Here is a 70,862-nt window from a genome sequence, read left to right on the forward strand (position 1 = left end):
TAGAGACAGAGAAAGAGAGAGGATGTTAGCATTGCTGCAGGAAACTGTTTAAAGAACAAACTCTCCGGAAGTGGCGCTGTAGCTCAAGTGGTAGAGCGCTCGCCTTGAGCTAAAGAGCTGAGGGACAGCGCCCAGGCCCAGAGTTCAAGCCCCACAACCAAAAAAAAAAAAATGCATATAAAGAACAAACTATCCATCTATGCAGCAGGAGGAGTCTGGCTATCGGCAGATGGAGCCGGGTGTGAGTGCCTTTCGGGCAGGGACAGCTACGAATCGCCTCACTCTGCGCCCGGTCAACCTGCGTTTCATTTTCATGCAATCTAAATATTGCATGGGACATATTTATGTTCAAGGATTATTTGTAGCTTATCTGAAAGTCAAATTTCACTGGGCATCTGGTATTTTTTCCTTGCCAAATCTGGTATTTTGCCTTGCCAGATCTGGCAACCATACATGAAACTGCATTAATATTGTCTCTCTGCTCCAACCGTGCTCGGCCCGCCTACGCCCGGGGATAGGACTCTGTCATTAATTTAGGATAGTACCTGATGCTGAGAGGCGCTCAAGGGAGGTTTGTAGATGGGAGGGAGATTTTATTCTTAAAAGGAAACTCATCCCAAAGTTACCACGTTCAACAGTAAAGGGACAAGCACAAATAAAGGCTCCACTGCGGAATGAGGGGTGCAGAAGCACGAAGCCCAGGAAATGGGGGTGCGGACGCGGCAAAGCCCCCGTGGAGGGGTCTCAGGGATGGAAACGGGCCCCACGTCCTGCCTGGAGCCAGGGGGAGAGACAGGGGCTGTGTGGATGGAAATGGAAAACAAACCACCTTACAACCCTCTGCCTCACTCTGATAGTTCAGTGAAATAGGCAAAATCTGCGGCAGTTTGGAGGCTATAAACTGGAGGCCCTCCTAAACTATTAGACACCCTCCTGTAGACAAAAGAAATAACATGAGTAGCAACAGATGTTCTCCTTATAACTCATTATTTTTTTTTTAACTAAATACCAAGATGGACGACAAATGTGTAAAACAAAAGAGCCAAACAAATGCAAATTCTTGTAATTCTCTAACTGCGGCGATGGGGCTGTAACCAATGTTATTTTTCCCCTCTCTAGTTTTTCTAGTTTAAACAGCGGGGATGGGGATAATTTTATCCAGATTAACAATTTCATCTTTCAGTTCGTGAAATATTATAGAGTCTATACTCATTAAGGAGCCAGATTTAAGTTGGAGGCACATTTTGGCTTTGTAAAACAGCATCATGATAGAGATCCGTACGTTTTCCTACTGAAACAGAATAATGCAGCTTTCCAAATTTATCATTTCAAAACGTAGCTTTCTTTAAGCCATCCTTATCAGTGTTTCTAATACATTTGGCACCTGCCACTCTTCACCATAGGGAAATCTAGCGCAAGATGGCACATTACATAATTTTAAGCGTTATATGCCAACATTTTACGATGTTCTTTAAATGCCATCATGGTTTCCAGATGCTTTACCACCTGATTCAGATTTAAGTTGTGGCAAAAAAAAAAAAATCTTTGATACAGATGCGTGAGAATTACAGAAGAGTCTATGTGTTCAAATCTACCGTCTCCGCCCAAGCTCACAGAGCACCTGCTGCCTACCAAGGTTGCCAGCTAGAGACACATGGAGCAGACCCCTCCCCTGGGGAGCACACCCCGCCCCTCCAGCCATAGTTACTCCTTCCTGCGGAGCAGCACGGGCACCCAGAAGTTAGGACTCCACTCAAATTACCAAACGATTATCCGACAACTGCTTTGCGCAAGGTGAGGCGTTCTGAAGGCTGGAAGGAAATGGTCAATAAAATGCCTGCCCTCAACAAGCTCAGAGTCCCACGGCCAAAATGCGGCGTGAGTGCCATTATGCTGGACTAGACACCGCAGGGTCTTTAATCAACCGTCAGCTTAAAGGGGGTGAGGAGAATGACGGGCATGCAACTTGAGAGTAAGTTACAACGGCAGCGACCAAGATGGTGGTCAAAGGAGACATACAAAAGGGGCAGGGAAGAGCAGCAGCGAGGCGTGGGGGACAGCGCTCGGCCCCCACCTGCCCTGCATCGGGGTGTTTGCCAACTGCAGTACAAAGCTTATTCGACACTTGCTTTATCAAGTGAAACTCATTTATTTTTCCGTTGGCGTTGGTTAGCACTACTGTACAGACTGAAAGGTTTAGAAAACTTTCAAGACGCTTCTGTTCTCTTCCTCAACATAGCGATGAGTCAGACACTCGGAAAGCGTTTGATGTCTCCTGCATTAGTTAGTTAGCCAAAGCGCCAAACACCAATTCTTGTCAGGCAATGACAGGTGTCAGGCTATGACCGAGTGTGCGGACCTCAGGGAGAATTTCCCAGACCATGTTTCCTAAGCTGTTTGGCTGGCTGGGCGTCCACTTCCAGGTTACACATGTCTGCTGCCCCCCACGCTTCCTGCGCCTCTCAGTAACCACTGCGCCCCAGGCGGACTGGAGGAATGCACTCCTCGTGTCACGTGACTTGTCGAAGGCCTAGACAGCTCACCCCTGCACCGGCCCCGCTCTGCGGCCGTGTCCACGGACGGCCTACTTCATTGGTAACGTCTGGCAACATTTTATTTTCTGTGTGTCGTGCATCATCTGCTAGTGACTATTCGTCGGAGCTCCCTGGCTACTTGTCTTCAGGAGTAGACAGAGTCTGAAAACACCGTCATGAAGGGATGTTTGCCCCGACGGCAGCGCCTAACAAAGCATCGTGGTTCTGGCTGCTGTGAACACGCAGAGTTACTTTCCCGGGAGGGTGTAGACCTCGGGCCTGCTCGCTCCCACGGCCAGAGCAAGCTGGCGGCTGGCTCGATTCAGCCACGCCCCAGGAATCTCACGCTCCAGCCCGTACCCACCCAAAGTGCTCACGAGTAAGTCCGTCTCCGCCAGGGTCACGTCTCGTCTGCCAACAACCCGCGGGCTGAAGCAAGCCACGCGGTCAGGCCCCGAGTACAGGTCACATGACACGCGGAGTCCGGTCCTCCAGCCCACAGCTCTGGGGAAAGCTGGGCACTGCCCTGAGGCAGGGAAGGGCTACACCAGGTGGCATCTCGGTCACATTAGGTAGAGCTGTGTAAAAAGGCGGGTTAGGAACTTGAGAGAGGAGTTAAGAAGCTGCAGCTTGCCCCGCGGAGAAGGAGCAACCTGGTGAGCTCTCAGAGAGAAGGCGGGGCTGGGCAGGCAGTGCAGGGGGCCACGGGGCTGGGCGGGGAGCCACGGGGAGCCACAGGGCTGGGCGGGGGGGGGGCGCCACGGGGCTGGGTGGAGAGCCACGGGGCTGGGCGGGCTGTGCGGGGAGCCACGGCCAGCACCTTGGCGTTGGGCAGGATGAAGTGGAGGGTCCTGGAACGCGTCCTGGAAGCGCAGGCTGCGAACGCGTCCTCCATTCCCAGGTGTAAGATCAGCTGCACGGATCGGAGTGTAAGGGAAGAAAGTTCACCGGCCACAGGACCGTGGTTCCGGTGCCCACAGGGGTGGAGACAGGCGGGCTGGACGTGTTGTGTACTGTAAAGGCGGGGCTCAAAGGGCTGACCAACACTCGATGCTTCAGATGAGTGTGTGGGTGCACACCTACCCCCCCCACTCACACACACACACACACACACACACTTCCAATTGCTCCTCAGAACATACCCACACTGACAGCGGTGGAAGATCACGCTCATCCCTGCAGCGTGGAGAGCCAGCTCACACACTGCGAGCTAGCAGGTAGTAACGGAAGCACTCTGCCCAACACAGTCCCACTTGCCCACCCGGGTTTAAACCCCTACAAATTCAAGGGATAAAAGAATCATCACCGTTACTGATGACTCGGAATAGCAACTGGTGATAAGTGACGGACTTATTTTACTATTTTATCTTACTCTCTTTTCGTCTATCAGTAAGAAGGCAAGCGTGTTCTGTGGCTTCTTGATTTACCAATTACCACAGGATTTTCTAGCACGGACGCCTCACATCAGGGCTTTATTTTTTTCCCTCCAAGTTTTTAATAACCTGTGGTTTATTTCCCTGGTTTCCTGGGCTCATAACTCACGACGCCACTGAAGAGTTCTCCCTTGGAAGAACAGAGGCTCACACACATTTCCAAGTTCTAAGTACCTCCTACTGTAGAGAGAGGTGCTAAGTACATGCAGGAAGAACAGAGCACCGCCCCCCCAACAACGTTATGAGACTCTAAATATATTTTATTCTTGCTGTCACTTCATTTCATGAAAATGAAAAGTAGTTTTCACAGGTATTAAATTTTCATTTTGCCCTAGAAAAAAAATGAAATTTTCTGTAAAAACTCTTAAGTTTCCACAGCAGCCACTTCATAAAAATGTATGATCCTGCCCCTCGGGTGGCCTCCCGCTTGTCTGAAATGAAAAGCTGTTTGTCCTCGTGGCTGGAAACACACACATCAGGAAAAATTAATCATGCAAATATTTGCAACGCGGGAACACTGATTGTTGGGGGCTTTGGCGGGAAGGTGCAGCACGCTGCCAGTTGGGGTACGAACCACTGCGAGCGGGGGACCCCGTCTCAGCGCTGGGCGGGCAGGGCCACCACACCCATTCTGGGCCTGAGCCCCAAGGAGTTCCGTTCTGACCATCACCTTGCCAGACACGATCGGAGCTGAAGCAATGTTCATTACGCCTTTGAAAACGGCGCTGCGGTAGACAAGACTTAGAAATCAGACCTGGCGTTTATTTTGTGAGGGGTAGGTATTAGTGTGGTGAGGCTCCTGGCTTCTTTTGTTTTCTGATGTTCAGGAGAGAGGAGGCAGGAAGCCTTGGTTTTTTGTCAGTTGTTTTCATGGAAACGGGATGCCTAAAGCTAAAAGGCCGCAGTTATTACAGAAAGAGCAGGCGTGCCGACAGGCCCCGCGCAAGACCGCTGACGTCGTAGCGGTGGGGAGGGACGCGAGGGCGGGTGGCGGAGCAGACCCCTGCTGGGGTTCCCTGTCCCCGGCAAGAGCGTGGCACTGGACGTTCCAAGCGGGAACAGCTTCCACCCATACCTCCTCCCAGACAGAAGGAAGGAGAGAGCGTGGCAGGGAGGCAGAGGCTTCCACAGGGTCGGTCCATCACGTGCCGTTCCCCTTGTTTAAAAACGTATCTGAATTGTCAGGCAACATCGGCAGCAGAGAGTAAGCAAGCCCACATCTCAGAGTCTGCCTGGGGGAGGTAGGTACGCCAGTGAAGCTGGCCCTGATTTCAAACACAAGAAGCGTACGTCAGACTGCTCGTGTGTTTTTTGTTTTTGTTTTAATTTTATTTTGGGTCCAGTCCCGGGGCTTGAACTCCGGGCCTTGGTGCTATCCCCAAGCATTTTGCTCGAGGCTAGCACTCTACCACTTCTGGCTTTTTCTGACTATTTTCTTGGAGATAAAGAGTCTCACAGACTTTCCTGCCGGGCTGGCTTTGAACTGCAATCCGTAGATCTCAGCCTCCAGAGTAGCTAGGATGACAGGCGTGAGCCAGTACATCTTTTACTTGGGAGGAGAGGGCCAAGGGGCTAATTCATTTGAGTACATCCTGGAAATGTGTGTGTGTAGCAGAGACTTATGCACAAGGTGTTTTAAAACTATATGGTTTTGTGTTTCCTTTCTGCTTCCTACTTAAAATAGCCCTCTTGGAGCATTATTAAATTTTCTAATCATTAGAAGTCTCTTGTTACTTGCTTCTTAGAACTCTGAAGTTCACAACTACCAGCTAAGTTACCTACCAGCTTCAATCCTCCTGTGCGTACAACAAAGATAAATAGCATGCCTGAGAAAACATCCTCCAGTCTCCATACCCACCCCCCGTGTCTGCTCTGTGATAACCAGTCCTTGATCGCCAATTCTCTGTGTAAATATCTATGATCTGTACATGTCCTAGAGAAGGCAGGAGAAAGGACCAGGAACGAGTACCAAACAACTCCTCCAGTAAACACCACGACAAACTCAACAGAAAGGGGATGACGCTTCCAGCTGTAGACATTTGTTGTTGTTATTCCTGGGTTACATTTTTGTTTGTTTTCTGACTCTCAGTGATTATGAATGGCGATTTCTTGAGTACCCAAACCATGCCACACCACGACACTCCGCATTCAAACAGCGGTGATCAGCGACTGAGCTGCTTGATATGAGCTAGCCTGCCCATTCATACGGAAAAAAAAAAAAGGTATTTTGTTGTTCGGTGATGATAAAAACATGAAACGCAGCCTTGTTACACACCGTTCACTCATCTCTCATTCGGATACCAATGTTCTCGCCTGGAAAGCAAGTGAAGCAGAATCTTGAGTTCTTACCTTATCTTCTCTCCTGTGGCTTGCTGCAGCCGCGGTGGCCGGTGGCTGCCCGGTGCGGTCCTGCCCACATCAGGGGTGTCTACAGGAGAGAAGACAGACAGTGGCCTTGAGTGAACAGTGCGCCCACAGGCAACCTATGAATCCTGCATTCGAGTTCTGACACAGGAATCATAAGAAATAAACCGTCTCTCGTGTGTTCTTGCCTTTCGGAGAGAGGCCTCTCAGTCCCAAGTATCTGGTCACCTTCTACAGCCCAGGAAATTTGCAGAAATGGGATCAAATCGGTAGAGCAAAGTCAAGCTTTAGCGAGGGCGGTCTGTCATAAAGGCCTGCAGTTTCTCCTGTCCTTGTTGGCGTGAGAAGCCGGCACCACCGCTGCACACGGAGGGGCGGCCCGGCACACACCGGCTCCAGCCATCAGGGACACACCACCCACACGACGGAGCATGCTGCATGGCCGTGACCCCGCCCAGGACACGCTGCCAACTTCATAAGCAACAGGTGGAAGACCAGCCTGCAAATTCCACGCGTGTCATCGTGAGAAGCCTTTGTCACACCGTGTACCAAAGCCTCACCCCCTGCAGCCCATTCCCTTCCCATCCATTTGCTTTCACACCTCCCGGTCTGCTCTGAGCAGAGGCAGCCTAAGAGCAACTGGGGTCAGCATGGACGGTGCCGGGGCACAGGCCGCCTCCGTGATGACCGCTGGCATAGCTCGCTATCACTGAGTCCCGTGTGACCCAGTCTTAGGTCGACGGAGGCCTCTTTGTGGTTGAGGACACACGTCCCGAAGCTGTAGGGCGCCTCCAGCCACGGGACCCAGCCGGTGCACCGAGGAGATACAAGGCCCGAAGGAAAACTACCTGCCGCGCTGTTTCTAAAGACCTGACTTCATCCTAACCAATCCACCTGGAATCCGCCTGCTCTCTGACACGCTGCTGACAGACTGACCTCGGAAGGCTGTGGGAGAAGGAAGGACGGTGAAGTCACGAAGAGCCACGCCGCGAGTCACGTGCTGTGCCGCCGATTCCTGCACCCCGGCTGGCCACGGTGTAGGAGCCGACACAGTTCCCAAACTCGCTAACAATGCAGAGACGAGGAGAGCCGTCCAGCTGGGGCCAGGGCGTCCCCCAGGAGCTCTGAGGAGCTCGGGGATTCATCTACTTATCTGTCTAAAGGGAAGAGGCGAGATGCGGTGCTACGCTTGATAGTTTGTCGACAAGACAGTTGGTGAAATGGTCCCGGGCCGTGGCTGGAACACAAGCCGAGTGCCCCTCCCTCTCTTGTGAGGACCGGCTCCGTCTCGACAGTGGCAGGGAACGGGGTGGGTGGGTGGAAGGGCAGCAATCACCGCTCAGTACTCAAATCCACCAGCCAATCAGAGAACAGTGGTTTGCCAGCCCCGTCAAGGGGTGTGGCCGGATCCATCTGTGGCGATCCCACCGACAGAGGAATAATGAGTTGACAAAGACCAAAGTTCAGTTGGGTCCAAGCCTAGTAAGGTCACCATTCAGTGTCGTCAATAGTGTCTGTTTGGATCTGACCCGAGGCTGGAATCCACCGTGTTTCCCACAGCACCGTCACACACGACTTTACCTTTGGCTCACAACCCCCAGGAGGTGCTGGCAGATGCTGGCACATTCTCCCTGACTGAAGGGATGTCGTGATTAAGCAGGGCTTCACCCTGTTTGAAGTCTACTGAAGAAGAAGATAAGAAGGAAGGGGACACGGAGGAGGAGACCAGGACGAGAGAGGGAGGATCTGTGGTTTAATTCCCCCGGTCGATATCTTTGGGCGTTTTTACTTTTTCACTCTAATGACCGAATTCCATGTGTAAATGTCTCGGCTATTTCTTAGCTTCAGCTCATTTAAGTTGGAGATCAAAGACTTTTTTCACTGAGACACTGAATCATGAACGTCTTGCTGCTGTGAAATGGCAGAACAATAAAATGGTTATGTTTCAGCATCAAAAGGCAGAAGTTGTCCAAGGAGCTGGGCAGTCTAATAAGCAATCCTGTTTCCAAACCGTCCCTGCCATCTGCCAGCGTGTTTGATAGAGACCCTGTGGCCACTCCCATTCCCGTGTCTGTGTCCACTTGACAAAACTCAAGGGCTGAACTTCCCCTTTGCTGAAAGCCCGCAGCGCCACGGCTGTGCTGGATCTCTCCCACTGACAATCAGCTAAATGTCAACTCCGTGAGCTTGAGAAGACAGGCAAGGTGGCGGTGCCAGACTCCCCAGCTTAGCAGGCTTGCATCTTACTTAATCGACCAGATCTCTGATTCTTCTCCTTTCAGATTGATCACCCTGACTACGGGCCTGCCTCCCTCGCCGTGGGCGGTGGCGGTTGTGTGCAGGACAGACATCGAAGGCCGTCTCTCTGGCCTCTGGACAGACCCTGCGCCCTGAGAGGCAGGCTCACATCCACCTTCTTAGAAAAGTTCCTTTTGCGGAGCTTGGAGCCTATGATGGACGGACAGACGGACTAATGCTTCATGCTGAAGTCCACATTCACACAGAAATTACCATCTGAATTAGGAGCCAGATCCTCAGTGCAAACCCTCGTACGGTGGAAGTTGTGATAGCGGTTACTCTCAATTGTTTAATGGCTCTGCTGAACAGACAGCAATTTGTAACCAGAAAAAGATGGAGGAAAGAAGAGCCCAGTCTCCCAAAGACTTGATTCCTGAGATGGCTTGGATCTGGTCTAAACAGGCTACTATTTTGAGTTCCTTGCTACCCAGAGTCTCTGGAGACTTTCCAGAGTTGTTAACATCAGCATTTCTCTGGTGAACTAGAAAATGCCAGTGGCTCCATTAGGCAACTCCTGTAGAAGCAGCTGGGCTCCCAAGGGCTCCCACACCAGCCTGGTCGCGAGTGTGAGAATCTAAGGGGGAGCGGGGGAAATGTCAGCGTGTGTGCTTGGTTTCGGGTGTGTGTCTGCAGCCTTGAAGACAGCAACATCTCTGGAGGGGATTTAAATAAATGCCGACGCTCACGGCTGGCCTGACACCATCAGATTCAGCCTCTGCCCATTTGGTTTAAAGACACTGAGGTATTCTTGATTGGAAATAGAACTCCTACCCCGTACTGTCCCCACTCTGGGAGTACTTCCTAGAGGAAATGTTGCATTTAACTTGGTTAAGACACTGCTGGATACTTTATTAGCCAGAGGGCGGTAGAGTTTGGCTTATAATGGCTCCATGGCGACCCAGTGCCATGTGAAGGAGAAAGCGCAAAGGGGAGCGGCGGAGGCAGGCAGGGCAAAGGGGAGCGGCGGAGGCAGGCAGGCAGCTCAAAGGCCTTGTGTATCTTAAAGTCAGGAGAGCAAAAGCGAGGAAGGACCCACCAAAGGCAAGGGTCTGTCTCCACCACACACGTTTCCCGGGCTCTTCACACTCATTCTCAGTCAAATCAACCAAACCTAACTGTAAGTACCATATCCATACATTTTCTATGAATAAAAGCCATAAGGATTTTCAATCTGCCAGATATCGATTTTTGTGTGAGCTTTGGAGAAAGTATTTTAGACTTCAGGGTTAAGCACTGTCGCCGAGCATGGTGGTACAATTCCGTAATCCCAGCACTCAGAGCTGGGGGAGCAGAATCAAGGGTTTGATGCAAGCCTGGGCTTTATAGCCAGACTCTGAAAGAAAACAAAATACCCCAGATTCCTCACCAATCCCTCGTGCCAATTCCATCTCCTCATTTTCTACCCAATATTCCAGATCCCTGACCTGGGCAGAGATCATCGGAGCCGCTTTCCCAAGAGTAAATGGCAAAATGTCATCATGGCAACGTTTGCAAGGTGACCCCAGCTCTAGCCACACTGCAGACTGAGCAAACAGTATGCACACTGCGCCACAGGGAGGCGCCACTGGCTCCACTGAGCGCCACTGGCTGAGCACTGAGGTTTGCGGTTCCAAGCCAGCCTGGGGAGGAAAAACCCATGGAACTCTATCTCCAACTAACCAGCACGAAGCCGGACGTGCAGCTGTGGCTCGAGCGGCCAAATGCCAACCTTGAGCAAAGAAGCTGAGAGACAGTGTTCAGGCCCTGAGTTCAAGCCCTAAGAACCAGCACGAATAAGTAAATATAGAGTTATGTACTTAAATACTTTGTGCTCAAGAAATTTATATTTATATTCATTTTTCTTTTTATCACGTAACTAAAAGAAGTTAAATTTTGTTGAATCTATCTATCTATCTATCTATCCATCCATCCATCCATCCATCCATCCATCCATTCCACTTTCTCCAATGTTCTCCCTCTGCTACTGGCAATCTTGTTGAATACTGTTAAACCTAAGGGGGCCAAAATCCCGAAATGCAGGACTGTGCATGAGCCAGCATATCCACTCCATAGCGGGTGATTATATGTAGGTCAACGGTCTCTCCGTTATTTCCCCCAACTTGGCTTGAATGTGAGAATGAGTTTAAATAGGCCTACAGTATTTTTTATGTGAAAAACCATCTAAAGGTAAAAGACAAATGAAGCTACCTACACATGTCCATTGCGCCCTCGAATGACTCCCATTAAACTGAGGCCGCAGGCTTCGCCAGGCGCTCCACGGCGCCCCACATGCCACCGGCCCGGGACACACAGACAAGCGGGGACCCGCGCTGGCATCTGTCACTTCGGTTCCCGTTGAGAAAAAAATGAGCAGTTGCCTCTTTTCCCCCCTCGGAAGAAGGCTGTGCAGATCAGTCCCTCTGTCCTTCTGTGAGACCCACGGGCACGGCGCAGGGTGACAGTTCCACTGTCTCATTCGTCACCCGTACCCAAGCCAGCTGGCCCCACAGAGGAAGCCCCACGCGCGCTCACAAAGTAGCACAGATGCTCCTGGGAAGGAGCAGCCCAGATAAATAGTTTACACCGAGCTCCCATGGGTTCGTGCGGCTCTTAAATGCTCTCTTCTCCTTAGGCTAGGCTTTTATCATTTGGGACTAATGCTGTCTAAAAGGAATAAGAGATTATTACAATCTTTGAAAGATTTTAAGAGCAAATAAATGCCAGCATATCCATTTCAGAGTCAAAGAATATTAAAATTAGATTAAAAAAATACACAATTAACCTAATACATTTTGAATTTGGGCTAATTGTTAGAAATTCAAAAAGACCCGGGGATATTTTTCAGTTGGAACACAGAAATAAAAAATTCATACTAAACAGGCAGAGTTTGCCCTCAAGGTTGAAAACATTAATCATCATGCATCTAACTGTTAACTGTAAAAAAAAAAAAAAAAAAAGGATCATTTTTCTTCTGATTTAAAGGGAATTATTTAGTGGGTGTTTTTAACTTCTCTCCCTTCTCAGGCAGGGCCCAGACACGGGGTCAGGTTCCTGAGCCCTCTGCCACTCACTGTCTCCCTTCTCTACGAGGTGCACACTTCGATAGATGCGGAAACTCCTGGCCAGAGAACGCAGGGCCGAGAGGGATGAAGAGCGCACCAGAAAGCAGGAAGGACTCCGGCATTCAGCTGCCCAGCTCAGGAAGTGGCCGGGGCTGAGCAGTCGTTCTATACAGAAGGTGGCCAACGAAAGCCGAGCTGGAGAGGCCCCCGGAGGGGCAGGCCTTCGGGACGGTGTCTCTCCGTCGTATTAGAAGAGCGTCAAGCTAGAAACGGCACTGGTCAGTTAAAATTACTCCTCGCCACTCAGGCAGGGGTGCGTGGGATGCAACAAGGTGCAGAGCAGACGCAATGTCGATCCGTGGGGCTTTTCCTGGGGGATCTCACCGACCCGCTCTGCCTCCGGTGTGCCGGTTGGGCTCTTCCACGGGAACTTTTCCTTTGGCGAGATCCCGGGTCGCTTTGCTGGAGCAAAACTAGACCCCACAAATAAGACTGCAGTACGACTCAGAACAATTCGTCACCTCTGCATTCTGAGCCGAGACTGGCTTCGTCTGAGACTTCCAGATACTGCTTGAAACTTCTGGGTACAGGGAGAGGACCCCGTGCGACAGTGGTAAGGCAGAGGGCCGGCCGGGCATCGTTCCTCATTTTGGAAGCCAGCGACAACCCTGGACAGATGCGGTCTCCCGGCATGAACCCCTCAACCACTCACTGCTCTATAAGGTTACTACTGTTCGTTGTAGTCTGCGATGATCGGGGGTGGTTGAAACGCGTTCACTTTCTCCTGTGATTTAGGGTGTTTAGCTTGGAAATGCACCTAATTTCAGTATTGACTCACACATTTTTCACAAACTAAATACATGGAATAATTTATTTGCTACCCAGGAGGCCTGTGCTACCTCATTTGGTGTGGTATTACTGCTCTTATCATTGTTTGGAAACACTAAACTCCACCAGAGGTTATGAAGACGTGTGTGCGTTTTCTTCCCTTGGAAGCTGCTGGACCTCCTGACTTGTGTCCAGGCCCCAGGGCCTCAGAAGCGGTGACAGGCACGTCAGTTCTTGTGCCAGGCGGGCCTGTTCCTGCCGGTCAGCCAGCCTCTGCCCCGCAGACTGAGGGCACCAAGTGTGTGAGTGTACGTGATGACCCAGAGGGCCAAGCATCAAACTTCCAACCGAACTTCTTTTGGCCCCTACTGGAATTCCTCTAAAGGGTTTCTGCGATGATTGTTAGAGCTCCTCCCGATGGCCCAGCCACATGGACCTTAAATCATTCTATCTGTCTACCAGTTTGTCCCAAGAACAATTCCTAGTAAACCACATTCACGAGGGTCCTCACCGTATTTACTTCTAAAGAACCCAACCTAGAACACAGATTGGGAGAGGCTTAGTTCAAAAAGATATGAGCATCACTGTAATCTGTTTCCCTTAAAATTTAATCTAAGCTCTAACTACTCAAGCTCGTGTGAGGCTAGGAAAGAGTATGTCCTTCTGAGGACATATCAGTTGGAAAATAGAAACTAAGGGAAGACCAAACGCCAATAAAATAGCTAACTAGTGAGGATGATCACGACTGATCACAGGAGAAAAACAACTACGCTTCTGTGTGTGTGTGTGTGTGCATGTGCACGCGTGTGCACACATCCACCAGTCCTGAGGCTTGAACTTAGGGCCTGGGTGCTGTCTCTGAGCTTTCACTCAGGGTTAACACAGTACCACTTGAGCCGCAGTGCCACTTCCAGATTTTTTTTTTTTTTTTGCTGGTTAATTGGAACTAAGAGTCTGACAGACTTTCCTGCCATGGCTGGCTTTGAACCACAATGCTCAGATGTCAGCTTCCCGAGTAGCTAGGATTATTATAGGTGCGAGCAAGAGGCACCCAGCATAACTAAGTTCTGTAGACATTTGTGTATGTGTTTTTAAAAATGGTGGCATAGAACTAATTATTCTAAGGTCTTTGCATTATTCAAAAAGTAAGTGAATGGCAATTAATATTAAACATGTTTAAGCTTAAGGATAAAGATTTCAATCTCTAGTATGTTGTTAAACAGTAGATGAATATATAATTTTGAAGCTAAAAGAAGAAAAGTGAAATAATGACAATTACTGTGATAGAAATGAGAGGAAAAGCAACAGAGAGCCAATGTCCAAATAGATCTGCTTGAAGGATAGATGTAAGCCAAATATATTGATGTAGACATTAACTATAGACTAAGTGCTTCAATTAAAGACTAAACACCATCAGATAATTAAAAATTAATAGCAAATACTATTTACTTCAGACTATAGTAAATATTGTTATAAGGGACAATGAAGGCTTCTGAAATAAAAGAAGAACAGAAGCTAGTGTGGCCATATTAATGTCATACACAGCAAACTTTAAGGATTACCAGAGATAAGAGATATAATTGATCAGGAAAACACAATTTCAAATGTGTATTTATTCAACATACCTTCAAATATTTATAAAGTCAAATTTGATAGAAGAAATATAGTGAAATAAAAAGTCCTAATAAATACCTTAAACACTTTTCAGTAGTGGATAAGACACAGAATTACAAAATGTGCAGAAAAAGCCTAACTATGATCAAAAGGAAATATATCTGGAATACATAAACCATGGTGGCTATTCGAGAATGAATTTTCAGTCTTTTCAAACATATTCCCTAAATTGGCACTATGTTAGTTAATATAGCAACTCCGTAAGTTTTAAAAAGTCATAGAGCCGGGGCTGGGAAGGTGGCTCAGGCGCTTGCCTTGCAAGCCTGAGGCCCTGGGTTCGATTCCTCAGCACCACATAAGAAAAAAGAAAAAAAGCCGGAAGTGGCGCTGTGGCTCAAGTGGTAGAGCACTAGCCTTGAGCTGAAGAGCTGAGGGACAGCACCCAGGCTGAGTTCAAGCCTCACAACCGGACCCAAAAAAAAAAAAAAGTCATAGAGCCAAGCACAGGTGGCTCACGCCTGTAACTCTAGCTACTCAGGGAATGTAAGGATCACAGTTTGAAGCCAGCCTAGGCAGATAAGTCCATGACTCTTATCTCCAATTAACCAGCACAAAGCCAGAAGTAGAGCTGTGGTTCAAGTGGCAAAGCACTGGCCTTGAGTGAAAAAGCTCAGAGATTGTACGCAGGCCCCAAGTTCAAGCCCCATAACCAGCGTGTGCATGCATGCGTGCATGCTCACATACATGTGCACACACACACACACACACACACACACACACACACACAGACTTGCCAACCAAATTCAATAACAAATTAAAAAACAATCACACACAGTGCTCAAGTTGGGTTCACTGCAAGGGTGCAAGGCTGGTTACAGCATACATAAAGCAATGAGTATAACATGTGAAGAGATCCAAGGATGAGAACTGCACAATCACCTCTGTAGATGCAGAAAAGGCCTCTGACAAAATCCACACTTTAGGATATGCTCTGGAGCAGCCCGGAACAAGCAGAACATCCCCAGTGGAAAAGCGGCTGGGACAAACCCACAGCCATCAGACGAAGTGGCGCAAAACTCCCTCCAAAATCAGGAATGAGGCAGGATGTCCACGCTCTCTACTCCTTTCCATATGGCCCTGGGATTCTAAGAGCAATCAGGAAGAGAAGGACGCACTCCAAACGAGTAGAGAGGTCTAACGATCCCTCGTGGTACATGGATGATACAACCTCACATCTGCAGGACCTAAGAACTGATAAATAACCCTCAACTCCTAAAGCCTAGAGACCAGCTTGGCAGAGGAGCTGCTACACAATCAGCCCACAGACATGACAGCAGCTTTTCTGGGCCCAAATGGACAGGGGAATCGGGAAACCACGCTGTAACTGGTGCCTAAGGTGTGATGTGGATTCCGAACGTGCAGCGTTCTCCTCTTTCTGCATAAGTTAAAATAGAAGCCTTTTCAAGTCTGTTTTTATCCCCTTAAATGTAGTTTCAAAAGCAAGGGTCATCAGGTCAAGTTTAATCTTCATTAGCTTCACCATCCGCATCAAACCTTTCCTCTCATGAGCATGTGCTCGCTCTCTCTCTCTCTCTCCTCTCTCTCTCTCTGCATGTCTTCAAAGAGAGAAAGAAAGCCAAAACACCCAACACAGCACATCTACTCCCAACCTGCTTTACCACATTTCATCATGCACAAGTTTGCCTCAGACTTTCAGCAAGTTTGCCTCAGACTTTCAGCCACCCTGTAAAATTTCGGCAGCAGTCAAAGGAGAACAGAATAGTTTACGGGCAGAGGGCACTGCTTCCGAGAAAAATAACAAACGATGTCCTTCTGAACCCAGACCTAAGGAAAAGTATGAGCCAAAGCCAGATGATCTACACTTTTTGTTTTTAAACATGGACAGAAAGTGAGTTTCCTCTATCTGTACTGTTACATTCCTAGAACTAAGTTTGACACGGTCCTCATCTGAGTACAATGGGAACAAAGACAGGAAGTTATGTTTGATATCTTTTACATTTATGTCTTCAAGGTTGTTTGGAAATCTTTTGGGCCGTTTTCCTCTCTCCAAACATTCTCTTCCGCTGTTTCTTTAACTGGAAGAGGTCTTTGTTTTTTTTGCGTTTTTTTTTAAAATTTTATATACTGTGCATTCCCAAAGTGTATATAGTTCTGGGCATGGCCTTGGCTTTCTGTGGAGATAGGAATCGCTTTTGTTCGTTTACCTTCTTTGAAATTCATTCCTGGTAGCTGCAGAGCCGCTGCTACAGGGTGTTAATAGGCTTCTAACATAGCTGTCATTTCAAGTAATAGGTGCCAAGTTCTCAGCAGCTTATTAACACATTAGAGCAGCAGCCCCTATACTAAACAAACAAATTGCATCGCGGAGGACACAAGGAAATGTATGTGTGTGTGTGTGTGTGTGTAATATATATTTATACTTGTATGGACACATCTCCGCAGTATCCTACATAGGCCTCATCAACATAGTTCGTTTGATACATGATTAGCCCAGAATTGGCACTTTGTGTTTTATGAATATTCACGGGGAGAAGGAGTGGATCTGATTTGTAGTTGGTCCCAAATGTGAGACGAATACAAACTGGTGTAATTACTGGAAGATTTCCCTCCTCGGCCTGGGACGACGCACTCAGGACCAAACCGCTGCACACGCGCGGCCTCTCACAGCACAGCGCGGGGCTGGCTCCCGCGGTGTCTCAGCACCGCTTCCTGGGGACAGCGCGCAGGGAGGAGGCGGGAAAGCAAGAAAATACACTGACTGGCAGGACGACGGAGGAGAGCAACAGATACGAAAGTGTGCTTCTAAGAGTCAAAATTTGCATTTGGATATGAGTGCTGGACCAGCTCTCTGCAAACACAAGTATCTTCTCTTCCAGATGCAGGGGCAGGCATATGCACAGATAAATACGAGGATGTATACTCTCACATGCTTTGTATAAATATGTATAAACACACGCATAAGTATGTACACATAGACACAGTGCCCTTTACAAGTGTTTACATATTTAATGGCTGCATAAAACCTCCTCACAGCTTTCTTGGAGATATATTTAAAGCCTTTAAATGTTACATTGTAGTAAAAAAAAAAACTGGCCTGTTTTGAGTATACCAAAAAAAAAAAAAACCCTAAGCAATTTGTAATTGTGTTATGTTTGAAGGTTGTAACTATGTTCTTTGATCTTTAAATCAGCTAGATAATTTTATAAAGTGTACTGAAGTCTGTCCTCTGAAGGAAGGCGGCTGGGTGGTCTGCAGTACACTGTCAGGCCCACATGCCCACTTCCATTGTTAACAGACCTGCTCAGAAAACACCAGCAGGGAGCTAGGCAGTCGACAAACTGTGCGTGTTATGCTGAATATTTCTAGAATCTGCAGACAACTTTCCAACTAAGGAGAGTAACAGGGAAGACGAGTTTAGTGACCAAATTAAATAAGGATAGGGTATTTCAATACAATCAATTCCTTCTCCATCCTAGTCTTGGATCTGATGTAATAGGACATCATCATTGGAGGCAAATGTGTTTTAATAAACCACAAGGCACTGGTGGCTTATCTCTGTGATCCACCCTACTCAGGAGGGTGAGATCTGAGGATTGCAGTTGGAGGCCAGCTTAGGCAGGAAAAGTCCATGAGATTCGTATCTCCAATTAAAAAGCTAGAAGTAGACCTGTGGCTCAAGTGGAAGAGGGCTAGCCTTGAACAAAAAGTTCAGAGACAGTGCCCAGGCCCAGCACACACACACGTACACACACACACACACACACACACTTGTGTGCAAAATAAATAAAGACCTAAATTTTGTAGGCTACCAGATCCTTGACCTTGGGCAGAGGAGCTGTTGAATAAATGCTGAGCTCATGAATAAATGAATGATAAAGAGCAGGCCTTCTCTGCGGGTTCAGAAGAGGTGCCGGAGCAATCACCGCTCCGTCAAGTCCAAATGCATTTTCTCTTCCAGTCCTAACAGCTATACTTTAAATGAGAGCCAGTAAAGTAAGTGTGCCGGAGAGTCGAGACCTTGCCTCTCTCCTGTTTCTTTGCCTGGGTAAATTGATGCCTACAAAAAAATAAATATGTAGTAGGTCAGGACCAAGGGTACTTTTGGACGGTTTTTAGTAAAAGCATATTTTTTTAATAGTGCAGTGTCAGCAACGGTCTCCCAAGAGTTTGGTCAAATCACCCCAGAATCTGGTTTCCAATGACTGCGAGATGATATATTGTGAAAATAATGGGCAGTGATTTCAGATTATGATCGTTATTTTGGCTGACATTCCTAGAAACTATCATGGTTTTAAAATAGGAAAACAAAAGTAATGGGCGGGGGGGGGGAGGGGGAGAAGAGAATGAGGAAGAAAACAAAAATCTTCTCGCTATATTCTGACAAAAATTACCAGGGCCAGTCGGAGAGAGCTGACTGCCGCAGGGCTCATGGGATATAAAATTACAGCTTCCAAACCGTGAGGGGAGAGCTCCCACCAGAGTGCTTTTCACTGTAGGAGAGTGTGTGTGTGTGTGTGTGTGAGTGTGTGTGTGTGCGCGCGCACGCGCGCATGTGTGTGTGGACTTTATGATTATAATAAAGTTTGGTGGTAAAACTTGTGTTCTGCCTCAGCATTGCTTATGCTATTTTAATAAGTAGGATAAACCAGGGAGACTAAGAAGTGTCACTTTTCCAACTCTGCTAGCAATGAAGCTGACAACTGCAACACAATCATTGAAATGCTGCATTTTTGTTCAAATGCTCCTCGTAATTTTTTTCCTTTCCCCTAAAGCTGGTGAATGACATGGAGAGGATTAGGCTGATCATGACTCACATCTTCAAATGGGAGCGGTTACCACGATGTCCAGTTCCAAACAGCAAGTGCCAGGGAGCTGGCAACGTCACAGGATCTCTGGTGGAGGAAGGGAGCCAAATCACCCAAACCCACAGCCTTTGAAATAATGAACCTCTTCCCCAAGCCTTAGCATACCAGAGGAGAAAAGAAAACAAAACACAACACCCAACGGACAATTCCCAGGGGCCCGTAAATTAATTTAGTGGCCAAAGATTGTACCCAAGTGAAAAGGGTCTGGTACCCTGATTATCTTTATGGGTGATTGGGGCCGTAAAATGGCTCCGAAGCACCTTTTATTTGCCATTTGTTGACAATCCCACGATCCTCCCGTCTGCCATCCTCCATGTTTAATGGGCCTCTATCCAAGCATGGGGGTGGGGGGGATCTCCAGGCTGCTGCACGTCTGCCTCTGCCGCTCCGGTGCTCCACATCCCCGGCTGCCCTGCCCGTCAGTCTCCCGCCCACGCTCCTCTCTGACACCTCTGAGCTGGTACCCATAGCAACACTCCGGGCAGAGGGTGGCGGCGAGGCTGCGGGGCTGTGGGCGCGGCTGGGCTGTGCGTGGGGCTGACAGGGCCAGTCATTAAGGCAGCAGCCTCCTCCCAGCCCCCAGACGCAGGATTTGTCACTTGCCAGGGCCCTCTCGGGTGGCGGCTCTGCCTCTTCCCCCTTCAGTGGCGCTGCCAGGGTGTGTCAGGCGACCGCTCCCTGGTGTGTGACTAGGAAAGCAGTCACCGGAATCTTCTAATTCAAGTCCTAAAGGAGGCTGGGGGGTTCCCTGCACCCAGGGAGGGTCGCTAGCCCAGGAGCGGCCTTCCCTGCAGGGAGCCGGCCTTCCCTGCACCCATGCAGGAGCTGGACAGGGACATGGCTATGGAGATGTCCATTTAAAAAAAAAAATCAAAACGTAGAGGTTTTACTACAAAAAGTATCTGTTACTGACGGCTGAAGCTTGTTGAAATGGACTAATTACCAATGTTATTACACCGACAGAACCTGACCCAAACGCACACCACAGATTTGAAATCACTAGCAAAACACACTGTGTTGTTTTTTCCATAGCTAAGGAAAGTCATATGCTATTGAACTTCATCTCCAAGAAATTACAGCACGGAATTTCCATGAAAGAGACCCAAAAATACCATGTCATGATAATTATTATGACTAATCTTCTTCCTAAAAATTCCAGAAAAAGGTGCCTGCATATCTAGCCAAAGGTCCACATGTACAGGCTCTCCATGACCCCTGACCCTACGCTGCCCTGTCCTAAAAGAGAAGACAAGCACCCATTTGTCAGTAGCTGCGCGAGAGGGGGAGATTTATCATTTTAAATTTTTCACTGCAGATGGTTTTCATTTTAAAAGGCAGGGAAGCGATTTTTTTTTAAATCATTTTTTCCCTTAATGCAATTGAGCCAGACGTTCCTCGTAAATCTTATTTCTTTAGTAGACAATACTCAGTTCTCTAAACTTTATGTGCACTCTCTAGCCTTTTCTTTCTTTTAAAGATGCCCGTCTCCGGGGTACGAAAATGAGAGCCATCTGATGTGGTACGCAGCCGCGTGCGTCTCCCCACGCCACAGCCCCGGCCACGCCCCTCTGCCCACAGGACACCACCATGTTCCTCCTGATGCAGACAAAACAATGAGTGCCGGTGCATCGTTCCAAGATTCTTCTCCCTCTTCCCCCTTCCCTTTTTTTTTTGATGAGTAGGAGGAAACTAAATGAGTCTGCCAGTCAATATATCTCTCTAGTCGGATAGCAAACTGTACCCAGTGATTCTGTGAGTCCCGTGACTCGGGGAGCCAAAGCAAAAAGCAAGATGTGGGGAAAAGAGGCGGGAAGGGGCCGTTGCTTCCTTCGTAATGAAAAATGAAGTCGCTGAAGACTTGACTTGGATCTCCTGTCTGATGTTGCCTCCTTTGCAGAAGAATGGCCTAGCGTGCGTGCACGGCACCGGGCATTCCCGCAAGGCAGACGGTACGGTGGTATGGTGGCCTAGCGTGCGTGGCTGGGTGATTGTTATTCATAAAGTATATTTTGCTGTCAGTGTCTGAGGACTCAAAATGCTTCTAATCAAAATGCACATTAAGATCTCATCCATCAAAAAGTGCCATCAGTCATCTTTATACGACAAGCTCCATGTAAGGAGCAAAATAATATATACATCCAATTCCTTATTATTCAGACTTAAACAATTTCAAAGCCATGTCAAGCTAGCCATGGAGCAATGGCTATTCTGCTGGAAATATTTGCTACCAAAGTTCATTACTTTTCAATATACTTGCATAATCTTACATTTATCGTGCTATATCTGCCCGAGGGGCCCCTTCTTATTTTGGGGGACAGTGCCCCTCCTCCAGTTTGGAGCTGAGTCCTCGGTACCTCTGCAGGCAGAAGGCACCACGCTTGGTGACATCGCTGTGTGGCTGGCCACGCGAGCCTGCGTCCTGAGCGCTCCCTGTGGGGAACTCCAGAGATGACTTCTTCTCGGGGTTCTACACCCACTCATACATCATGCCTCCAATAGTGTGAGGCCTGCAGTCCACGTCAAGAGCTACCTGCAGTCTTTGTGGGCTGTGGGGAGGGCTGGGGTTCTGCTGCACCCCGCATCCAGCGGAGTGCTGGAAGAGGCCCAGGTGCCACCAGCTCCTGGTACCCAGTCAGGTGCGGCTGGCCGCAGTTCACGCGGCACGGCTGAACCCCCACACCCTGCACACCCGTGAGCACGCCGCGGAGCCACCGGCCGAAGCCCAGCCTACGTACCTGGCGCCCCCTCCATTCCTGCCCGTCTCTCGCCCTGGCCAGGCCGGGTCACTACCACGTGACAAGCACAGGGCGGGGTGATGCGCTCTTCCAGACGCCGTCTCCCTGTGGCTGGTGTGACAGCGCTTATGTGAAGTGAGTTTCTCCTGAGCATCGGGAGACGTGCCAAAGTGATCAGCATAGTTAAGGAGAAGAATCTTTTGCTCTAACAGTGTGTCCCTGAACCCCGCCGTAGACCCCTCTCCCGATGGGGAGTTTCTCTACTTCTTTTCTTAGCTTTCTTTTCACTTTCAAACAAACTCACTCGGTTTGCCTGTTTTGAGACAAGAAGATGTTCTTAAATACAATGGTGAGACTTATAACTAAGAAACTTCAAATCAACATTACTACTACGGTGAGGTACATCCTACAGGATACTTATTTTCCTAAGCCAAACCTTGTTTGGCGTGGACCCTTCCCATTAGAAGTCCATTTTTTAAATCATTCTTTAATTTCCACTCCTCAGTGATCTTACCAAGAACCCTAGTACTACATAAATAATTGAGCTGGGTACAAGTGACACACACCTGTAACCACAGCACCTGGGGGGTGGAGCAGAAGAACCTCAGGTCTGACGATTGCTGAGTCCCAAAGACCTGACCTCATTACTGTAAACGCTAAGTTAATTCTACTGAAAACATACACACATATTCTTAAGATGGAATCAGACCTGGAGCTAAAAAAACACAGGTTAAAAGTAGCTGTTTCTTTGTGTAGTGAATCCCACCCCAATCTCATGGATGGAAGGGATGCTCGGTGCATCGTAACCTAATCCCACCTACAGACAAACGTTAACGAAGAACAGCTTGCAGCTCCCAAGTGGGTTTCGCGTGTTAAAGATAAGGAGCCTCTGGTTTCAGGGTCAGGAGGGTGGATGTCACATGAAAGCGATGGCTGCCAGTTGCGGTTTTTGAATGTGCCTATTTGCGAGTTCTCCTTTTCAAAACTGATTTGAGATTCAAAATAAAATAAAACTGAAAAGCCCGTGCCAGAGTCTAGCACCTGTGATCCTAGCTACTCAGGAGGCTGAGGTCTGAGGATCGCAGTTTGAAGCCAGCCAGGGCAGAAAAGTCCCTGGTGAGACTCTTATCTCCAATCAACCACTCAAAAACCAGAGGTGGCGCTGTGGCTCACAGTGGTAGAGCGCTCACCTTGAGCACACAGAAGCTCAGAGACAGCGCCCAGGGCCTGTCCCCTGTGGGTTCAAGCCCCACACTGACAAAAAACAAACAAAAACACAAATAGCCAAGAAATGAAGAAAGAGGCTTTTTTTTCCCCCTTTCCAACATAAATATTTCTTCAGATCAGGCCTCACTGTGTTTGGAAACTCTAAGAAGCGGTCTGAGCATTCTCAGCATGCAGACAAGCAGGCGGAGTGTGGCTTCAAAGCGGGCCTCTGTCTTCACACACTACGAGATACACACCAAGCCATTCAGCCTCCCAGAAATTAGGTTAAAAACTGCATCCTTCTGGCTCTCAGATTCTAAGCAGAAGATCTACACTTCCTGTGCACTGTTCAGTCTGCTGATGTTCCGACAACCCGTCGGACTTAGCCAAGTGGCTACTCAGAAGGTGTCCTTCTTAATACCTCCCCGAGATTTGACATGCATGCGTGACACCTGCTCGTTCACAGCGCACACTTCAGTGCTGCTCTAGCCAATGTTCTTGTGGACCTCTGCAGGGCCTGGGAGGCTCCAATTCTCCCTTATGACATGGGTGACCGCTTGCATTCAGTAAACCTCTTGCTTTGATAAGGCCACGCAAGTCAGAATTTTTTTCCCCCTTAAATCAGTGCTCTTTCTCATTTGAAGCATTTTGGATTTCCGTGATCTCAAGCATAACACTCAGCTATAGACAAGGACCGGCTCAGACGCCAGCGAGGTCCACGCGTAGGACACGCAGGCTCCTGCGGCCAGCCACAGACAAGGGCCTTGCGCTGGATACAGCCAAATACTGAAGGTTCACATCCTTAACTGCGAGCGACTCATGAACCAGCACTGGTTGTCATTTGTGTGTTAATTCTGTTTTGGATTGATTTTCACGAAAAGTCCAATGTAGGTCTGTGGCTGACCCACTCTCTGCTCCAAGGTTTACTACCTCTCAGGCAGACACTGCTCGAGTGTGGTTTTAATTAGTATGACTCGTTTTCTGCTCTACAACTGTCTGTCTGGTTGACGTGGCTGGTGATGTCAGAGGAAATGGCTGCGGTGACCAGGTGGGTCCTGGCCGGCTACACTGAAGGAGTCCGCTCACTTTCATGCACCACGCAGGGACGTGTTTCACGCCCACGTGGCTCACGTGACACCTCGCTCCTCACATAACCATCAGAAAGCACCTATTACGTGCAGAACCCTCGGCTAAGTGCTGTGAAAAGGCAAATGCTAGAGAGACTCTGACTGACTTCCAAGAGGTCTGGAAGCAGGCAGGGCTCACCTTCACTTACGGCTGTGTGAGGGGCAGGGGAGAGGACCTGGTCGGTCTCTGGGAGACGCAGCGAAAGCATGGCGATTGAAGCCAGGCTGTGAAGGTGAAGCTTAACTTTTACCTTGATCCAAATGAAGTCATCCTGACAAAATTAATTTTAGCTAAAGGCATTAATTATCAGCAAAAGATCTGCCAAATCCTCCAAGATGTGCACACACAGTAAATATTAAGTTGCACGCTACATACAGGGTAGTTGTGAAAATCTGTTATATGAAAGTGAGAAAAAGTAAGACACAACAGTGGCATTGGTTAGCGTGAAAAGCCCCTTGTACATAAGATATACACAAAATATAACGTCCAGGCCAAAACTCTTACCACCTCCCCTCGCCGACATGGCCTCTAGCAGATATACTCTGAGATAGAAGAGGCTGATTCTTTTCAATCAAACAATAGCTGCTCAAGGAATGAGCTCCAATAACACGGAAAAAATCACAGATAGAAAATTAGGAGAGGGAAGCTTAAACCTAGAGCACAGTGCGCTGGAGACCTTGGGTTTTGCTTTTCCTGTCTGGCTCCTCCTGGGTGCTGTGCGGCTGCCCGGCCTCCGTTCCTGGGCACTGGGCACTGGGCTCACCGCCTCCCGGGCCCGCATGCCACCTGCAGCTGCCCGGAGCACCGCTGGTGTGGGAAGCTGGGTCGGTACACAATGCAGAGACGGACGGACACCCGGGCTTCCTAATTTTCACGGAAAATGAACTTTAATTCAAAACGATGCCTGGATAATTAAACTTTCCTGTGATTTAATTTGCTCTAATTATTTCCATAAATTGAGATGTAACCGGGGTTATATAAAATTATCCTAACAGAAAATTGGGTTTTCGTCCGAGTTGTAAGCAAAGAAGCGGGTGCTGGAGCTGTGGCCGGCGGGGCTGGAATGTAGCCACCCTTACGCAAAATCAGCTCGGCTTTTCCTTTGAAAACCTAAGGTGAAGGATCGCCCGGAAAACACTGCAGACGGGAGCCAAATCGCCGAACGAGAAGGAGCAGGGGGAGAGAGCGGCATCACAAAAACACGCACACTGCACTGAAGCAGGGAACCTGGTTAAGGGCTGCAGCAGGCCCCACAGCTCCGAATGGAAGAGGCTCACAGCTCAGCTCTGAGATCCCCTTTGTTCCCCTGTCTGCGGCGAGGGGGGGGGGGTTTCGTAGTCACGCGGAGCTTGTGGTCCACCAGTGGGGATAAACACCGTCTCCGCAAGTCTTGCGAAAGTTTTTCTTCATCAATTGGATGAATAAAGTTAAACCCAGCTATATTTTCACTGCAGCCCGTGGCAGTTCACCATGTGGGACTCACGTGCTCCGCGCCGCAGCGAGTCCCAGAACGCACACACGGGGTAGGGTAAGGCATTTCCTCTCCGCTGCACATTTTACTACAGGGTGGAGATGTGGCCGCTGTTCACTTCAAAGATTCCATGTCGGTGTGGGAAAGGGAAAGCAGACCTGCAGCCGAAGCTGCGTCTCATTTCTCTAATTTCATAACTCATTTGTTGAGGGCGGCTTTCTCCGGGGTCCCGTGCCGACCCGCGCTCCCGGGGAGAGACGGTGGCTAGATGCCCAGGCTTTGTGGCTGTTGTTTTTAACTGTATTTTTCTTAAGTAGTTGTACGAAGGGGATACCACTCAGCACGTCAACTTGTAAGGACCTTACCCCGTTCTGAGTGTGGCCTGGAACTGGTAGCTGGGTTTGCTTTTTGAGGAGCAGGGGTCCCTTTCTCCTCAGCAGGCATGCTTAACGGAGGAAATCCGAGCTGATTCTCAGTTCCTCGGATGAAAACTGGGTTTCTAGAAGATGAGAAATCTAGGAGCCTACTTTCCAAGCTTAGCTCTCCAGGCTTTTTTCTCTCTGAGGTGGCGCGTTGGAGCTCACTTTTCTGTCGGCCTCTGAGACTTCCCAGAAGGACTGCCGTGTGATCGGGCGATGGAGAAGATGCTTCTGTATAGGAGCAAAGCCAGAGTCCAGGAGGCCTTAAAGGAAAGGGTCACAGGCCCCCACACCAGGGGACATAAGTTTTTCCGGGGGTCTGAGGGTCTTCGGTGTTTCTAGCAACTCCTCCATTTTGCTAGAGTTTCTGTGAGCAGTTCTCCAGTCTACGGCAGCTGGATGGTAGGGGGCCTGTTGGGTCTGAGCTCCGAATGGCCCGAGAAACTTCCTTTCCCAGTCTCAGCCTGCCTGAACCTGACCTGGGGAGCGTTCTCGGCCACAGGCCGGGCCCAGCTCTGTCCTCCCGTCCTTCTGTCCCTGGCATGTGCGGATTCCTCCCCCGAGAGGGACGTCGCTGTGTGTTATGGAACTGCTGCTGACGGAGGCTGGCTGGACGTGCGTGGGGCCCTCCGTGTTGTGCGTGGATTCCCGTGAGTCTCGCTCTCCTTGGGGTCTAGCTGCCCACCCTCTGCAAACAGCTGATCTAGAACAGACCTCCTGCCGCTTGGCCTTGCAGGAACTGTAACCATCACTCTAGCCTTGTCCTCTCGCGTGCACACAGTTAGGGTCGGAGGCCCGCTTCAGGAAAAGGGTAAAGGAAGGAGCGGGGGATAGAAGAAAAGGTGAAGCAGCAGCCGACAAGCCGGCGACGCCAGTTGTCTGGTACGCGTCCCCGTTCTAACAAGGCAGGAGACCAGGGCGCCCGCACCGGCTGCCCGGCCCGGCCTGGCCTCTCTGGGCCTGCAGCCTGCCCCGGCCACACGGGGAGTGCTGCCAGAGAAGCCCACACACAAGCCTGGGAACGGCTGCAGGGTGAGGACCCCGCGCCCTGGGCAGCGAGTGAGTGAGCCGACCCCCACAACGCCCCACAGAACCCCTGAGGGGAAACAGAGGCAGGAGAGAGCTCGGGGGGGACCAGCTCCTGCCCCTCCTCTGCCTGCGTCCGGCATGGGACACTGTGTTTGCAGGAAAACAATGCCCCAGGCCCAGATGCGCACACTGTCTGGCAGGCAGATGTGACACCGTTCACACGCAGCAAGGAAGAGAACAGATTCTTTCTTACCAGTTCACTCCTGGTCCCGGCCCTTCTGCTGGGTTCTGGAACACTCTGTGGTTTTGAGTGCTTCCTGCATGCTCTCCCCTTGCAGTGAGGAGCTGATCGTGTGAAAGGTTCGGCCTCTGCATCCGGGATTTAAACTCAAAAGCTCCTGCGTCCCTTGTCTTCCCCGCTGAGGTTGGATGGCGGGGAGTCCCGAGCCCTGCTCCGGGGCTGAGCGTGTGCGGCCTCCGCAGCGCAGCGTCCCCCACACCCGGCCACTGGACCAGCTGCTGAGCACCTCCTGCCCTGTGAGCGGCCGGGGAACGCTTGGGGGCCTTCAGGGCTCTCCTCATTCCCAAGCGTAGGCCGCCACCGGGATGGCCAGGAAGATGGCTCCTCATCCAAGGGAGCCGGTGAACCCCCAGCTGAGGACTTCGAGACCAAGGTGGGAAATGAGAGACAGATGCAAGTACCTGGGGCGTGAAAAACAAATGGCAATGGATCTCAGCTGTGGGCCTGTTGTTGTGCGGCTGGGAAAGGGGAGGCGGGAGCGCGGCGGGAGCGGGGAGCCAGGGGGGCTGCTTCTCCACTGCGAAAGGTTCTCAGGTGTGGGAGCTCCCGTGGGGAAGGCCTCTCCTCCGAGCCCTGGCCAGGCCGCGCTGGACCCCGCATCCCCTCTGCTCGTGTCTGCTGAAACCCTGTGTGCCAAGTTACCACGCTCGCCTCTCTGTGCAGGTTTGCAGCACTAACCTGCCCCTCTCTTCCCACCGTCGCTTTTTAAAGTCGAGCCATGATCATCTACGCTTGCGCGTCCATTTTCTGGAAGCCTAAGTTATACTCCATTCCTTTGCTTAGTGATCTGCCCCGCGTGGCGATTCGTAAGCCATTCCTTGTTCCACACCATCTACTGTCTCTTGTCTGCCGTGGAGTTTTTTCAGAGAACTCCTTCCTCGAGTCTGCAAGGCCTGGGCCCCCCTCCTCTGTTTTCTGACTCTGGGAGCGGTGAACAGCTGATGGTAAGCTGTGCTGGACCCGGGACTGTACCGGGCCGGGCCCGCCACGCAGGCAGGTGGAGCTGGCATTCGCACGCAGAACCTTCCCCCTTTTTAAACTACACAATAACCTGCAGGTGGTCTGGTTTCCGGGAGGCTGTGGAGGGGGCCCCTCCCGGTCGCACCCTGCTCCTCCTCCTCCGAGCCTGAGCTCAGGTGGACCAGCCCAGGGTGCTGGAGTCCCCTGCGCCCGCGGCACCACCGCGGGCCTGTGTGCTGTGGGGATGGGACGCAGGCCTGCCCAGGGCCCACCCCTCAGAGCGGAGGTCTGCATGGAGGCGCGGCCCGGGGTCCTTTCCTCCGCTTCACGCCACTGTGGACCATTCCTTTCAAGCAGACGGCCTGCGACGCGCCTGGACCGCCACTCCCAGGACTCCCGGCCCGATGTGGCTCTGGAAGGCCGACCCTGCCTCCTGCCCTTTGCCTGACGCGGCCAGGCCTCAGCCCCCCGGGTCCGCACTGGTCAACGCCTGGAGCGCAACACCTGAGGACAGAAGGCCACCGCCATTAGCATCACATGCAGATAACCTCCACTCGGATTACCAGGGATCAGAGGTAGTCAGGATGACCTGGATATCCCGTCAACAGCAGTAACTGTAGCAGTTACAGAATAACTAGAGATAATTACAATCATTTAATTCAAAGTACCAAGTCACTTCATGCAGAACAGGACTCATTTATCATTATTGACCTTAGAAGAAGCAAATTTACCCAAATCAATAAAGGTTCCAAATATCCATTAGAGCAGACAGAGATTGGTTTCAAGTGCTAGAAGCTTCTATATACCTGGATTAATAGAGGAAGTAGATCTGGATGCTTTTGATTAATGAAGAGATTTTTTTTTCCTTCTGAGACAGTTACTTGAAAGAGAATTGACCTTAATTTCTCCTTTAATTCGGGTTATGGAAAGTCAGTTGTTTTTGTTAAGAAGTTTCATTCCCATTAGTTGCTGCAACATGGTGTAATTATGCAGAGAGGTAATCTATAAACTGGCCGGGTTCAACTTTATTTTTAATGGACTCTTTGGGCTCCCCGGAACAGTCGGTGTCAGAGGTCAGCCCAGTGGGCAGGGCCAGACACCAGTGGTTTGTCTTTGGAATCACTGCCCGGAGCTGCTTATACACACTAGATTCACCCACTTTACAAAAGAGGAGGGAGAGAAATAATCCCATCGCAATTAAGTGGATGGTCTGTCAACAAGAGTAACAGCAGCCGTTTCAGACTAAGCGAAGATAATTACAACCTTGTAGAAACGAGAAGGTTTAGGCTGCTTTTGAGAGTTTGGTATTGAAAAATATAATTGAATGTGCATGAAAATTGAAATAATAAGAAGTCAGCTCAATCACTTAACCATCGAATCGTTCACATTGATTCTTGGTGTTTTACAAACGTCACCTCATTTCACCCAGAGGCTGAGCAGGGTAGGCAGGGCGAATTCCTCCACTTCCTCCATGCACACCGAGCCCAGCGCCCGGGGCCCAGCCCCCACCAAGTGCTCAGGACCGAAGTCAGACTTCCCAGCATCAGAAATGGGGTGCCTGGGGGGACGCTGCTGGGTGGCATTGCCAAGATGTAAAGACTTCCTTCCATCTTGGCAAAGGTGACCGAGTGTCACTTGCTGCAGGAGAGGCCTACCCCCGGAAGAATGTCAGGCCGACCTCCACCGGCCTCCCGGGTCAGCGAGGGCAGGGTTGGCCCCTGGGTGTCCCCCAGGGCCCATAGGCCCCCCTCGCTCCCCCACTGGGCGCTGTAGGTGTACCGCTACTGATCAGGCTCTCAGAGAGAGAGAGAGCTGAGAGCCTCGACTAGAAGAATGGAGTCAGTGTTCCTAGACGGATGGAGAAGGCTCCTACTCCACAGAGGAGCAGGCTCTTTTGCGTGGGGTTCGCGGACTCGGGCGTGGCGCACACTAAGCAGGGCTCCTCAGGAAACCAGGAAACCCTCGCGCTGAGTCTGGGGCTCTCGATCCCGACTTGAAGAACGGAGGCTGAGGACCCAGCGCGGTGGGAAGTGAGGCTGGCTGCGTGGGGGCTGAGCGGGGCAGGGCGCTCCCTGAGGAGGGGGAAACGCTGGAGGTGCACAGGTCTCCCACGTCCTGGGGACTAAAAATGTGTTCCATTTGTGTTTCTCCGCAGGAAGAGATGAAGAAATGCTGACAAGGCGTGGCAGGCTGAACCCCCCCCCCCCAGCAGTTGGCCTCCGTGACTCCGCAGGATGGTGAGCCAACCTGCCCGCCTGCCGGCTCCCGCCGCCGCCCTTCAAACACATCCTAGAGATCCCGCTAATAAATTCCGTTTGGCTGCAACCCTGTCCCAGCTCCAGGCAGGCCTTCTGAAGTGTAAGTGCGGCCTGTCTCCAAGCCAGCCTACTGCCACTTCCTGGTGATCCGTACCTCTTTGGGAGACGAGTCTGCCCTGCCTTTGCAGGCGGGGAGCGGGGTTTGAATGGAAATGCGGTGCCGTGGCTAGATCGGAGCTCTCACACCTTCTGCGGCTCCAGAATAAGTGCTATGTTTTAAAAATATATATGTATGTGTTGGCAACATTGAAAAGGGGGCTAAAAAAACATCCCCCAAGACGCGAGAGCAGCAGTAAAAGAACCGTTAGCGCCCTGCCGACGGAACAATGGAGCATATGGACGCCACGCCGGGCCCGCCAGGCAGGCCCGGGCAGGGCCCGTGGCGTGGAGTCAATCTGCTTCTCTAATAGCAGAGGAATGGCCTGTGTGCACACCGTCTCCTAGTGCGCTCATTCAGCTCCTGGGGAGGGGGGGTGCTACCTCGGGGCAGGGCCCCCGGTGGGGCTGGGGTGGCCACCATCTGTGCCTGTGAGCCCCAGAGCTGTGGGACCTGCCCAGCAGCCATTCCCGACGGCCCAGGGGCGGGGCTGCCTCTAGCTGTGCGGAACCGCAGCCACTGCAGCGTCCCTTCCCACACCCAATCCTGCGCCCCTCCTCGGCTCAGCTCCCCTTAGAAGAAGGCCACAGAGGAAATCCCAAGCCAGCTTGTGCCACCCAGGAGCCTCAGTCACATCAACACAAAGCCTTAGTCTTTATGTCCACATGTACCTGAAAATCACGTTTGACGACGGCGTTGTTGGCCCGACACGGGGCCGTGGTGGGGTCCACACTGGGTCTGGTGGCCCAGTGGGCCTCAGGCCTTCTCGAGGGGAATCAGAGTGAGATGGTAGGAGAGAGGCTGGAGGAGGGGCGGTCAGCCGTGCGGTCCAACGCGGAGGGAAGCCCACAGCACAGACGCGGAAGTGAACCCAAACGTGCTAACATCACAGCCACTCAAGGAAAAGAGGAAGAGGCGGGCGGAGGTGCTTCTAGCACCCCGAATTCATAGTCTCTGTCCGACGGGACAGGATGGGAGTGGCTGCCGTCTGCGGAATAGACAGGGGCCCCGCAGACCTCGCTTCTGCCGGCCGCTGGCCAGCTGCAGGCCTGCTCTGCCCCGGGTGGTGAATCTGGGAGGCCGGGAGGCTGGGCCTAAACCCCTCGTCAGGCCCAGGCCTCAGGGGGCAGCAAGCCAGGCGGTCTCAAACTGGTGAAAGCTAAAAGCAAGAATCAAGACCTGGATCATGACCGGCATGGGAGACCCTCAGGCAGCGGCAGCGTGGCCCAGGGAGCCACACGAGGCCTGGGTGCTTGGTGTATTCACTCGGCAAACGTTCCTTGAGCACCGCGCTTGTGAGCCCATATATGTACTTTGATATATGGCTTTTTGCACTCTCAGTAAAGACTTCAAGCTCTGAAATCATCAGTCACTGAGAAGCTGAGGCGGTAAGACCAACCAGAGCGATTACCACAGGAAGATCCTTAGTGTAGGGAATTTAGCTCTCAGAATTTCTTCAGTGATCGTAAGATTAAATTACTCAGGCCCTTGAATATAAAGGAGAAAACTAAGAACTTTCATGGAATATTTATAAACCCAAAGGCCAAGTTTTTTTTTTAAGTATCCATTTTAATTAGAGTAAGGATTGAAAGGGAGGAGTAGAGACCGGGTGTAGTCCCTTTCCTGGAAGATATACCTTCCATCACATGGGGAGTTTAGCAACCATATCTGATTAGCACTGGAGGGTTCTATTTTTTTTCTCCATAAGCATGTATTGATCCAAAGAGCACATTATGAGCCTAAATAGAGACCTTGAGCCTTTTATTCTGGTCCATGGCAAACATATAATAGACAATAATATACAGCAACACTACTCTCCGATCTATACTTAGCGAGCAGACCCCTCCTCAGCCTCAGGCTCCAGTAGCCACTGGCTTGTTCAACTCTTGATTTCTGCATCACAGACACATGAAGTCGCCCTGCATACGCTCACCATCAAATCATCTTCTCTGCAGCCTAGACGCCATCTCGACTCATCTTGGCAACAGGGAAGGTTTACTTTCTGCTCCTTCTCCCAACCTTCCTAGTATCTACATTCTAGATAAAAGCCAAGGCGTTTTAACACACTGATGGAACAACTTTTCTACTTAAAATAGGGTGATGATTTCTCAATGCACTTCCATTAAGAGCCAAACACCTTCCGGGATGCACGGACGCACGGACGCACAGACACATGGACTCTGGGCCGCTGCTCTCCCTTTGTCCTCTGTCCACGGAGCTGCAGCTGCACAGCTCTAAAACCACCCCAGAGTCTCTGACCTCAGTTCCACGGCACAGGGGTTCCTCCCTGGGTTTCCATTTCCTCCGCTTTGGCTCCCAGAGGAAATGTCACCTCCACAGCCTCCTGTCACCATCTTTCCGAAGCAGGCTCTTCTGTACCCCTCTGTCACACTGTCCGTGCTCAAAGCCTACGCCTTTCCTCCACAGGATCAGCATTTGCTTACTATAAATCTGCATGTTTGCTGTGCTCACGATCAGTCTCACACACACAGCCAAAACCTCCACGAGAGGAGAGCAGAGCAAGCTAAGCCTGGCCACTCACCGGTCCAACCCTACCTGGCACCTGTCTGCCCCGTGCGCCCGCCCCCCACCCCCCACAGGCCCACAGAGAACACTAGCTGAGTGGATGAATGAAGTGAGCCAAAGGAAAGGGAAGAGAAGAAACAGGAGGAGGAGGAGTCAAAGGCGCGGGCAAGCGGGTATGGGTACAAACTATGCCGAGGTTCGGTGGCATTGCGCATCAGGTGTGAAGTAAAACAAAGTAAACAGGGTAATTTCCTGACAGATACCATGTTACCCGACCAGAGAGCACGTTGCCCAAAACTAAAAATCATCCTGTGAAAATAACTGCTTCAAGAAAGCGGATGCCGTCGTCACTGTATTGGCCGAAACAGCGCGCGCCGCCCCGACAGGCCACCCGGGTTCTGAGGCCAAAGGTTATTTCTTCCTGGCCTGCCAGGGCCCTCGGGGGAGAGTCCCTCGAGGGGCAGAGGCGGAATGAATGAGGCCCCACCATCTCCCACACGGGGGCTGATTTCAGCGCAGGGGAGGGGAAAGGAGGGGGAGAGCAGGAAGAAGGGGTGTCTGATCAAATTCCCGAGACAGCCTCACGGCCGAGGTGAGGAGCCAACCGCTCGTCAGCTGGTGGTCTGTTCTAAAACGTGCTTGTCTTTGAAAAGTCCCTTTCCAATACGTTGTTCACGCTGTGTTATGGAAGGGAGCTATTCATGGCAGGAATGGCCACTTTAAAAACTAGAGTGAGGCTCCCGTGGTGATCAGATTTCCTCTGGGTGCCCTGGGCCCTGCCGCGGGGTCCTCTTCCGTCTCCCTCGCTTGCAAGGAGATGGAGACGGAGACGGAGAGCCGCTCCCCGCCGCTGCCGTCCTTGCGTGTGCGTGTGCGGGCAAGGTCGGTGCGCAGAAGGCCCGCGGACGCAGATCCCACTGGGCCTTGGCAGCAACTCCAGGCTTCTACTTTTTCAGGGATGAAATACTCTTGGATAATTGTCCCAACATGTGAGACCCAAAGATGATTTTTGTGGAGGAAGGGTAGGAAAGATCTCAGGAAATAAAGACAGGCAAAAATACCCACTAAGTTATGTAGTCCAGCTCTTGGGACTCCAAGTGCATAGATAGATGCATACATCTACATTATGACATATATCATATATATATATATATATATATATTATATACACAGTCTCTTCTGGGTATGTCACCCAGCTGGATGGGGGAGAGCTAGCCAGGACACACAACTCCTGACACACAACTCCACTCGAGTCAACACAGGCAGAGTACACAGACTGAACAGGTTCTTCTGATATGCATGGGAGACATCGGGAAAAGACTCTGCATCCGAAACTCCCTCCCCTGCCCATGTGCGAGCCCCACCCCACCCCAGACACATCCCGAACATGCTGCTGTGAATGAAAACCCACTCCTAACATGAACACCTTGCCTTCTGTCTGCTGGAACTGGAGTCTGACCTTGGAGCCTTGCACTCCACGAGCAGTTGCTCCATCGAGACGCGCTCTCAGCCCTTTGTGCCTTGCGTATTTGTTGGTGATACTGGGGCTGGTGTGAAGGTCTTGTGCTTGCACGCCATCCCTGCCCCCAGCTGCGTTATTATTTGGAGATGGGATTCCACTCCCTGCCCACGCTTGCCTGGACCAGGGTGCCCCTGTTTATACCCCCTTCCACGGGTGCACACCGTGTGGCCTGACGTTCCTGCTTGGCCTGGGCTGGCCCAGAACTGGAGTCGCCCCAGCCTTCAGTCTCCTGCACCACTGGGATGGCCACCCAGATAGTGGCTGGGGCACACCCTCACAGACTTTTTGACTGAGATGGCCCCAAACCACCATTTTCCCAATCTCAATCACTTAAGTAGCAAGAATCACAGGTGTGTGCCACTTGAGCCCAGAAAGCAACTCATCTCCAAGTGAACAACATGCACTTGTAGTGAACTACATCTACTTGTCTCCAGCATTGCTTTCTGAAACCAGGACATTAATATTTCGGAGACAACAACAATGGATAGGAAAAGATAATTATGCAACCTATGACCATGTCTAGGAAGAAGAAGCTGGGGACGCAGCTCTGGGCACCTGAATGGGACCTAGCTCTGAGAAAACGTTTATGTCATCGTCAGACATTAAGCAGATATTCAATCTCACTCATACTAAGTTCAGTTATGTAAATTCAGTTCTGCCAGATTAGTCATCAATGAAGTGGAATAGATTCCTACCATCTATTCACATAATCAATTTCAACCACACTTTGAGTCTTAGGCCCGTTCTTTTCGCTGGAGAGTTGCTTCAACACCTGCCCGTCCCTGCCCGGCTATTTCCCAGATGTGACACAGAGGGCTGGGGAGTGAAAGATCTCATCAAGGCAGAACTAGAACTACAACTGAATCGTTGGACTTCGCAGGTGTTCTTCTTTGTCCAGTGTACATGATGTTCGTGAAGCTCTTTCTCAGTGTTGGACGCTGGGTTATACAGAGAATAAATGCAATAAATACCTGCTTAAACCAACACACATACAAAATCATTAGACAGAATCCTCCACTGTTAGTGGGAAATGCCTTTGTCCTTTGTGGTGTTTGTGTCCTGTGGAAGAAAGTCAAAAGAGAGTACTCATTCGATTTGGGGAGGATCACTGGGCTGCTCTGTTGTTCTTGTGAGCATTCTGGACTGAAGAATGCCTGTGCTCTCCGTACCCGCACACCACCCACCTACAATGAGATTACTGTCAGCTACGTAGTCTATTCTGCACTGAGTAGTGCAGCTCCAAATACTTCCATGTTCAATTTCAACTGGTTCAAGGACTGGTCCCTTGCTCTAACCAGCAAAACCGAACAGACACCGGCACCTTTGAGTGCCTCCCTTTCCTTTAGATGCTGAGAAATGAGAGATAAACTAACCCTGGTGTCATATACCCTGCAGGCCGAGAAGTGATCAAAGACACCACAAGATGGTCAGCACTACAGCGGAAGCAAGATGCAGACAGGTTTTATCCTACAAACAGCACTGGGAAAAATGACAGCAAGACCCTGACACCCAGCTAGGACTGAAGGATGGCAGGAGTTTTGTCAGTAGTAGGAACTCTGCTGCATTGTAAGAAGATAATCGTGTGGGAGGCTGTTCCCGGACGGAGCTCCTTGAAGGCCGCTCTGTCATCAAAGGTCGTACACAGGAATGAACTGTGGGGCACACAAAGCAGGCGGTACAGAGAGCGTCGCTTGGTGTGTGGGCCGGGAAACGTGCCCCAGGCAGGAGGCGTCAGCAAGGACACGAGGAGTCTGCCTTACAGGACTCTGGTTGGGTCCCCTAAATTATTCTGCCCTCTGACTAGATGGCAAGATTCCCGAAGGTCAGAATCAAGGGGAACGTCAAAGGCTTTGGCTTGAGTGGAAGGGACAGTCCTGAGCACAGCGTGGCTTCCGAAGGAGGCAGGAAGGCGGTGGGGCTGCGCCTCGGGGAGCTGGTGGCCATCGGGAGTCGGCCAGGCCTTCAGACGAAGGAGCTCGAGTCCTACTGTACACGCAAGGAGGACGTTGGCCGAGATCTGCAGGTCCTCCCTTGGCGTGCGTCTGAAATCCCGAAGGTGGACACGGTTTAAGGAGAGATGAAAGGGGAAACGTGGAAAATAATCACCTCGGCATGGTTTGTTTTTCTCACATCTATTGTATTACTGGAAGATATGACTTTGATGGCTTTCTCTTATCCGTCTTAGAGACCCAGGAACATGAGGAAAGAAGGTTGGATGGACCGAGGAGAATTTCCAGCATTCAAGGATTGCCACCCGTGGCCTGGCCCTCCTCTTGTGGGAGGGGCAGCCAGACTTCACTGCGTGGTCAGGGTTTAAAATGATGTCCGTCTGAAAAAAACAAACCACTGGCTCCTTCCCCAGACCAAAAAGAATGGTACTGATAAGACACAACCCAGAAAACAATGGATGTCATTTGTGGCTGATAAAGTTGGCTTCGGTTACTGACCACTGTGCGACCAAGGCTCTTGTGTTACTTTGTCATGGGTGTCTGTGGTCCTCCTTGAGCCTAGTTTCTGAACCAGAAGGAAGGGGGTGGGCCTTGGACAACACACCGAGTTCTTGGCCTGTGCTTTGTTCTGTAAACACTTTCTGTTTACTGAAAAACTGTGTGGTTCCATAAGTCTGTCCGCAGTATGAAGTAACTGCCCTGAAACCCAATTTCTTCACTTCTTATGCATCCCTGTTGGAGAACTTACCTCTAAATCACTGTAAGGTACTAGGAAAAGTGGATATGGTGCCATGTTGGAGGGGGGGCTCCATTAATTTTGCTCCCCTGGGCCTGGGGGTGGCGGTCCTCTGACTCACCTTCATAATGGCCTCGACCAAGGACGGAACCTAGGACACTGGAAAACCTTGTCATTCAATATTGAATGTATTCACCCATTTAAAACGAGTTTCTTTGTTTCCCTTCCATCCATAGTAATTGGAAAGTCAGTTTGAGATATTCTCTAACGTGCTTTTCAAAAATTGACCAAGACTGCAGAAGCCGCTTTGTAAACCAAATATCATTAATTTCTCTCTGCCCAACACAGCAATCACAGTAGGCTGAGAGCCCCCAGTATTCTGTGCTCTTCATGTATGTTTTTCAGCCTATCGTGTTTTCGTCTCTCACGTTTCCCCTGCAAATTGGAATCTTCTGTCTTCTAGGAGTCTCGTTACTACTCAGTGATTTTTTTCCCCCTTTAATGACGAAGGCACGGGACTGGGGCACAAGCCAGAAGACATGCCCACCTACGTATCTAACGCATTTCCTTCCCTTCACCAACCCTCCTCCACGCTTCCAACGTGGTGTCGACGGAGGGCTGAAACTTTTCAACGGTTGTCTGTCCTCCGAGCGGCACCTAGCCAAAGGGGATGCCAGAGCCCCTGACTGGCTCGGGGACGAGCATTCATTCTCCAGGAAGGCCCTGTAGATACCAATTGAAACTACCCCATCCATAAAAGTAATCCATAGACCCATTTGCTTTTCATTTTTGGCTTATGATGGCAATAATGACTGAAACATGGGACCCAGGAATTGATGGCCAGCTGGGGTTAATGGCCCTTGGCTTCACTGTGGGCCATCAGCCCCCCCCCGGCCAGTCATCAATCCCCAGGAAATGCCCCAATCTTGATGGTTATTACTTAATTAATGCCTCCTTCACGTTCAGCCTAAGTGGCCGGAGCCCCGGAACCCTAAAAGCCGCCTGCAGTGGCAACTGTGTATTTCTACTCAAATACTGGAATCCCCCATGGCTGCATACATATTTTAAATTTTTTTTCTCAGAATAGTTGATTATGTTTGCCTGGGGCTTTTTCCCCACTCTTGCCAAAGTGGAGAGGGTTGAGTCGTGAAGATTTATTTTTCAAGTGAAAATCTGTTACTTGCATATCAGAGCTGCAAGGTCAAAAGGAAACTGGAGCGCGCTCTTCTGGCTTTTGTTTTTAGATTGTCTGGATTGGTTTGTTCTTCCACAGATCTAAATGCAGAAGGAGAAAAAAAAAATAAGAAAGGAGGCGAGCACTTCTTCTGCAGTTACTGGACTTCACAGTCCTTGAAATGGCATCATAATGGAATTTACTTGGCCGTTGTAAAATTCCAAGTGCTTTCCTAACTAGTTAAAGAACACCTGAAATAAATATTCTCATGATATTAACATTGTCATATAACATGTCTTCAGAGATTGCTATAAACTATCATCAAAGCGTAAGTCTCTAGGCTGACAGAGGAGATAGATTTTGCTCCATTTAATGGTGACTGGCAAATGTGAGCAAAGGAAAAATATAAAGGGGGGTTTTGTCTGAACACAGAATTACCACAAGGAACAAGCCAGATGCTGTTTGGGGCTGGTGCAGTTTACACACAAAGAACGGCCTATTTATGAACCAGAAACTGACCCTGAGTGATCTTAACTTCTTCTGTCTCAAATAAATGTCCACATTTATTCTCAGTAGAAGCATAAAAGAAATGCAGTCTTCTCCCCTTTGTTTTCTGAGAGAAACTGATGTTATCTGGAGAAATGCATTTCCAAGAGATTGCAGTGATTCATGACCATCAGACCAAGCATGTAGAACAATTCAGAGAGATCATTTAGGAAGATCCCAACTACAATGTCATCGCAAAGTTTACTTTGAGAATCACACGTCTTCAGATGAATGTGGTACGTAGAAATGTATTCCCATCCATGGAGTTACTGAATCTTCAGGCTGGACAAAACATTCTGCCACAGACATTTAGTCCCCTGATTGAACTTCATACAGATTAACTATGATCTAACTCCATAGGTAAACATCTATTCTGACCACTGTTGTGCGCATCCACAACGTCTCTTCAAGATGCAGAGATGGAGCGGATGGATAAGCCACGTTTGGGCTTGTTTTCTCTCCTCTTCTCAGGGCAGATGGACTTTTCTTGTCTAGCCTTGAAGCTTTTTTTTTATTATTATTAACTTGCCTTCTCTGAGGCCCCGTAAAGAAACAAAGCACCAGTTCCTTTATCCTTTCTTCTGGAGCCTGATCTCCCTACAGTTTGTCGTCTTCCTGTCCCTCGTTCCTTTTAGTTCCCTGAGGTCTGTGTTGGGCTGCGGGGGCAGACGGTGCGTAGGTCAGTGTGAGGATCTGAGCAATGCCAGGATTCGTCGGGGACTGCCCCAGAGCTCTGATGTCTGCACGGAATCACAGAACTCTCTGCTGATTCGCTGTTGAGAGGCTTCAAGGTGGATGCACTGCCTCATTCCTCCACCCCTTCCATTCCCTAAGCACAGAGCAATACTTGCTGCGACTGCACACTGCACCACCAGGGAACACCGAAATGCAAAGGAACGGTTTTCAAAAAGCAGAGTCCAGACCATGAACGAAACAAAGAAACCCCTCCCGGGGACACACATGATCAGGTGCAGACCTGTCTTGCTTCTGGAAAGTTCAGAGCTCATGGAGATGCATTGCAGGGGTGTCTAGTTGAGCTCCGAAAACTAAGAACTATTTCTCTGAAGGGCAACAGTACAATAGCAGACAAAATTTTCAAGAAGGTAAGGGGGCTGACAGCCAGGGAGAGGAAGCAGACAGACTCACGGAGTGCAGAACCCAAAAACTGTCCACAGGTCTTATGAACACTTCCACCCACTCAGTTAATTCCCAAGCTACCTCTTGCCAGATCACCTCCCGCCCCAGCATTCTCCCCGAGTGTAGAAACCATTTCCACCCCCTGCGCTGGAGGGTCTGTGCCGGCCTGTTACCCCCGCAGGCCCTGGGAGGGCTCTGCCCCTTCTCCAAACCTGACCGGCCTGACTGCTCAGTCCAACAGCCGTCCGTCCCGAACTCACAGGGAAGTCTAAGGTAGTTTGTGTTCTTCCTCTGAGATCAGATTCTTATGTCCAGTAATGCGTAGTTAGCTCTCTAACTATGCTTAAATCCATGCAGAATTTTCCAAATGCCCATCTCGTCTTATCCTTCCGTGACTTTAGCCAATTACCCAGGCTTAGACTCTAAGGGAGTTATGTCCGCCATAGGAACATGATATGAACTTTACTTTTTACCTTTACAGAACTAGCGTCTGCTTGGTTTTTATACTTGAATGTACCTCCTCCGCTGGGTAGGGTTATGATTTAGCTACTCTATGCAGGAGAAGAAGAGTATGTTGCTCAATAGTTCCTTGAAGAGATTAAACTGAAGGAGTGATTTTCTTTTCAAGAAAGAACTGGAGGTGTAGCTCAGTGATAGAAAACCTCAGAAGCAATTTATAAGCTTTGCATTTAATCCCTAGCACAAAACAAAATCAACAACACAGAACAAATCTGAATTTGGGAGCAAACTATTGTGGCCAAAGATAATAAGAATTTTAAAAAATAAGCCTAAGTGAAGAGGTCCAAATAAAATAAAAACAAGAATAGTGGAAGAGTTTTAAAAAAAGATTTTTTTTTTAAGTAGACCATGTCTGATTGACTAGAAGAAAGAAACAGACATTGAAGAGAACACAGAAATGTTAGCTTGAAGTCAGGGCCTTCTTCAGATTCTGGAGAGAGCTAAATTAAGCCCTGATTTAATACTAATTACTTAGATTCATATAGACTGTATGATAACATATAGCGATGTCGATTTTTTTAAACATAATACATAAATAGAGAAAGGGAGAAACATAAGGCCGGCCAAAGGAAGTGGGTCAGCAACGTGAACAGAACTCCAGCGTGTTGAAAATTTGCATTGAGGGGACATGTTAGACCTTTCACTTGTCCCAAAAAGGCACAGCTTCTCTTCAACTTAACCATGTGATCCCGAACATCTTTGACAAATTCTGCACACCATCAGATGCTGGATACAGTCCTCACCCCATAACACTGAATGCCAAATTTCATCTTCTGTCAGATGCGCTCTTTTGTGTTTTCTCTGCCATAAAGTAGTGCAATGATCGGGCAGCTCGTTAATTGGAGGGGGGATGACTCCATCTGCATTCTAGGCCACTGTAAGGTTTTACCGGCGCCACTCCCGGGAAGCCGCGCCCTCCCGGTGTGTTATTTTAGGCCACTGTCAGACTCCCAAATGAAACTGAAAGGTCTGTTAAGAAAAAGCCCTTACTCTGCAATTTTACCAGTTATTGAAACCAATCTCGAATTTATGTCAAGGTAAAGCCTAACAAATTAGATGGTATTTGAATAAATGCTTTGCATACCCCCAAAATCTAAAGTGGGAAATGTATAGGAAAGGGAATGGCTTATCTGATTGGAAAAGGCAATGTTATTTTGATTTCTAGTCGATATATTGACTCCCTATATACCAGCATATATGATCTTAGCCATAAGATGTAAAATAAGTATTTTGATTGCAATTGTGCTACCAAATGATAAGTCGTATGGCTCTGGTATAAAAAGAGAATGGATTAGACGTAGTGCTTCACTATTCCTAGTAGATAAGACTATGTTATTAAGAAGTGCATATTGATTTTAATTAGAACAGGCACTACACCATTAATATGAGTTGTGATGCCACTAAGGCAGTTGTCAAGGGGGGATTAATTAATTAATTGTAAATTAATTAATTGATAATGAATCAAATCAACCTAGGAAAATGAATCCAGAACTTGGGAAGGGGGTTTTAAACTCACAAAGCAGATTGAAACCCAAGGCAATCTAAATCGTTAATTAAGACTAGAGAAAATTAAAGAACTCATTAAAAGAGGGTACCTGTTATTGTTTTTTTAGAAAGCATGGTAATAATAAAAGTAGCAACTGAAATCTAAGGTTTCCTTAAGAAATAGGATATGATATTAAGGAAACATACTAAGATTTTTACCACTCAATAATTTAGACGTGAAAAAATGATTTTTAGTATGAGCAATTGCAAAGCTATACATTTTATTTTCTGTTTGTGGCTAAAGAGGAGACTCTCTCATATGCTTGAAAGGAAATGAATGCACTAAATTGAAGTAAAAGTCTATTATAAGGGAAGTATTTACCCTACTTTTGGAATGAATGTCCCTATAGTTACAGGATTCCACAGTTTATAAAACTCAGTGTTTCAGACTTGGCCAAATAGATAGCTAATTAACAAGTATGGATTATGTATGAAGAAGGGAATATTAACATTGAGCCTTTTATAAATTCAACTATGAAGATACACATACAGGTCGACAAAAGCTAATAAAAGGGACTCAAAGGAAAATACTTGTGGGGTGTTGTTTCATTAACAATGTTTAATTATTTTCTATGCCTACATGAAATAAGGGAATAATCAAGCAGTTTCCTGGTAGCCAAGGAAGGAAGGCTCATGTGTCAACCTTCACCTGATAATTAGGATTGAGACTGAACACGCCCAGTTGGAAAGACCCCTTTGACATGCCTTCCCTGAGTGCAACACAGAACCATGAAATGTTTCTGAATGGATAGTTCCTATGATGCTACTTACATTTCAGACTTTCACCAAGGTTCGTGATGTTGATGGTAAGGGGCACGAGCAGGAGAGGAGACCAGCTTGGAGACGAGTGTGACCGTGGCAATGGTTGAAGAACAGAGAATCGCTCCAACCACACAGCCTAGGCACATTTAGTGCAGACAGGTTTGCTTACACATTGAGGACTGCGCATGGAAGGTGAAATGAAGAAGACACTGTGGTGGTTGTCCTGAGCACGGACTTCACTGGCTTCCCCTGAGATGGAAAAGGCCGAGGGAGATCAAGCGTAGGCAGGTACCGGGGGAGACGGGTGATGTTCAGAATCGGATGTGTTTGCTGTGAGGCAGCTAGCTGAGGAGAACGTAGAGTTCTGAATTCATAAAGCTGCAGGTGAGGGCAGAACGCTAGGCTAGATACAGACATTTGAGAGCCTGGGCACGAACAATGATTCCTAATGCTGTGATAGGGCGCCATCTCACCATGCAGCATGCGTGCTCCCCGGGTGAAGAGGACCAAACATTGAGTGTCGGGCACAACAACAATTCTATTTTTTTTCTGAGCATTGGGCAGACCAACAATTCTATTTTTTTTCACATTGATAAGACCAACCATTTGTTTAACTTGGGGTAACACAGCATGTACAGGTGAGAGTATAAATTAAAACAACAAACGAGATGGAGTAGTTGTTGCTAGTTACATTCACTAAGATTTAAGACAGATTACTTTTAGATTTAACAAAGATGCAGAGAAAAGCACTCGTGTACACTGCTGACAACACTGAGAAAGTCATGTGACTGAGTGAACATAAACACTTTGGGAGACCTATCACATCAAGAAAACAACTGTGTGAAGTGATCTTTAACCAGCATTGTTTAGGCAAAGAAAAATGTGTTCTGAATGTCAACAGGGAAATAGTTATGTGCATTACATACAGTATATCCATAGTATGTGATGTATAAATAAACACAGAAAGGCCTACACATTGGAAGCAGTATTGCTGTGTACTGAATGGACCCACTGAAAACTCTCCAGGATGTTTAGAGAGGGTAGGGGAGCTAGATGCAGCTAATCTGTCAATATCCTTTAATCAGATGAGGTTCAGAACGGTTGGGCAAATGAACTTTTTTGTTTTGAACATCTTGTTTTATTTTCCTAACCAATCAACAAAAACAAATACATAAAATGAAAACTGGATTTTTAAAATGAAAAAGTAAAGAAAAAGATAAAGTTGATACTCAAGAAAGTGGTCAAAACACAGGCAGAGCAGCAAGTACCTGAGGAAACACCACAAGGGAACGAGGGGTGAAGATGGAGTGAGCTGTGACTGAAAAACAGAACGGGGTAAGACGTTCTCTACAATGACTCCGCTCACATGCAGTTATGGCCTACCAAACTCTCCGTCTTATGTATCTTCACCATATCAAAAGGAAAATCCAGGTACATTAAAACAGTCAAGTATATGAACCTGTAAGTGACAATTATATACATCAGTTGGAGTCCCTGGTAAACTGAAAGCAGCTTAAAAACAAAAAAGATTAAAGAAAAAAACCTCAAAAAAAACCTTTTAAATATGACTTACAGGTTACCCCAGTATAGGAAGTAATGACATTTAGATGAATTAAGCTATTAAAAGCAAAAATGGCCACAACCTTCATTTAAAACCAAGTAAATGTAGTATAGTATGTGTAAGTGGCACATGGTGCCAATTTATTGCAGCTCTTATTATAGTACTCCATCTCAAATGTACAAGTTACACCTTTGTCACACCTTGGCTACGTCTTGAACTAGTGCAGAATTCAGCTGTGGTAGAATGCTGATGTAGCATACTTGTTCTTGATAGTCATGTGCTTTGTAAGCTCCGATTCACCATGACTCCATTCTTAGCATAACAGGAAGAGGAGATTCCTCAGTATGAGACAGGCAATGCTGTAGAGGTGGTGTCCACTCACCATTATCAAGAATTTCCAGCGCTAAGCCAAAGCTCCTGCTGCAATTTGAGAAGGAGGAATGTGCACCGTTTCATAGTCCAACATAGTCAATTCCATCAGGTACTTGGCCAACGTATGCTGCTCAACATCAACCTCTCTAACTTTTGATGCTCTGTGAAGGAAGTGCAGCGGTAGAGGGCGGCCCAGACCAAAATTCAAAGCTCTTAGAATCTTTATTTCCGTCTGTCTGATTTGGTGTTTAGTGTAAGTATTGTTAGTTACAAAAGCAAAGTCACCAATTTCTGGAGGATACATTTCTTCATATTTGCTTGCAATAAACATGGCAGTGACACCAACCAGCTGCAGCATTTTCTTGGGCACACAATTATTCTGCATGAACCTATCAATAACGGAAACGGTCATGTACATGGTCTCTTGTAGCAACCGGAATTTCATTTGAGCCAGTCAGTTAGGATGGCTCTCAGGTTTGCAGAGACTTCCCGACCTAGCAGGTATTTTGGTCTGACAGACAGTTCTTCTTCAAGTTGTCTCAGATAAGCATAAATATTCTTCACATAGTCACTACAAAGATGTGGATCAGCTCCATCTTCTGCATCCGCATCATTCACTGCAAGTATTACACCAGAGAAAGCCTGACACAAATATTCTTCGGCAGGGGCACATCCAGATGTTTCCACTGGGCTTGGAGAGGGAGTAGCAACCCAAATAGGTTCCGGCGAAAGTTTTTCTTCCTTTACAGGCTCAGGTTCAGGCGTGGCTCTGGCTCTGGCTCAGGTTCAGGCTCAGGTTCAGGCTCAGGCTCAGGTTCAGGCTCTGGCTCTGGCTCTGGCTCAGGTTCAGGCTCTGGCTCTGGCTCTGGCTCAGGTTCAGGCTCTGGCTCTGGCTCTGGCTCTGGCTCTGGCTCTGGCTCAGGTTCAGGTTCAGGTTCAGGTTCAGGCTCTGGCTCAGGCTCTGGCTCTGGCTCCTCAGGTTCAGGCTCTGGCTCAGGCTCTGGCTCTGGCTCTGGCTCTGGCTCAGGCTCAGGTTCAGGCTCAGGTTCAGGCTCAGGTTCAGGCTTGGCTCTGGCTCTGGCTCAGGCTCTGGCTCTGGCTCAGGTTCAGGTTCAGGCTCAGGTTCAGGCTTGGCTCTGGCTCTGGCTCAGGCTCTGGCTCAGGCTCTGGCTCAGGCTCTGGCTCAGGTTCAGGTTCAGGCTCAGGTTCAGGCTCTGGCTCAGGTTCAGGTTCAGGTTCAGGCTCAGGTTCAGGCGTGGCTCTGGCTAAGGCTCAGGTTCAGGTTCAGGCTCAGGTTCAGGCTCTGGCTCAGGTTCAGGCTCAGGTTCAGGCTCTGGCTCTGGCTCAGGTTCAGGCTCTGGCTCTGGCTCTGGCTCTGACTCCTGCTCTATCTCACACACACTCACAGGGGCCTTTACCAGTGGTATTGGTAGCTTTTTAGCAACTTTTCCAGTAGCGGAAGCTTTTACTTCCTTTGTTCACTGTTTTTAGTACCAGTATCTCCACGAGCAGTTCCTGGTCTTAGCCCGGGTTTAGAAGCTGCCACAGTGGGCACAGGCACACGCTTTGCGCCGGCCATGGTGACCTTGACCTTATTTTCAGCATTAATTTTCGTGTTCCTGGTGACCCGGAGCGCCGTGGCTCCTCTTCACCAGGGAGCTGCTCTGGGGGCAGAGGCAGAACCCGGAGCCTCACAGACCAACAGCCGTTCCTCACCAGCACAGAAGGATGACCAAAGAGGTAGAGAGAATCTGAAAAAAAATGGCTTCTTGAAGACTAAGGGAAGAAAAAGTGATCAATTGCGTTGTGAATTCAGGGGGTACTCTTATAAAGTGCGCCCACACATTAGAAGTGATCAATTGCGTTGTGAATTCAGGGGGTACTTTTATAAAGTGCGCCCACTCATTAGAAGTGATCAATTGCGTTGTGAATTCAGGGGGTACTCTTATAAAGCGCCCACTCATTAGAAGTGATCAATTGCGCTGTGAATTCAGGGGGTACTCTTATAAAGTGCACCCACACATTAGAAGTGATCAATTGCGCTGTGAATTCAGGGGGTACTCTTATAAAGTGCGCCCACACATTAGAAGCATGATCAGGAATTTAAGAAATGGTATCAGCATAGTTGCACATGATGGTGTGCTCTGGAGTGGACAAGGATCCAAATCCCAATGTCCTCGGCTGGTTTCCTCCTACCGTCTGTGAGCCGTTTCCTAGACACAGAATTATAACTTACACAAAATGACCCTTGCAATACTTGTGAAGTGACAGGTGCTTACCCTTTCAAGTATGGGATATCTAATACCATAATTTTAGCATAATTATGGAATTATTGTGTTATTGATACCATATACTTATTGATAATATTTTTATAGATGACTCCTACTATTCATTATATTCCTGGTAAATAAGTTGCTCATCTCTTCCATTATGCATCAAATATTGTTTAGCATTCAGTCTTTACCAACTGCTAGCACCCAAGAAGACGAATATGGACAAAATAAGGGGTATACCATTCTTACAATAAATTAAATTCTTATAATTTAATATACACTACAGAGTTCATTTCTCCATGTGAGGAATTTAAGCCATGGGTTGACCACCTGTTTAGGTAGGTGACCTTAAGTAAGTTACACAAACTTTATCTCTGTTTGTTTACATGCTGGTTTGTGCTTTTAATTTTTAGGATTTGACCACTTTTGTGTTTGTGTGTGCTGCACCTGCGGCTTGAATTCAGGGCCCAGGGGCTGTCCCTGCGCTTTTGCACTCAAGGCGAGTGGATCTCGCACCCAAGCCACAGCTCCACATCTGCCTTTTGGGTGTTTAACTGGAGAGGGGAATGTCACGGACTTTTGCACCCCTCAGATCTCAGCCTCCTGAGTAGCTAGGATTACATTCACCAGCCACCAGAACCCAACTTTTCACTACTGTTTTATGCAACCTCTGCTGATACTCTCATAAATAATATTTTATTTGTATGTAATTACTTAAATCCTTTCCCTCCTTATAAAGAATTTGAGAAAATTTGAAAAGAGATTATGATCTCTTTTATGTAATAATGAAGAAAATAAAAATGTCAAGGATAGTTATATGTAGAACACATATGTTGTCACAATCTGCTATTGTTTCTACTGAACCGCTTCGAGTTTAATTCATAGCTTCCTGGTGGCCAAAACAAAATGGAAATATAGCCAATAAACATTCTCACTAATAAAGAAATAGATTCTGCTGGCCCATCAAAAGTAACTTTTGCTTAACTTTGAACTGTAAAAAATATTCCTTAGGAAAGGCTTTACAGGGTGTACAGAGTGACACAGACTATAATCTCAATATTTCTGCAGCAAATTCAATCACAAATTTCATGTAAATGTTTCCATTAAAACCCAAGACCTAATGTAAAAAAAAATTATTCTGTAGCAAACAGAACAACATCCAATCATGCAATAATCACGCTGTCTGATAATCTAAAATGATTTCCAATATATCGTATGCTTGTTTATTTGTGAACTACATACATATGCACACATATATAAGCTACCATTTTATGCCAATTAAACTTCTTAGAAGACTGGATAGGCTTTAAGTCATGTGCGCTAAGTATTGTTTATCTTCTAGGCTTTCCATAGAGGTCTATTGTCAATAGATAATAGACAAAGACCTGGGATCTGTTGCTGGATGAGAATAGCATATTCTGTAGAACCCAAACTAGACTAGTAATTGTGACATTCTATCATTAAAAAAACGTGACCTTTCTAAGGTCTCCACCTGGAAGGCCATTCAGGTAAGGCAGACACAACCCCTCGCCAACCTCTCACAACACACCAATCTTCACTTTGGGTTGTAGAAAATACCAGAAACTTTTTTCAGTGAGGATTTTTTTTTATTTTATTTGTGAACATACTGTACAGAGGGGTTACAATTACATGGGCAGGATAATGCGTACATTTCTTATCAAGCATTGCAGCCTCCTCCTTTGTTTACCCTTCACATCCCTTCACAGCCTCCCCCCTCCCATCCCAATCCTTCTCCTTACCCCCCCTTACACCCCCTGCACCGACGTTGTAAAACTCGTTTTGGACATGACAACTTGTACTTCTCATTGTTGCAACAGTTCCACCTGTATCTTTAAACAACTGGTTTTCCCCCATCTCCTCCTCAAGTTATACTGACATCAAATATAGTAAAAGCAGGGGTTATACTGTGGGGGAGGAACATACAAAGCAACAAAGAGATAATCTTATAAATGCGTTAGAAACACATGCATGAAAGAAAAAAACATTAAAATACACATCTAACGGTTCATTTTCCTGACATCACATTGTCTGACCTTTTCCGCTTGACTCATAGATATACTAGATATTGCAAATAAGGGAAACCATGGGACCTATGTTTCTTTGGGCCTGGCTTACTTCACTTAATATAATTTTTTCCAAGTTTTTCCATTTCCTAACAAATGGGGCAATGTCATTCTTTCTGATGGAGGCCTAGAATTCCATTGTGTATATATACCACATTTTCTTGATCCATTCATCTACTGAGGGGCATCTGGATTGGTTCCATATCTTAGCTATGGTAAATAATGCTGCAATAAACATAGTTGTGCTGGTAGCTTTAGTGTGGTCTTGTTTGTGATCATTTGGGTAAATGCCCAAAAGTGGGATTGCTGGGTCATAGGGGAGCTCTATGTGAAGTCTTTTGAGGAACCTCCATACTGCTTTCCAAAGTGGTTGAACAAGTTTACATTCCCACCAACAATGAAGTAAGGTTCCTTTCTGTCTCAGTGAGGATTTTTTTGATCAATGGTCACACAAATGAATGTCCCTCTGAAGGCTCAGTGGAAAATCCTCTTAGCTATGTGTCTTGTTTGCAAGAACATAACATTCGGATGGATTTCTTTACACAGACCGAGATTCCCAGGAAGGTCTCTTGGACTGGTTTTCTCGTCGGAGAGAGCGGCCCGTCCAAGCACCTCAAGACTCCATATTAATTCCAGACATTCTGTCTGGCAGTGATGGTTTGCTCCTGTCTGTTGTGTTTGTTGTTGTTGCTGCCATTTGTTCCCTCCATTGTAAAAGTTACTGATGAATTCTGATTTTCCTTTAAAGATGCTCTTGATGCTATTGAGGAAATGTCAAAAATAATGAAGAAAAATCCTAATGTGCTGTCCGACTGAAGTCCATCTTTGGAGATGAAAAACACTCATAATGAAAATGAGTTGACAGCTTACTTGATGATATTTACAGCTGGATGTGACGTCAATCGGAAGGATAGCAAAGATCAATCTTAACGGCAAGCAGCTAAGCTTGCGTATTGATCTGGTAGCTTGCTCCTCTACAAATGGCAGAGACCATTAATACGGGAAGGCCAGAGACATGGAGAGGCCTAAAACAACAACTGACTCTGAGCCTTTAGAGAAGATAATTTAAGAGTGGTGATTTGATGATGGCGAGGGAGAGTGTGAATTCATGATTTAACCTCATGCACCTCCCTCTCCTCTGAAATTGATTGCCACCCGAAGAGTCACATTTCATTTGAGAAAAATGTCATTCCTTCCGTAATTTCCTCTGTAAGACTTGCTTAAGGAGATGCCATTCGCATTCTGTCTAATTCTAGTGCGAATGCCCTTTTCTGTGACAACAGAGTCGTTTCTGCTAGACAAAGTCACTTGGTGGGTGAAGCACAACTCAGAAACATCTAAGGTATCTGCTTCCATGTTTCCTTTTATCCCGTGGGACAATAACATAGGTCCCTGCCTGGAATTTAACCATGGATATGAGCATGTCTACTAAGTGCTGCCAGAAGACATTTACTTTGGGGAAGAGTGAAAGCCAACAGCGGTAGCCACTAACGGTACTCAATATTACAAATATATATCACTTGAATGTGGCCGCTGCTATTAAAACCCAACTTCTTCCACGCTGGTGGAAATATGAACACCCCGCTACTCACTAAATAAACCCTTCCCTCAGACATCTTGCCTTGTATTTTAATATACCTACTGGAACCTCACCAAATGGATGTGAGGTGGGCTGTCTGTAATAATGAACTTCCCCACCCCTAGAGATGCAGTACATCTGCTCAGATCAAAATGTGTTGTTTATGATGCTCCCACACTCTGGAGACATATGTACAGTACCGACGTGAAAATCACAAGTTTCAAACTCTTCAAATGGCTCCTGGTTAGTGGTGGGGGCGGGGGGGGGAGCCTTATTGTAGAATAAATCCTTCTGCAAATTTATAAAAGGTTTAAATCTTTAATAACAGTAACTGATGTACAAAGACATCCGATGTACTTGGTCATTGTTAGTAGAGAAAAAAAATGATAAATTTCAGCCTCAAGAGTCTCACACGTTCTTGAATAGACCCAAATGCGCCGTTGAGGTGAGAGTAAAGACAGAGTCAGGAAGTAATGATGATTTATGAGATCTTATAATCAAGACTTTTCCTCCTTCTTTTGTTAATGCTGACTGATAGGTTGAATTCCATTATCTTGGTTGTTCTTCTAAGAAATTTAAAGAAAACAATCGCTCAATTCACTACGATGCATTCTCTCAATTCCTATTGGCTAGTACTTCATGATGTCCTAAGCTATTTGACACTACTGGGCCATTAACAGATCTTGGTATTAATTTCACACAAGAAGGCAGCTTCCACTAACACACTTATAATAATGCCAATACTCTGTTAGTTTCTACATGACAATTCTACCTTCTATGACCTTGTTCATTAGGATTATTGTTTCACTCTGGCAAAGTTTGGTTAAAATCAAGTAAACTGAAACTAATTTTCTTCTGTGTTCTGGATGAACAGGGATGAACAGACAAAAAAAACCCCAAAAACAAAAAACCCACCAACACTCATTTCACACCCACCACCATAAGGGTGCATGGTGTGTTTATGTTGCCTAACAACACTCCCCAAATTAGAAGCTTGTAACAGAGTATCGTAATCTGAGATGCATATTTCATGTATTAAGTGTTGAAAGATGTTAAAATTATCAAAGATGTTAAGATATTATCTTAATGCTAAACGAAGCATTGTGAATTTAGGATTTCTTCAAACATTAACGACGTTAAACACAGACAACCCCGACTGTGAGGCTGCCTGATCTTGATGGGCTCAGGGCGGGCGACCGTGGGAACCGACTGCATGGGATGCTCCCATGTGTGCGTGCACACACGGTACACTGCACACGGCACACGGCACACTGCACACGGCACACGGCATACCACACATGGCACACGGCACACAGCACACGGCACACAGCACACGGCACACGGCACGCAACCAGAGAGGGGAGCCTCCAGACAACGGAGGCTCACAACGGAGCTCAGCAGCTCAGCTCCTTGCTCGGTGGTTCAGAGACTGTGTCCTGGTGAATTTGTTATCCAGGATCCCCGGTGGCTCGGGCGGTCAGCCGCTTCCCTCCTCTCCCTACCCCAGTCCGCTCCCTCACTACTCTTGTCCTGAGACAGTTCCTGTTCACTCATTAAGCACCACCTCCTCGCATTCTTCGGCCACGCTCTGCTTCTGAAGAAACGGAGCAAGCCATTACTGAAGTGCTCAGTACCTATTTCCCAAGCACAAGGAAAACAACACATCCTTTGGACAGCCTTACGTTTTTGTTTTAATGAACAGTTTCAGGCAAGTGCATAAAATGAAACCATGGAGAGTGGTTGAATAGTTTCCTACATCAAACTCCACGCTTCCTTCTCAAGAGCCCTGTGAGTGGCAGCCCCGGCCCCTCTGCCGGGACAGCCCTGGGTGCCTGCGGGTGGAGCAGGGGCAGCTGGGCGCTTCCCAGCCCTCTCAGGGCCCAGCCAGAGGCAGCACCTCCTGCTCCTGCCCGGAACAGCATCCCTCCGAGTCAGCGGAAACACTCACCCGTGTCAGAAAGCAACACCAAACTCTGGCCGTTATGGGAACAGTCCTTTGGGTGTGTAAAAAAACCTATTTCTCCACCCAGAGAGGGAAAGAGTTAATTACTTTTTCTTTGTGTTCACTCCCAGCTAGTGAAGTTTTTGAGAAATTCCGAGATTGAAGAGAAGCCAGGTGAGCGTCAGCCTTCTGATTTATTTCAATCTCTTTCCACAGAGACACGTCTTTTTTTATGTCAACTCGCTGAGGACTGACTGCAGTCATCGGAAAGATGCAATCATTGATTTCAATAATTAATTCCTGCTTGCAGAAGTAATGTTGCTTCTGTGCTCCTCCTCAGGCCCCAGTGCACAGGAAATCAGAGGCAAGAGTCCATAAACAGCTACATGACTTTGGGGAGCGGAGGTCCCCTAACATGCGTAGATTGGGGAAGAGCTTTTAGGCCTGGGGCTGGCTGAAGTTAATTCCGATGCAGTCCTCTGTTGTCTCAGGCTGCCCGTGATTCTCAAACCACTACAGAAGAGCAGAGAGGCTGAGTGCAGAGCCGACATCTTCGCTGCCACTGATCTCAGCTCAGCAGGAAAATCCATCTTTTACCGAACCAAAAGTATTCTCCAAAACAAAGGAGAAAGGTTCTAGAAGGCCCGACACCCAGGAGCAGGAGAGGAGGTGGGAAATCGTCAGAGATGAAAGCCAAGGGGAAAACGGTGGAAAGATGATTCGGGAAACCAAATGACCTGGTCCCTTATTATTCAAATGATTTCTATAATCCAAACCCCCTTCAACTGCAGTCAGAAATGTCCAAGTGGAGTCCCTCGGTGGTCTTTCAGAAGGGCCATGCCCTCGCTGCGGCTACTTTGTTTGCTTAACGCAACCAGAAGCCAAACCGGCTCCATGTAACAGTATTTTCTTGTCTTCTCTACGGCATTTCCATGTAGGCCTCAAAAATAATGTTCTATATGCCAATGCTATCATAGAATGGCCAACACCAGTGGAGGCACAATGTTTTTAGAATGTAATTAGTAGGACAGCTGTTAAATAGATAGATATTTGCCCATTTAATGCTGAAAAAATAACATTCTATCTCCTTGTCACGAAATATGTCACAACCCAGACTTTCCACTAATCAGGGAATTTACAGCCCCGAACTGACTGTGATGCCAGGGCTTTGTTATAAATTAGGGCACCCAGGGTTGAAGGCAGAAATGGAAAGCAGGCCCTTATTAGGCGTTTGGCCACGGACAGCCATGCCCAGTCAGGTACAAGAACCAACTCCTTGTTATTACCTGGTCCCAGGGCGATAAGTTTCCTGATGTAAAGAACAGATTAAAAGTAAAACGAGGCCAGATGTTTTTCCTATTAGGTGGATTAAGTCAGACCAAGCCTAAAATTAGGAAAACACACGGGGCTGATTTACGGCTGTGCTGGGAGGGGCGGCCGCCCTGGGACCGGCGCTGGTGGCTAGAGAAACAAGTCTCCACTTCTTCACCAGCCTCACCCCTGACTGCTCTAAAAATGCGGAACGAGAGCTCCAGCCTGGTGATGAAAGCCCCTCTCTACCAACGTCAAAATCCCCTCCGGCCCACGGCCGTGCCCGGCCGGCCAGGGGAAAAGGCAGCGCTCACTACCTTTCCTAACAAAAATATCTCAGGAATACAATGACCAAATCTGCCTGGTTCAAATGGTGGGCGGGGGGGGTTCCCTTAAAATAAACTCTTCTGATGGCAAGAAATCAAACTCCTTGAGCTTCACGAGGGTCCCGTGCAGACAATTCAAGCCCAGAGTGCGCTTGAATTCAGCGCGGAGCTCTGCGTGTCCGAGAGACGGCTGCCGCCCAGACACTCGGCCGGTTCCACCTCGCGGCTCAGTGAGCACACCGGCATGGTGCCACCGCCACTCCTTGCGCTGCAGTCAGACAGCCCCCTGCCAGGAACTTGACAGAGGAGAAAGCATTATTTGGGGAACAGCCTGTTATCTACTGCAGGCTTTCTCTGACGGCGGATTAGTGTAATGCCAGATGACCTCGATGACAGGTGCATCCTCAAAGAGCAAGGGCCTCCCCGACGCGGCCGCTTGCTCGCCTCCTACTTGCTAGTCAGCATCTTTAAGTTGGCTTGGACATGTGCTGTGCTTACGCTTCCTCGGGTAGCAACAGGATCTGAACCTGGGGCCTCGCACTGGCCAGGCAGGCGCTCTACAATGTGAGCCGCGCCAGTCCACGTGGAGCCTTCTGGTTTTTCATCCTCAGAACCAGCCCTGCCGTGAGCGAGCAGGGATGTGCACACACACACCCAGACCTCTAGGGAGGTCACGTCAACTCTACGGCAAAAATGAAGTCAAATGTGCCGCTCGGGACACGGTTTGGGCTGTGCCTGGACGAGCAGCGGGGACGGGGCGGCGTGGTCAGACAGTGAGTGCGCAACGCCTCTCCAACTCCCTGAGGTTTGTTACCACGATGGTCACAGAAAAGGGTTGCAGAAGATCACCAAGGAAGCCTGGAAAATGGCAAGAAGGCAACGTTAGGCCTCCAGTCGGACTGCTCCCACAGCCACAGGGACCTCTGACTGCTGGAAGACCAACTGTTACAAAGAGATGCAAAGGAAATTTTTATTAAAAAAATTTTCCTGCAAAAACGTTTATAGGATTAAGGGGTTGTGGTTTTTCACGGACTGGTACTGAGCCAGGGTTTCAGCATGCTGAGACAAGCCTGGAGGACCGCGTTACGTGCTGGTTGAGGAGATGGAGATGGAGTGAGCCTTAAACATGAAACAAATAGCGGGGCGCCAGTGGCACATACCTGTCATCCTAGCTACTCAGGAGGCTGAGATCTGAGGATCGCAGTTCAGAGCCAGCCCACGCAGAAAAGTCCATGAGACTCTTTTCTCCAATAAAACCACTAAAAATCTGGAAGTGGTGCTGTGGCTCAAGTGGTAGAGCATTTGCCTTGAGCTGAAGAGCTGAGGGACAGCGTCCAGGCCCAGAGTTCAAGCCCCAGGACCAACAAAAAAGAAAGAAAGAAAGAAAGAGCCGAGGAGGTGCACACATGCTGCTCTGCTCGATGCCCCCCTCCCAGACGCAGGGGGTGAGCAAGGGATACAGGCGTGGCTGCCTGTTTTGCGCAGCAGCAGCAGCAGGTAGCAAGAGCGACAGGTGACGTGAGATGCGGCTCAGATCTTGCACTGGGCGTTGGCGGGCGCGGCTGGAGCTCTGTTGTGTGCATTCATAAGCTCTTTTCCAGAAGAAGCAAATGTCCTCTACCTCGCTTACAGCATGTGTAATTCCTAACACATTCTTCTCCTCTTCTCGTGGCCAAAGGGACATGTCAAGAAGCAGAGGGCAGAGCCCGAGTGTGTGCGTGCCCGAATCCGTTAGCTCAGGCAGGGTCTGCGAGGGTGTGCGTCCACCCATCCGCAAAGACTTTTCTTTTCTTGTCAAGGCGATGTTCAGAGGGGCTAGTCTCATAAGGAAGGTACGAGGGACATTTCCTGTCGAGCTTGTTACTCCTTCCCTCATTCTTCTCCCGCTTTCCCTCCCCGCAACCTCCCCCTGAAGTCGTACAGAGCATCTCCAACGTGTTGGCGTCTGAGTGTCGCTGTGGCACTGGCTCCCCCCAGTCCTTTGTCTCGCCATTCTGTTCTCCCCTTCCCTAATTCCGATAAACGTATACACAATACCATCAATACGGTGACGACAGGAGCGGCACCATAGCGGGAAGAACACACAAAAGAAACAAGAACTCACACAGTGCATGAACAGCAGCAACAACAGAGGAAGACCTTTTGTGTCCGTGTCTTGGAGTTCATTTCCCTGAGCAGCATCTTACGTGGTCAGATGGACGTAGCTATGGAGCGATTCTGCCCCTCTGCTAAGATTATCCTAGGTGGATACTAACTGTTGCACATAAGGGAAACCATGGGACCTAGGTTTCTTTGGGTCTGGCTTACTTCATAATAGGATTTTTCCACATCTCTCCATTTCCTAACAAATGGAGCAGTGTCATTCTTTCCCACAGAGACAACCCTGACAGACTCACAAATGCATGCTTCTAAGGTGGGCTCCCGAAGGACCACCTATCCACAAGAACCCTTTGTGGACCAGTTTTCTCTCACAAACCACCTACAACAATGAAAGCTACCTAGTTCAGGGGGTGTAATGCAGGCCTAAAAACAGCACAGACAGCATTCTGACTTACTGGCATAGCATTGTACATTCTTGGTTTTGAGGAACTATTACGGAACTATTAGATCTGAGAGTGCTCACCTGGAATCCCAGAAATTTGGGTGGCAGAGGCAGGAAGATGATGAGCTTGAGGCAAGCCTGGCCAAAGTGAGTGAGACTCTATCTTCAAGACAAAGTAAAACAAAAGAGCAAGGGACAGCTCAATGGTAGAGCGCTTGCCCAGCATGTGCGAGACCCTGGACTCAATCACCAATATGTAAGCAATCAATCAATGGATCCAATTATTATCTGAATAAACAGCATATTCTTTTCACTAAGATTGTGCTCCTATATTTATCTCCAAAGGGAAATCACTAAAATAGGGGAAGATTTGTTGCCCATCTTTATAAAAATTTCAAATTATGTATCAGATTTTACAGAGGATCTAGCTCTTGTGTTCTTTTAGAACTGTTACAGCAATCAAAAGGCAGAAGAAAATCTTGAGAACTCATCCCTGGTCTAGAGACAAGATAATACTTAACCTAGAAAGAGAGTGCTCGGGCAATTTCCTTAAAACCTCAAAGAAAGCATATAGTAGTTCGATTACCATGGTAACTATGCAATATCTGTGAGTAATATATACAACTGCATTTTATGGCTACTGCATTAAGAGAATTTCCTTCCATTCCATTTGAAATTCTATTCAAATGCAAGTGTGAATTCACTGTTAAACAGATACATAACCTATGTCGCTCTAAGCTGAACAAAACGTCAAAAAATGAAAATTGTTCTACATGAAAATCGTGTTACATTACATTGGCACTATTAAGCCACTAAATTAATAAAAATGTGCAGGTGTAATTCTATTGAAGCAGTAAAATACTCTTGAAAATGACTGCAAAGTGAATCATATTGAAAGCTATCCAAAGGATGATATAGTAAACATTTTAGTAAACTACAGAAAATTCATTTTTCATGAATCCAAGGTTATATTTGCCTACAATGGCAATCTCCTGTATTCCTTTCTTCCTTTGATAGCCAAGTTAACTGCCATACAAAATTGTATTGCATTATTTACTACTGAATCGATAGGCACTCACATTTTCAACTTGACGCTGCCGATTATGCACTCTTTCTGAAGTTGCTTGTGTTTCTCAACGTATAACATCACAGGAAACAAAATTCCAAAAGGATAAACGGAAAGAGGGTGAAAAGAAGGCAGCCTTTGTTATTCACCGATTGGCACCGCCTACAAATTCCTCTGCTGAAATTCCACCCCAGTACCTCCAGATGTGACACTGTGACACTGTATGGAGACAGATATTTTAAAGGGCTGGCCTACGTGAAGATGAGGCTTGTAGTGTGGATCACAATCATTCTGACTGTGTCTTTATCTTTAAGAAAAGACAAAGGGGTGTGTGTGTGTATGTGTGTGTGTGTGTGTGTGTGAGAGAGAGAGAGAGAGAGAGTGAAAGTGAAAGAGAGAGAGTACCTTTGTGCACATCCATAATCCTAGACCCTGATTTCAAATCCTGGCACCTCCTAAAAAGAATCGTGTGGAGGGGATGCCACTGAGGACTTGGGGGAGACGGCCATCTACGGCCTGCCAGTGGAGACCTCAGAGGAGCCAGCACTGCTGAGCTCATCTTTAATCTCTGCCCCAAGATGGGGACCACGTCTGTCTCTCCACCACACCCATTCTTCTCTGTCTCTTGACCGTCCAGCTCCACTCCTGGGCACGGCGACCTTTAACAGGTTCTGAAATGTTACCCCCAGGAGATTTTTTTTTTTCTGGTTGTGGGGCCTGAACTCTGGGCCTGGGCGCTGTCCCTCAGCTCTTCAGCTCAAGGCTAGCGCTCTATCACTTGAGCCACAGCGCCACTTCTGGCTTTTTCTGTTTATGTGGTGCTGAGGAATCGAACCCAGGGCCTCATGCATGCAAGGCAAGGGCTCTACCACTGAGCCACCTTCCCAGCCTCCCGCCCCCCCCCAAGGGGATTTTATACAGTATGCAGGCAAACAATACTGTGGACTCCATTCCACAACTTTTTTCATTCAGCATTATAACCAACCACATGGTCATATTCTATCAAAATGTGTGATTGTATCACTGCACGATTTCTCATTATGTGAATATACCATAATTTATTTAACTATGACATATCTATTAATAAGGATCCAAATGTTTTATGATAATAAATAATACAGTGAGTACTCTGTACATGTTACCATTTGTGTGGTTACAGAAGACATCTTTAGATGTAGGATAGCAGGGCCCTAGATATGTGTATTTTAAATTTATATAACATGATTTATATAACATGATCAAGTGCCTGAGGTCAATATTATACCAGTGTAGATTCATGCAAAAATGTACATTAAAATATTTCTCCATATTTCCAGCAATAGTCAAAAGAATAAGACTTTTATGTAATATTCTATTGTTGTTTTAATGGTATTTATTATTATGAATGAAATTCAGCTTTTAAGAAAATTATTTTAATGCAGCATTTGGATTGCTGTTTAACTACACTGTCTACTCATAGTCTTCTTATATTGTTCTCCCAGATTGCTGGTGATTTGATCATCAATTTCATGAATTCCTCTCATATTAAGTATATTACCCCCTCTTCTACAATGTAATTTGCTTTTACAAATTACTTTTTGATGGTTTGTTATTTGTCTTTTGAATGTGTTCATGATGCTTTCCCATATATATTTTAATGCAAATGTATCAACTTAGTTAAACTTCTAAATTATGTGTCATATTTTAAAAAGCCTTCCTGTTCAAATCCTTTTTTAAATCTAATAACTTAATAGATTCAACTGGTATCTTGTTTCTAAAATATGTATGTTTGTGGATACGACAGCCAAGAAGGGATGTAATCACAAATTAAGTAGAAAAATCACAGAAGCATTTCCAAGTGAATTTCTGGAGAACAAATAGAGTAGGTGTCACAGATTACTTAAACTCATAAAAATAAGGAAAAGGAAAAATAAGATTGAAGGGTGTTTAAATACTTATTGTAAAGGAAACTTAGAGGTATTCAAATTAATCAGCAGTTCTGACACTCCGTAGACTGGGTCAGTCTCTAAAAGATAAAAACTGCTGAGCAAAACAAAGTTCAGTTGTACCTTGTTTATAAACAAGATGCCTAAATCTGAAAAGAAAAAATGAAAAAGAGATATGTAACAAGCATAAGCCCTAGTAATGGTGGTTTTGTTTTGAGAAACGCTGGGCTTTAAGCGCTGTAAGAGTGGGAACACGGGTAAGTGTCCTTCGCGAGGAACGAAGGACGCTACGCCGGTGTCAGCTACAGGATGTCTCCCTCGACACCCACACCTGAGCAGGAACCGGATCTGGCGACAGGGCCAAGTCAGCTGTGGGGTGCAGCTGCACGCTACCTTCTAAGTACAAAATGCAGCGGAGTGGCAGGCCACACTGTTTCTCTTCAAAAATGTGGCGCTTCGTCATGGAAGTAGCATGGGACCACTTCTGAATTATATTTTTGCTGCCTTTAAAGCATCCTGAAATAGGTTTAAATTGGGGCGATGCTGGTGGGGACCAAGGGATGGATGAGGGCAAAAACCATCGGTTTACACTTGAGTCAAAGCAGAGGCAGATCATTACAGCAACATTGGCAGAAAGTCCGCACCTGCTGGCTATACGCTACCCAACAGAGCTTGACCTAGGGCTGGCTACATCTCAATGGTAGCGCATTCACGTCACATCATGAAAGCCGGGGTTTTCCTCGCAGCATCACAAAATAACAAAGCTGATCGTTTGGCTGGACAAGATGGTGTCAGTCCTGCTCCCCAGCCCAGCCCCGCCGTGGTGACTGGAAGGCAGAGTTCTCTTGTCCGAGCCAAAGGAGCACTGAAGCAGAATCAACCACGCAGCTTGGCCCAGAGCAAGACAGAGGCGGAAGGCAAGGACACCCCTTCTGGTTTTCTGGTACTTAATTGGAGATAACAGTCTCTTGGACTTTTCTGCCCAGGCTGGCTTCAAACACGATCCTCAGATCTCAGCCTCCTGAGTAGTTAGGATTACAGGCATGAGCCACTGGTGCCCAGCTGTAAATTCTTAGTATAGTCTATCACTTTTATTTTACTTACATAAATTTCTTAGTTTTGACAAGTATCACACTTACACGTAAGATGTTCAAATTAAAGGAAGCTGAAAGAGGGTGTGCAGGGATTCTCTAAGTTTTCTGTATAGTTCTAATTATTCCAAAATGTAAAAATTTGAATCTGCCAAATATGTCTCTATAAAGTGTAAGATTTCATGATGATTGTGTATTAAAACACATACACACATGCATGTTTGCACATACATAAGGGAAGCAGCCCTCTTCCCCAACAAACACACTATTTAGAATGGGGCACCTACATTTTAAAGTTACTTCTACATTTATGTACGTGTTCTATGTAGTGCGTTGTATAAAGATAAAGGATTTTCTCTTTTTAAAGCAGAGCTTATCTGTATTGATAAGCTCCTTCAAGCCTGCACAATGAGTACATTGTGTGTGTGTATGTGTGGGTGTGCACACGTGTTTTAATACACTATCATCATGACACGTTCCGGGGACTCACGCAAGGGTCTGCCTTTAAGGTTTCACAGATGCTTGAAATCATGCCTTTCTCATAAACATATGGGGTCTACTCTTCTGTTACTGTGCGTGATTCTTATTGACACTAATGGGAGCTGTGCATGTGTAGCACTATAATTTGGCCTCAGACAAACTGAAAATCATCACTGCTGGGATGAGAAGCAAAGCAACCAAACATCGAGAAAAAAATGACTCCCCAAGACTCAAACCCTGGTATCTCTTTTCCCAGTCTGCAGTGATTGGCTACAATAGACTCTAAGACAAAAACACGGTACTGTTATATATGGTATTTGCAGGCTGCAGTATGTTCCTGAAGATAATACATCTGTCAATGATAACATAACGGCCTGAGCATTATTTAATAAAACAAGAATCATAATGCTACAAAAATAGGTAAAAGGAGCCAGATGCCTGTGGCTCACGCCTGGAATCCTAGCTTCTCAGGAGGCTGAGATCTGAAGCTCATGGTTCAAAGCCAGCCCAGGCAGGAAAGTCAGCAAGAATCCAAGAAATCCCCAAAAAGCCAGAAGGGGAGCTGTGGCCCAAGTAGCACAAAAGCTCAGGGACAGCACCCAGGCTGAGTTCAAGCCCCAGGATTGGTGGGTACCCCTCCACCCCCTTACCCACCCACCCACCCCATCCACCCCCCACCCACCCCCACAAAGCTAAAAGCTACTCATTGGCAATGCTGTGTGTCCTTCCTTTTAGAACTTCAAGATAGACCTGTACATTAAGTGCTTATTTTGTCAAACGCCTTTATAGTAGGTTATCTATTTTTAAGCCCCAAACTAAATTGTGGCTTGTTTTTTTACTTAAAATTTAAGATTATATACCATGTACCTATGAAGGAGAGCTTCAGAGTAGAAAGACTCCTCCGCTGTTCCACTGTCCCTTTTCTCCTCTGCAACTGAACAGGCGCATCTCAGCGGGGGCATTCTGGCCACGTTCCAAGATTAGGGGGTTGCTTCATATCTCAGCGGGAGGTGGAGATTATGTGTTTGGGGAAGCCACTGGAGGCTGGCAGGTGAGCCCGAGCGGCTGCGAGGAGAGAGGACTGCCAGTGAAGTCACTTTGTGACAAGTGTCCCCCTGCTGTGGGTTAACTTCCAGAAAGAAGGCTGGAAGAACACAGAACAGCTCACAACGAGGAAATCAAACAAAATAAATTGGACCTAATTTGACATTGTTAAAATAAGAAGTGTCAGGAGAGCTGGTAGGAAGTGGGAGTTATGAAGAGATTCTGCGGAGATTAAACATTTAGTTAGACAATAAAATAGCTTGCTGGTCAAGTTTAAGACATTATTCTTACTGTTTAAGCTGATGGGAACTTGTGAATAAGTCTTTTTGGCAAGCAGGGCTGCCAAAGAGTAGGAACTTAAGAGTCATTCATCTTTGCCCCAAGCAGAGAGAAATAGCCGTATTATAAAAGATAACCAATAGAACATAATGTTCTCAGTTTTACCAATAGATTACAAAGAATTGACCAGGAGAAAAAAAAAATAATAATGTACAATGACATAGTTTTCTTTTCCAAATCCAGTTGGCTCTTGGTAGAATGACACACAGAAATATTTCTACATTATAGTTTTTCTCATGCCAAAATATTGTCAATTTTTCAAACAAATTCTTCTTTGGCACATTCCTAAATGGTATAAACTATCTATAAGGGGTGCCCGGTGCAAAGAAGAGCAGAATCGTAGTGAACAAAGCCCAACGGTTTGATCTGTATCTTCCTGCAGGACCTGATCCAGGCACCAAGCAGGCTAATGTGCGGATGGCTCTCCAAAGGACGACACAGTCAACGGCTCTTCATACCCTCCAGATCCCACAGAATCCTAGCCACCCTCTGCCCTTAGGTGAGGAGAGATTTCCTCTTTTCTCCACCAAGTGTATCCTCCTTTGTTCTGTTCCTTTTCCGGAAGGATTCTATAATTGTGCATTTTACAGTGCATAACAAATCCCCAACTGAAGGAAGTGCTCTCATTGGTTCCAAAGCCCACACATTTACCTCTCTAAATATTTCAGTCCTCACGCAGCACCTCCTGTGCCTCTGAATTCATCTTGGAACAACAGAAGCTCCTCAGAAAGTGTGTAAATTATTTCTCTATGACCTGGGGATCCCAGAGAAGCCAGCCCCTTCACCTGCCATGGTAAGCTGGCTTCTCCTCTATCTGTGTTGTCTTGCACAAGGGCAGATGTGGCATTGCGGTAGATTTCATAATGTGCACGGCTGCCCTGCACACGGTAGGTCCCAAGGTGACGGTCTGTGTTCATATTTTACATGTAAGTTATTCTTCAGGCATTCTATTGTGATAGGTTTCATTCAGAGTGCATACCAAACACATCGGTATTTAGTTTTTTTTTTTAATTGGTCAGCATTCCAAATATCAAAAGAAAGCAGGAGAAAGCTAACCGGTAGCAGACTGCAAACATCTGAGATCTCAGAGTAAACCTTCTACTGAAATTGGCTATCTCTTTGCCTCTTTACTCCCTACCCTGTACTGAAACATGACACATAGAGGTTCCTGAGCACTTCTAACACAAAGTTTACTGTAAGAAAGCCAAGGGCATTGTCGATATTTGCCAGCCCTTTAAGCATAATCATTCCAAAAACCCCTGAGTAGAAAACTGTCTGGATAGGAGCATCACAGTCCTGATCCCGGGACTCAAGCGCCTCTTGAAAAGGATCTTTACGTAGGCCTTAACGGGAACTGTGCAGCCAACGCATAGGTAGTTGCCCAATCACCCAAACAACTGGGTTGCTGTGGCTGTGGCTGGGTTTTCTTTAGGCTCTCCGTTGGCACTGGGCTCCAGTGCGCTGGCCCGCGCAAAACAAGGCCTGTTTTGCTTGATGTTTGAGGTTAGGGAGTGGCTGGCAGCGTTCTGTGGCAAAGTGACACTTTCAACACTCTAAGTGATTTGCTGACTTTATTTAACAATATCTAAACCATTTTAACCAACAGTATCATATAGCTTGGCACGTTATACCACTACAGATCTTCCGGAAAGGATAAAATGGCCAAATATTTACATGCATTCCGTTTTCTTTACATATTTGTATTTCTACCATTTTGAAAATTAGAATATAAACATTCTGTTTAAAAAATCTGTTCTCCCCCTCATACTACATATTCAAAGAGCAAACACACTTTTTCCCTTTAGTGTGTGTGTGTGTGTGTGTATATCTATATCTATAAATATCTATAAATATAAATATAAATAACTGTAGGAATAGCTGGATTTCTATACTTTAAATATCTATGTCTAACCAATAGCCCCAACCTTTTGTTTTACGATGTGGAGAAAAATATAAAATCTACTGTCCCTGTAATTACATTGCCCTTTGCCATCTCTTTAAAAAAAAAAAAAAAAAGGAGAAGATGGGGGGGAAGGTGGTGGTGTTCAAGTTTTCCCCCTGTTTTATTTGCACCCTATTAACAACTGTTACTGGAGCTTTAATTATGCCCCGGTGATTGCGGAGTTGTGGCTGACTTGTGTCACTTTTCTCCCGGGGGACGCTTTATAATTACCAGCATCCATCCTGGCTGCCTGTAAGCTGATGCTTTTTTATTACCAGTTCAATAATCACCGCATCCTTGTGAACATCTGCTCTGCAAGCCATGCATCGGGGTCCCCGCGCCTGTCACTCGCTGCCCCTCCCCACGCTGACCCTGCTGCCCTTGCCTTCGGTTTGTATCTAATTTGTTTACCAGAGGCTTGTCTGGAGTGCCTCCCAGGGACACAATTAATACACTACATTTGCAAACAAAAGAAAATTTGCCCTCTCTCTCCTTTCTTGTTCCCCCCCGGATTATTGTCCTATCCTTGGGCCCCAGAATTTCTACTCCTAGGAGGAGAGGCGTGTGGAAAGTAAGAATGAGAGATGCGTTTCTCAGGGAGCTCTCCTCTGGGCTCCACTGGAGGTAGGAGGATGTTTTGGTGGTACGCTTGCTCTTGAGAACGCAAGACCGCGAACAGTGACTCATAGAACGCTTTCAGGCGGAGTATTCGGCTCCTGGGAAGCAGAGGAGGCTGTGCTGATTTTCTTTCTTCCTGGCCTTCTGTCCCGTGCTCTTCCTCCCGCCTCCTCTCTGCAGTCCTTCTCCTGTGTGTCCCCGGGTCTGCCTCCGCGGTGGCTGGGTTCTGGCATCAAAACGATGCCCGTCAAAGACAACAATGAGCACCAACAAGAGACCAAGGCTGGCGCTGCCCGGCCTCCCCAGGACGCCTCTCCTTCTGACTCGCCGTCTGTTATCAACACTGTGACACTGGCCACCACCGGAGAATCCTGGTTCCGTGTGAAGTAAGGAAATAAATGAACCCCAAAGTTCATCGTTTCAGTTATTTTCAAGTAAGTATTCGACAGCCGCCTGACATTTGGGGGCACACGGGAGCAAGCTGGGCAAGCCATGGCGTCACCGGACATACACGAAGCCGCCACCTTCCGCCCCCAGGAGGAGACATCTCAGGCGCCACAGCGCTGCGGCCACGCTCGGATCCGCAGCGCCGCCCAGTCCCGAGGCTGCATCTGCTGCATCGTCAAGGAAGGGCGTCATCTACCCACCCTCTGCTTTGCTTCCGTACCCAGCCTTCTCCTTAGTTCCTTGAGTGACTGGAATGTCCTACCTGTGGATGAAATTCTAGTGTGGGTAATTAACAGCCACTCAGCCCCAAGCCGGGATATAAAGTTCATACACACACACACACACACATGCACACACATGTACACTGAGACTATCACACAAACCTCGAGTCTGCTCGTGAAGACCAGCATTCATACCTGTGCTTTGAGTTACTCCACAAAGCTTAATTGAACATCTAGAGAAATAGGAATGAAAACACAAATGCTCACTAGGCCCCCATCTCCCCTTCCCTCCCCATATCATCAACACAAACAAGACAAGGACCTGTGTGGTATGACTATGGACTGGGGCCGACAAATGCATTTTATAGGAAGTCAGAGAAAGCAGGCCAAGTCTTCCAGCCTGGTTCACCAGCTGGACTGGGGGCCGAATCTCAGAAGTACCTAGTGGAAATGTGGGTTATCAGCCCGGGTTGCTGAGGACAACTAAGAGATAAAGGGACTGGAAGGCTAGAAAATCAAGTGGGAAAAGGGAGGGACAGAAGGAACAAGTCTGAGAAGGAAGGAAGGAAGGAAGGAAGGAAGGAAGGAAGGAAGAAGGGAAGGAAGGAGGGAAGGAAGGAAGGAGGGTAGGAAGGAAGGAAGGAAGGAAGAAGGGAAGGAAGGAGGGAAGGAAGGAAGGAGGGAAGGAAGGAAGGAGGGAAGGAAGGAAGAAGGGAAGGAAGAAGGGAAGAAGGGAGGGAGGGAGACAATGAGGCCACATCCAACAAAATTCATGATCAGAATATCCATTTAATGCAGATAAAATAATAGCACATTCTCAAAGTTACTTTTAAAAAGGTTTAGTTTTTTAAAATAGATTATGGTTAAGCTTCAAAGAGGGTTTTGCAACTTATTAGAAAGAAATTGTTTAAGAAAAACAAAATTCAAGTTATATTTGTATATGTGTGTGGGCATGTATAAAGGTATATGTATGTAAATTACGTATCCAGAAAACTAAAAAAAGCAATTCTATAAAATAATGAATACTTAACGTCTCAAAAATGAAACTTTAAGGTACACAGTTTAAATGTGTCCAGAGGACCAAGAGCTGAGAGGATGCCCCAGAACACAGCGCCTAAAGACAAGAGGGAGGAAAACAGTAGGAGCAACAGTGAAGAAACAAGCGCGTTTACGTACAGGGGCCCAACGCACACCTTGTGAAAATGCCAACAGAATAAATCAACAGAATGGCTGAGAGGTGAACTTTTAAAAGGCGAAGCTAGAGACGAGTCCAGGACTGGAGCAACTCAAGTACAGCACAGCTAAAAACGTCCAGGGTTAGAAAAATGATCAACCTCAACTAAGGATTTATCGAAACTCACATTACTTTGAAGAGTTTCAGTAGAACCAGGGCAGTAAATGTGAAATTGCCTATATAACCCTTCAGGCCCATTACTAAATATATTTTATGTCTGTTCAATTTTATTTTTTCCTTAAGAATTTTTTTCGACATCTAATTTTTTTGTCAATTGCCTTTACTACCGCCACTTTTTGAAGAGAAAATGAAAATCCAGAGGCCCACTTCACATATTTATGCCGCTGTTAAGTGCATTCGTGCTAAAGTAAATCTCACCGATTGTGAAACACACATTTACATTAAATACAAATACAAGCCAAAGTGATGTTGCCAGAACCCTGGTCAAGGATAGACAGAAGAGAAAAAACTGGAACCGGTCCCTCCTTGCTGCTAAATCACCAAGGTGCGTGATTACCAAAGCTCTTGAGCAGTTCCTCTGCGTGGGAAACATTTTCTGGCCACGTTTTTATAGAGATTGGAATCTATTTTGAAAAACGGGGGCTACGGGGCTCAGCTACCACAGCACACACAAGTCTCGGTGGCATAGATTATAGAAGGTGATTAGTTGTTTGGTAATTAGAGTTTGAGTTCAGTTCCTTGGAGGGCCTGGGGATTTTATCTGCTGATTTTATCTGCTGCTGCTGCTCATCTGCAAAGGTAGGATTCGGGGTGAGGTTGCCCTCCTCCAGTGGTATGAAGGAAAAGCAGAGGAGCAGAGAGGAGACGGTTATTCTGATCTTAGCATGAGAGAGGTTTGCTGTATGCTCTTAGAGTTGGGATCTCAGAACCTCGTCAGAGACGAACGTGGCCGGAGTGCGTGGGTCCCGGGCCCTGGCTGCCCTGCCGCCGGTCTGGTCTGGGGGCGCCTGCTGAGGCTTCCCAGCGGCTCTGCCTCTGTTTCCCTCCTGGCTCCAGCACTTGACTGGCTTGTCCCTCCCCCGCAGGGCTGCCTGCTACCTGTGGCCGTCCTCAGGAGCCCTTACCTCAGTTACCCCGTCCACCAAGCCCCGGCCAAAACAGGGATCAGTAACCTCCCGTGGAACCAAGGCCAAGGCTGACCAGACTCAGTCACTTCCAGTGTGGGATGCGGTCAGAATCTATTCTTGGTGAGTAAAGGCCCCTCTGGCAGGATGGGAAGGTTGTTGGGTTGGGTCTGCTGCTGATACCCAGCCCTCTGGGGAAGGCGTCCTGGGCGGGAGGCAGCCTGGCTAAGAACCTGCAGGCCGCGAGGAGCCCTCGCCGGGTTTCTTGACCAGCACAAATGCAGCCCGGGGCGCAATCGTCTATCTTTTAATTGGGTGAATAGGCACCCTTTGGCTACGAAGCTCTGTTGATCTAATTTCTTGCCCTTTGGTGTATTTCTAACTCTTAACAGCTGCCTTTTGCCCCTTTCCCAAAAAGAAAAATGTGAGTCATTCATTCTGTGGTTGTTATTCGACTCAAAACATTTCACTAACGCAGAAGATTAAGATGCATTTGACAGACAAACCCATTAGGTCTTTTCCTGCCCTGGGCAGGTTCTTGGCTTGGGCTGTGTCACCTGACTGGCATCTGACTGGAGCTGACTGACGGACGTGGCGGTGAACCCGGTGTGCCCAACGCAGGGCACGTGGTTCTACAAAAGCGACGGTTGGAGGAGAGAAGGGACCCGCCCGGGCCTGCGGGGCCAGCTCGGAGGGCACTGTCCCGCGCACAGCTACTTAAAGGCCATAAAAACACTTACTTTTTAAAAAGAAAAGAGAGGAGTAAAAGCATGGGCACGGTTGTTTCACCCATTGTCTTCAGCCACACCGAGATGTCCAACCTGTGGCTGGAGACAGACTTACTTCACTCTGGTGGTTGGAGCCATGAAAGACAAGCACAGGACTTGTCTAAACTTATACTGCCGCCCAGGATAAGAAGATATAAAGTTTGGGTGAAAAGGAAATACCGTTTGCACGACAGAGGCTGGACAAACAGCCAGAGAGAGCCCTGCTCACACCACGACTGTTTTCCGGGGGCCTCCACAACCAGCTCCCCTCCGGCCTTCCGTGGGTCGGATCGCCCACTTCTCCTGGATTTCTGTTGATGTTCCAGTGCTAGCCTGGAGCTCAGCCAGAGAGGCTGGCATGGTCATTCCCACATCCTTTGTTCCTCACGGTAGCATTTTAAAAGCACCTTCTGCTTTCTCAGAAATTGGTGCCGCACAGCCCAGAAACTAACACCTACTGCTTCTTAAGATGCCGAAGCCTTGAACCCCGCCCTGCCTCCCTCTCCCGTTCGGACGGTCTGTCTCTTCCCTACATTGTGACTTGCTTGGGGCTGTCAACGATCACTTCCTCTATTGGAATAGGTAGCAGAGGCTGCCACCTACACCCTTGCACTCTCAGCGCGCCATCTTCTACGTGGCGTTTTCCCAGTTGTTCCTCTGACCCTTTATCATCTGCCCTTTGCAGGACTAACAGCAGCACGCCTCTCACTCACCTATAGCCCGCGTCGTGCTCTGGAACTGCGCCTGGCGCAAGGCAGTACTCCATAATTATATGCTGGCTGAATAAATGCACAGCATGCCCTTTCACCCCACTGCCGGCCATTCACCAGGTTTCGAATGAAAAGCACCATCACTCTGCACAAACAGCACACACGTGTGGGCGTAGTTATACTGCTAAAGTGCCTTTGGTTTAAAAAAAAAAAGTCTTAAGAACACAGTACTCAGGGGATGTTTTTGGCATTTCGGAAAGTAGAAGCATGCAGGAATGGTTATAGACTAAACAACTATACGTACAGTGTAGACCTAAGTTGGCTGGACATTAGGCATGAGACATTATTCTACTAACCCACTCTGGACTGCTCAGTGGGGATGGATTAAAACATGTGTAACATGAAAATAAAGGAGATATTAGGTCCTTCCTGCATACTGGCACAGGTGTTTACATGGATTAACTTATTTAAAACTTAGGGAATGACGCGGTAGGTGGGTAGGTAGGTAGGTAGGTAGGTAGGTAGGTAGGTAGGTAGGTAGGTGGGTAGGTAGGTAGGTAGGTAGGTAGGTGGGTGGGTAGGTAGGTAGGTAGGTAGGTAGGTAGGTGGGTGGGTGGGTGGGTAGGTAGGTGGGTAGGTAGGTAGGTAGGTGGGTGGGTGGGTAGGCAGGTAGGCAGGTAGGTAGGTGGGTGGGTGGGTAGGTAGGCAGGTAGGTAGGTAGGTGGGTGGATGGGTAGGTGGGTAGGGAGGTAGGTAGGTGGGTGGGTAGGTGGGTAGGTAGGTAGGTAGGTAGGTGGGTGGGTAGGTGGGTAGGTAGGTAGGTGG

At 47.7% G+C, this 70,862-nt stretch overlaps 1 pseudogene; it reads right to left on the reverse strand.

Moving 5' to 3' along the window:
* Positions 1 to 44,868: 44,868 nt before the first annotated feature.
* Positions 44,869 to 60,522, reverse strand: LOC105981030 (annotated as a pseudogene).
* Positions 60,523 to 70,862: the final 10,340 nt, after the last annotated feature.

This window comes from Dipodomys ordii, unplaced genomic scaffold, assembly GCF_000151885.1.
Source record: "Dipodomys ordii isolate 6190 unplaced genomic scaffold, Dord_2.0 Scaffold11, whole genome shotgun sequence".
NCBI lineage: Eukaryota > Metazoa > Chordata > Mammalia > Rodentia > Heteromyidae > Dipodomys > Dipodomys ordii.